At 39.3% G+C, this 72,089-nt stretch overlaps 1 protein-coding gene across 1 annotated transcript; it reads left to right on the top strand.

The window, feature by feature from the left end:
• The first annotated feature begins 38,275 nt into the window (after positions 1 to 38,275).
• LOC109243512 (benzoate--CoA ligase, peroxisomal-like) lies at positions 38,276 to 41,122 on the top strand. The gene is given in 6 exon segments (XM_019410460.1): positions 38,276 to 38,572; positions 39,334 to 39,727; positions 39,816 to 39,901; positions 39,903 to 40,039; positions 40,041 to 40,117; positions 40,120 to 41,122. Coding segments are annotated over 6 exon segments (1,710 nt in total). The 5' UTR covers positions 38,276 to 38,374; the 3' UTR covers positions 40,938 to 41,122.
• The last annotated feature ends 30,967 nt before the right edge of the window (positions 41,123 to 72,089 follow it).

The following is a 72,089-nucleotide window of genomic DNA, read 5'->3' as shown; positions in this document are numbered from 1 at the left end:
AGGAGGTAGCTTAAGTGACATCTCAACAATTGAACTCCAGAATTTTTGTTTTAGTTTGTTTAAGTTATTCTTTAGTTAAACATTAGATAAATGATATTGTTAAGTTAATTAAATAATTAGTACATGCCCTTCATATTATTTGAGTTGGCAAATTGATAGCAGCATCAACAATAACCATGAGAGTGCCAGGGACCTTTGTTGTTTCAGAAAATTATTGTAGACAATTTATTAATAAAATCACCATCGATTTATATATATACACTGTGAGTTTAGACTTGTATATAAAGTTTCAACTACTTGTAGCCACATATATAGCAAGATGTCCATGAGCCAACTATGTTAATTTGTCGAAAGGCTACCATTTCTTTGTAACATCAACTGGTGTTCAGTGCTGCAAATATTGTTACAATTACTGTTGTTTCCTATAATCCAAGAAATTTGTTATGTCCAAATAAGCTTTCTATGAAACGAACACCTGATCAAGAAACAAGTTAAGAAGCATAACTCATCGCTCAATGTTATCATAGCAGTACAACAATCCCGAAACTTTTATACACATATTCACCAATGAAATACATTTCTTTACAATGCTTCTTTGCACCCAAACAGATCATGCATTATGAAAAAGTGAATGGGAAGGAGTACAATAAAAGTATTTCTTAAACTATAGTAACAAACATCACAAATTTAAATACGTATAAACTAAGTAATACAAACTCATATACGCTAACTTAAATATAACATAACCTAGAGTAGCTCCATAATAATTAATTAAATACACAAAAGTGCTAAGTATTTGATAAGTGATTAGTATTGCTGCCATCCCGTGATACAAGTAGGCATACTCTTAATGTCACTATGCTGAAACATATGAATAAAAATATTTGATAAAAATACTAGTAATAAACTACTAGCATTTTGTGACAGGCTAAATGAACAAATATGGTTAGATGAGAAAAAAAAAAATATCCCAAATCTCAAAGATATAAGTCTCAAGCACTTGGTATAGCAATGACAATGCACTGAATTTGATAATATTAACATGAGAGATAAAGTACGAAGTAATTTTCTCGTATATCATAACAAATGAAATTTATATACAACTAGCTTACTTCAACATCTCATCTATATATTGAGTGACGTAATCGAACTTTCTAAGGCATGAATCCTGCTAGTATCGGTATCAATAACAACTGCAAGAGAATATGAAACAATTTACCCTCTGCTACTTTATGCAACTGATATTCGATGTTGCAAATGGTCTTCTAATTATTGTAACTTCCTATTAATCAAGAAGAATGTTATGTAATGTTTTCTCTAAAAAGAGTCTTGCCAAAATGAGTTAAAAAGATAACTTGCCCTTCATTGCTATCATACCAACCCACGAATTCTAAAATAATTTCACAGGTGCAGCATTTATTCCTTGATGGATGTGCATCACCTTGACATCATAACTAAATAGAATGTAAAGCGCACTACTGACTGATAAAAATAAAAATCATGTAAATTAGTTTATCAAAAACCCATAATTTGAACACCGTGTTTTTAAGCATAGAAGATAAACACAAGGGGTGTCGAAAGGTTAAGAAAAATCAATGGAACAATTCGAGGGACCTAAAAGTTTTTCAATTCTTCTTTCCATGCTAAATGATACCCCTCCCTCCCATCCAATATTTTTAGATATTTCTTTTCTATTTTATTTATTTATTGTTTACTATTTACATAGAAAACAAATTAGGCAATTAAAGCTAACTTATTAAAATAAACTATACTTAAACATTATTGATATACATATATACTACAAAAAAAACACATCCAAGCAAATAATAAATTAAAATATGGAAAAAAAAACATATCATTTAATTAAAATTGTAAATATCATTTATTAAATAAAATGTAACAAAAAATTTAAAATTACTAGTGCTATTTATTTATATTCAAAAACATCTAATATTATGAATATAAGACAATCATGTGCATATATTTTGTAATTTCCTTTTAAGTTTACACTTATGGATTAGCGTGTAAGTAGGTTGACGTAAGACATTATTAAGTCATCTCAAGCTGCCTCTTATTTTATCCTCAAGATGTGCTACATGCAACTTTTAGTGAATGCAAATATTTTTATCTAGTCTAATCTTGCTTGACCTTCATACATCTTAATATATGCATCTCTCCAATATTCATATTGGAATATGTTGGATTTTAGTGACTTAACACTCACTAACATATAATATTATCGATCTTAATAATATTATGTATGTATAGGGAAAAACATGTTCATATTAAATACTTGCATAATAGAGGGACAAGTGGAACCGAAGACAGAAGGAAAGCAAGAAAGGTGGAATTCATCGAGAGGAGAGCGGATCGTGGCCGAAATAATAGACCGTTACAAGACAAAGAGGTATCAGGCCCCCGAGACCCTACCTACCCGCGGCTATCTGAATACAATTTTAATATTGTGACGACCCGGTTGGTCGTCTCATGAGCAACCACCCTATTTTTCCCATTTTTGTTTCTATTTGCCTTAATTATTGGTTTTAAATGTGATCGGGTTGGTTGGCTCGGGTTCGGAAAGGTTTTGAGAAGGTTTGAGACACTTAGTCTCTTTTAAGAAGGCTTAAGTTAGAAAAGTCAACCGGATGTTGACTGATGTGTTAGAGGGCTCGGATTTGAGACCCGATGGTTCGGATAGCTTCGGAAGATGATTTGGGACTTAGGAGCGTGATAAAAATGTATTTTGGAGGTCCGGATTAGATTAAGGCTTGAATTGGCGAAATTGAGTTTTTGGCTTTTTCCGGTTGATAGGTGAGATTTTGATGTAGGGGGCGGAATGGAATTCTGAGAGTTGCAGTAGCTTCATTGTGTCACTTGGGATGTGTGTGCAAAATTTTAGGTTATTCGGACGTGGTTTGGTTGGGTTTTTTATCAAAAGCGGAATTCGGAAGATTTTAGAATCATAAGCTTGAATCCGAGGTGTTTTGGTTGATTTGATGTTGTTTGAAGTGTTTTGATGATTGGAACATGTTTGAATAAGGTATTAGGATATGTTTGTGCTTTTGATTGAGGTCCCGGGGGCCTCGGAGTGATTTGGAGTGATCAACGGAGAAGTTGAGATGTTATTGCAGCTGCTGAAGTTGTTGCTTGTGGTGTTTCCGCACCTGCGGTTTGGGGACCGCAGGTGCGGCGCCGCACATGCGAAGGAAGAGCTGCAGAAGCGGCTAGAGGCACGATTGGTCAGGAACCACAGAAGCGGATATATGACCGCACCTGCGATGGCGCAGATGCGGTTGGAGCATCGCAGGTGCGGAGAAACGGGTTTGAGTGAAGAGCCGCAGAAGCGGAACATGAAACCGCAAATGCGGTACCGCAGATGCGGAAATGTCTGGTCAGATTAAAATATTTCCTCCTTCGCGATTTTCAGGGGGTTTCTCACTTTTAACACAAAATTGTGAAGCTTTGGGCGATTTTGAAGAGAGGAAATCATTGTTCTTCATCGAGGTAAGGATTTTGGACCCTTAAACTTGATTATTTGTGATTGAGGAACGAAAATATCAGTGTAAATTCATGAAAATCAGTAGAAAAAGGTGGAGTTAGAGCTTGAGATTAAGAGACCTTCTAGGGATGATTTGAGGGGTCAAACGAACTCCAATTTTCGAGTTCTTTGTATGTACGGACTCGTGAAATGATGAAGAACATTTTGGTATAAAGTTTGTCCAGTTCCGGGGCGCGGGCTCGGGGATCGGGTTTTGACTGATTTCGGGTTTTGTGCTTAAATTCGATATTGTTCAATTGAAATTCATTCGTTTAGCATAATTTGATGATAAAAATCTGAACTTGGTAGATTTGGAGCACTCGGAAGTCATTTCGAAGGGAAAAGGCATCGCAAGCTAGATTTCGGGCCGGATTGAGGTGAGTAATGACTTTAAATACTATTCTGAGGGTATGAAACCACGGAATTTCACAGCGTACGGCTATGTTGAGGTGAATTACACGGTAGATGACGAGCGTGGAGTAGAGCACCATTGGGGATTGTGACTTAGTCCATCCCAAATGATTATTTTACTGTGTAATTGATAGTTAGTGCTTTAATAGTATCATACTTTGGGCTAAATGCCATATGTGGGCTTCGTGCCAGCTGTTTTGAACCCTTAGGGGATTTTTACTTGATATTTTTCTCACTGATTGATTTCATATTGGTACTCAGTCATACTATATTTTACTATTTTAAAGACTCGGCTATATTATTCTGTTTTAAACACATTAAATGATATTTTCAAAGGTATTTGAGCTAAGCTTTATATTTTACTGTGGCCCGAGGGGCTTATGAGATTCTGACTGAGTAAGGCCGAGGGCCTGTGTTGTGAGGATACATTTGGGTCGGGTTGCACGCCGCAGCAGTGATACATTGGTTATGATAATGAGGCCGAGGGCCTGAGATTTGTATGCCATGAGGTGGCTTGAGATATTGATATGAGGCCGAGAGCCTGTTTATCATACCACGAGATGGCTTGATATTGCGCTTGGACCGTAAGGCCCCCCCCCCCCCCCCGGAGTCTGTACACCCCCAGTGCGCATGGGTACCCATTGTGATTTGAGATATAGCCCGACGGGCTGGTATTATTCTATGATATTGCCCGAGGGGCTGATTCTGTTGTTACTGTACCTGAGTTGGAGTACTCACTTTACTCCCTGCACCATGTGTGCAGATTCATGCGCTACATGTCCTGCTCTTGAGGGTTGATAGTTCCAGCAGGTCTTCGGAGATTTACTAGGAAGCTGCTTGGCGATTCGCAGCCCAGTGCATTCTCCCTCTATTTCAGTTTTCTTTTGATTCAGTTATGTAGTAGTGGATTAGACTCTAGACTTTTAGTATTGTTTTAGATGCTCATGACAAGTGACACCCCGATGTAGGGCCGTGTTAGTTTATTTTATTACCGCAACTTATATTGCTATTTTTGGGATTTATTTATATTAAAGACCTTGGTTTATTATTTTAACTGCTTAAGGTGAATTGGAAGTGAGTCGGCTGGCCTTGTCTTCACGAGAGGCGGCATCACGACCGGGTTTGAGTTTAGGGTCGTGACAAATATCAGGGTAGTAGAATTAGGGTCGTGACAAATATCAGGGTAGTAAAACTAGTGTCGGCTTTGAGGAACATTAAAGAAGCACGATCCCCAAGGCCGATGAGATCTTACCCTAGTCAGAAGGATCCTAACCTATGGTGCGAGTATCACGGGACCAACAACCACCGAACTGGGGACTGTCGACATCTGCGATGAGGTGGCAACATTGCTGAAAAACTGGCATCTCATAAAGATCTTAAGTGACCATGCTAAAATCAACTAGTTCTTCTCGTTTGACGATCAACATTATTTTCGTGGGAACGAGATTAATGGTGTAACTTTTTTGGCAACCAAAAAGAAGAAGGTATCGGTGACCAATAGCAAAAGACTCCGGGGAGTCACTGAGGACAACATCACATTCATAAAGGAGGACGCAACGCTGTCTTGGTAATCTCTCTTAATGTTCTTGATTTCAAGATTAACTGATTTTTGGTAGACCCAGGAAATACAACCAAAATTATCCAACGGAGAGTGTTGGAACAAGCCAGGCTAACCGGAAGCACTATTTCGGCCACCAAGCTCCTCGTCGGGTTCAATATAGCAAGTGTAACAACTTGAGGGGAAATGCTACTGCCCACGAATGCAGAAAGGGTAATGAAGACGACCCTTTTTCGAAGTAGTAGACGACAATATGGATTACAATAACATTCTCGAAAGACCATGGCTGCACGAGATGAAGGTTGTGTCGTCAACCTACCATCAACTTCTGAAATTCCCGACTTCGAAGAAAGTTAGCAGATGTTCGTGAGTTATCAAAAGGGAACTTCTCTTAGAAGTCCTTAGCTGTAGTAAGCTTTCTGGGCATAATGGTGCTCACTGTATGAGGAGCAGCATCATCAGTGATTTCCTTGTTCGTTGAAGAACTAGAGGAGGCCGGGTTTATTTGAAGAAGAAGAAGAAGAAGAAGAAAAAGAAGGTTAAGGAAAGTTGAAAGCAAGAGTGAGTTGAGTAAAGAAAGTTTGAGAGAGTTCGAGAAATTGTGAAATGTAAAAGAAGAATATTGAAGTGTATAAGTAAAGGAATAGGTGGCTAAAATTGTGGTAATGATTACCTCGAGAACCGGCAAAAATATAGATGAATCGTGAGATGATGCGTGTTTGGGACATTAAATGTAGCGAGACGTGCGTCTAATCAAGCGTCAGAAGCTTTTCAGAGGGGATCAAAGAATTTTCCGTCAAGAAAAGTATCTTCACCAACTTCCCGATGACACAAGGATGTGCCACTGGAAAGCAGGGGGACTATCTGTATAGGGAAATTATGTTCATAGTAAATACTCGCATAATAGAGCGACATGTAGTACAAGAGACAGATGGAAAGAGAGACAGGTGGAAATCAAGCATGGGGGCAGCACTCTCGGTTGACCCTAAAGGGAATGTTGCTCATAAAGAGAAATGAATGTCTTCCAACCGGTAGCATTCAGTGGATATTATTCTGCAATATTAAATACATAGTCTGTTATAGAGAAAATGGCATTCATAGCCTAACATTACATATTCTTCAATACCCTTATAATTGCTATTTAACAGGGGCTTGATCCTAGGACCTTGTTCCCAAGGTACAACTATAATTAGTGAGTTCAACCACAATTGTTGAGGATGAATTTTTTGACAAACTTATACTATATACTATTCAAAAGCTTAATAATATTTTATTTCATCTTTATTGATATTGTTATTATTATATTCGGAAGCTCTATTCCCGGAATCAAACTATCTACTGTCTTATCTTGATTTCAACACTAAGTCTTGCATATTTATTCAATTTACTTATCATTTTGGGATCAAATCGATTCGCTTGTCTATAAACCACGTATAAATTAAGCTCTATCATTTTACGGGTAAATAATATAGATTTTACCTTTCACTTTGATAGATATCCTTCTAGCACATAACACTTCATTATAACGATCCATTTTTAATTATATGAGTAATATTTTTATATATCGTTCCATTCTCTTGAAAAATGAACCTATATCTCGATGTTAAATTGTTCGCACATTAGAATCATAAATCTCGTATAGTATCACCTCAACTTCGCTCTTCACATGCTGATTAAACTTGTAGTGCATATATTCACTCCTATTTATATTTATCCTAAAATTTACTCTCTAAGATGTTTTTCCATAATTCAAACTTTTTTTTGACATCCTAAATTGTGGGGGTTATTAAACACCACAAATTGTCTTGAATTCTTGCATTCTAAAAACCCCCCACAATTTGATGCAATTTGCGGAGGTTATAAAAACTTCTACAATAAAATATCCAAAAAAATAATTATATGGCGGGGGTTAAAATAAATGCCACAAAATGATTTTATAGTGGGGCGTGGGGGGGGGGGGTCTTATAACTCCCACAAATAAACCTATTGTAACGACCCAACTGGTGGTTTCGAGAATTCCCCGTTCCCCCTTTTACTACTCCTTTTGTGCTCTACAGCTGTTATAAGACTTACCGGGTTAGTTGGTTTGGGTCCGGAGGGATTTTAGAGATAATTGATACACTTAGTCTCATAATTGAAAGCTTAAGTTGGAGAAGTTGACCGGATGTTGACTTATGTGTTAACGACCTCGGATTTGAAATTAGATGGTTCCGTTAGCTCCGTTGGGTGATTTCGGACTTAGGAGAGTGTCAGGATCGTGATTTGAAAGTCCATAGTAGAATTAGGCTTGAAATGGCAAAAGTTAAAATTTTGGAAAGTTTGATGGGGAGTGGACTTGTTGACATCGGGGTCGGATTGGATTCCCGGAAGTTCGAGTAGGTTCATGGTGTCATTTGTGATTTGTGTGCAAAATTTTGAAGTCGATCGGATGTAATTTGATAGGTTTTGACGTCGTTTCTAGAATTTGGAAATTTCAAAGTTCATTAGGCTTGAATTGGGGTGCGATTTGTGTTTTTGATATTGTTTGTGGTGGTTTGAAGGCTCGACTAAGTTCGTATCGTGCTTTAGACTTGTTGGTATGTTTGATTAAGGTCTCGGGGGCCTCGGGTTGATTACGGGTTATAAACGGACTTGGAATTGAATTAAAGAAGAAGATGAAGTTTTTGTTACTGTTTGTGTAATCGCACCTGGGGAGTGGGCACCGCAGGTGCGAGCTCGCGAAGCGAGAAAGGGACCGCAGAAACAACTAGGAAGGATTTGGGCAAAGGCCGCAGATGCGGGCATGTTGGCGCAGAAGAGAGTATTTGGGTGCATGTGCGTGGGTAGCCGCAGAAGCGGGCTCTGAGGCGCTCCTGGCGAGGTCACAGAAGCGGTTTGACTGGGCAGAAACTATATCAGCGACGGTTCCGAGATTTTTCACCATTTATAATATTTTGAGCTCGGATTTTGGAGGTTTTTGAGAGGATTTTCAAGGGGATTTTGGAGTAGAGTTTTTTCCCAGATTGAGGTAAGTAACAATTTCAAACATGGTTTAGAGGGTTCGGAACCCCAAATTATGTGTTATGTGATTGGTATTGAGGTGACAAACATGCCAAGTGACGGGCACGCGGGCGCGTGAGAATTCTGATCTGGTCGATCCCATAGCACTGTATAGTGATCCTATCTTGTCTATATCCATGTTTTCACCATGTGATAAAGTAATTGAGCTGTTAATCATCCTTAGCCTATATGCTGGTACTGTTGGTACCCGTAGCGGTCGTTTCTTACTGTTGACTTACTGATTTCATTGATATTTCGTACTCAGTCATATTCATTCATTTCATATCATATCTCAGTCTCTGTTGTTATCTATTGATACATCATATTATCATGGTCGCGCTAGTTTCATGACATTTGTGAGCCCGTGAGTGACACTAGAGAGATTGATGACTGCGTGAGGCCGAGAACCTGATTATGAGTGATATTTATGGGATCGGGTTGCACGCAGCAGCGGTTATACTGATTTATGATAGCGCTTGGGCTGAAGTAGCCCCTCTAGAGTCTGCACATACCCCAGTGAGCATGGTTGATATTATTGAGGGATGGATCTTCCCTGGACATGGATCTTGCCCGAAACATTATATACCCGGAGATGGATCTTCTCCATGGGTTGGATTGGCCCTACTCGATACTGGGTGACTGATGGTTAGTGATGTATATATTCCGGGAGGATCTTTCTTGGGCTGTATGGGCCATATTGTGATGACTCAAAAGGTCATATTAGGTTTTAGAACTCGATTCCGTGTTCCAAGGCCTTCAAAACCTCATTTTATTCCTCCTCAATTTGCGTGCGTAGTGCGGGCATATTTCCGGAAAGCTTTATGTTGAAAGTTGATAATAATAATAATAATTTTCGATCAATGTTTTGAGTAAACAGACTCGGACTTGTGCTTTGACCGTCCTGGTGGGTCCGTATCGAAATATGGAACCTGGGCGTATGCCAGGAATCGAATTGCGAGGTCCCTAACTCGAGAAATAATTTTTTGATGAAAATTGAAAGACTAAAAATCTATTAGTTTTAAGAATCTAGTAATGTTCGATCTTGTTGATATCGGGCCCGTATTTTGGTTCTGGAGCATAGATGTCCAAAATAATATTTATACCTTATCTGTGAAATTTTTTGAGAAACAGAACTGATTTGACGCGATTCGAACGTCCGGTTATGAAAATAGGAATTTCAAAGTGTTTTTAAGAATTTTATGTGATTTGGTGCTAAATTCGTAGTTCTAGGTGTTATTTATGTGATTTGATTGCACGAGCATTTGTATGATGTTTTAAGACTTGTTTGCATGTTTGGTTTGGAGTCCCGAGGACTCGGGTGAGTTTCGGATAGGCTACGGGATGTTTTGAACTTAGAATTGTATTTTGCTGATACTGGTGTGCTAATGCTTTGTGCTTCGCGATCAGGAAGCCACTCACGTGATCGCGAAGGGGGAACGAGGCTGGGGAGGAATTTACTCTTCAGAAATGCGGAGGCTGGGTCGTGAACGCGGAGCAATGAGGGTCTTACCCTTCGCGGACGCGGCTAGCTCAACGTGAACACGATGGCTTAGGGACCTGGGGGGAGGGGTTAGTTGTTCTTCTACGCGAACGCGATCATTGCGTCGCGAACGCGAAAGCTAGGGGGTGCGGCCTTTCGTGAACGCGTAGGCCTTTGATCCGCTGTTTCTCGCGATCGCAACAGGCCTTCGCGAACCTAAAGAAGGCCTGTCTGGTGAATTAAAAACAGACCAGAAATGGAAAATTTTCAAAATTCCACAACTATTTCACTAGAACCCGACCTAAGGCGATTTTTGAAGAGGGAATTCAACACCAAATCATAGGTTTGTACTCTTTAAATCGTTTCCTTCAATTTCCAACATCACCCATTAGATTCCTAGTCCTAAATCTTGTTCTTTAATGGTAGAAATTAGGTATTTTGGGGAAATTGGGGGGTTTTTGCAAAATTGGGGATTTAGACCTCGATTTGGGATCGGATTTCGAAACTAATTACATATTCGGGCTCGGGGTGAATGGATTTTGGTCTGAACCTCGAGTTTTGACCAAGGGGGCATGGGTCGATTTTTGACTTTTTGGGGGAAATGTTGGGAAACCTAAATTTATGCACTGAAATTGTTTCCTTTAGAAATATTTGATGTTTTTAAGTTAATTATGGCTATATACGAGTGGTTTGGAGGTGGAGTCTAGAGGAAAAGCGGTAATTGAGCAGTGAGTGGCCTGTGGATCGAGGTAAGTTTCGTTTCTTACTTTGACTCGAGCGATTAGGAACCCTTGACTTATTTGCTATGTGAAAATCCATGTGAGTGGCGTATAGGTGAGTTGACGTGTACCTATCGCCACCAATTTATCCTTTTTGCATATTTCCTTCCCGTTCTTCTTATATTGTCCTTTCCCTGCCTTAACTGCTACATGCTTTACTGGTATTTCCATACTTAATTGTTATTTGTCAGATATTGTTTTTCGTTGTTGAAGGTATTAGCTACCCCGTAGTTTCATTGTCTCATATTATTGGCTTAAGCTGGTTTATCGGTGTTTTATGGTATATTTTGGATTGCTTTCGCTGAGTAGTATTATTTGTGTGAAGTTTCATAATGTACAAGCTTTCCGTTTTCTTTGGTTTGAGGTTTAAATATTGTGAAGAGTTCTGAGTTAAACTGTGAAATTTCTGTACTTATTGTGTAATTGATGCTGATATGGTGGGATCGGGCTGCGCGCCGCAACAAGAGGAATAAGTGTGATATATTGAGGAGAATAAGGGTGAAATGCCATCATACGGTGGGATCGGGTTGCACGCCACAATATGAGGAATAAGGGTGGATTGATGAGGAGTAATAAGGGTGAATATTCAGGTTGATATTGATATATGGTGGGATCGGGATGCGCGCTGCATCAGTTTATGTGTTTATGTATCATTCTTCCACTGTGTAGGTTATTCTGTAGCTTTGCATTTCACTTAAGGATTGGGTATAGCTGGATAATGATAAGACACTTGAGTTCCATATTCGTTCCTTGCAAGTTACTGCTTTATTTTGTAATGTCCTTCTTTCTGCTTTTATTATACACTGTATGCAGGTTATATTGTATTGCTTTGCCGTAGCCTCGTCACTACCTCGTCGAGGATAGGCTCGGCACTTACCAATACATGGGGTCGGTTGCACTGATACTGCACTCTGCACTTTCTGTGCAGATTTTGGAGCAGGTAGTGGCCGATCGAGAGGTCGGGTGCAGATATTTTCAGCTAGGATACCCAAGGTAGTCATGTTGGTGTCCGCAAGCCCTGGAATCCCCTTCTATGCCTCTACATTTATTGGTTTTACTTTTCTTCATAAACAGTTGTATCTTCTTTCGACAAATGTTTGTAGTAAAAACTTAGTGTGTTCGTGGATTGTGACACCAGATTCTGGATAGTGTGAGCACGTGATTTTTGCCCGACCAAAATACTCCTACAAAATCACAAAATAGATTTTTTGTAGTTTATTTTAGATTTTATAAGAATTTCTAGGAATATTTGCTTAATTGTTTGCATTTTAGTTGCATTTTTTTGCATATATTAAAAGCATAGAAAATACCCAAAAAATATATATTGCATTCTTAGGTTGATAATTGCATTTTAGTTTAATTTTCAATTAATTGCATCAATAAAAACAAAAATAAAAAAATACACATTATTCCGTTTTTAGTTGTAGTTTTAGTATTTTTCTTTCATTAGTTCAAAAATGAATTAATCATTTTAGTATTACAAATAAATAATTAAGTTAATTTTACATTGCTAGGTTTGGTTTAGGATTTAATTTAGGTTTAATTAAGTTTTTAATATTGGAAATTAAAAAAAAATCAAGTCAATGGAAAAAAGAAGAAGAATAAAATTTTGTTTGGACCCGAAATTGGGCCAAAACCATTTATGAGCCCAAATCCCTGCCCATCTGCCCCTGGCCCAACTCCACATCTCGTCCAGCTCGCCCTGTTAACCAAAACGACGGTGTTTTGCCACACTCTAATCCCAGCCGTTGATTTTATTTGATCGGACGGTTGGGAACTAACCCCCCCATCTCCCATATAAGTGTCTTAACGCCACACCCCCGAACCCCCAAACCCTCTCTCAGTCTCTCTTCTCTTTCAAGAGATCAAACCCTAGCCGCCTCCAAGCCCTTCACAGCCTTCGCCGCCGGAAATCGCCTCACGGCGGCGGCCGGTCACCAAACCACCCAAAATTTACCATCTAACTCTCCACAATCCGTTGAACACTAATCCATCACCAACTCCCTCTGAATGACCACCCAAATCCTTCAATTCCAATCTGAAGTCTAAACCCAAAATCCTAGTTCACCCAAACTCCTTCATACCTATTGAAATTCACACCCTATAACCTCCACACTCCCCTAAACCCAAATCCCTTAATGATTTCCCCAAACAGCCTCTTGAATCTGTCAAATCCTAAATCTAAAGAAGAAAAAAAAGAGCAACTGTTTTTTGTATGTTCAAGATCCTCCGTGTTTCTTCATTCGTGTAGTTCGAAACTCACCCCAAATGGATTGTTCTTGACAAGAACAATCATTTGGGGTCAATTTTGAGCTATATCGAAGCCCGAGTAGAGATCCGCTTCAGATCTTTCCCTGTTTCTCAATAGGTATAGCCTTGTCCTCGCTTTTCCGTTTTAGCATTCTGATTCATGTTTACAAAAACTAATAGAAAAAAAACCACAGTGTTGTTTGTTTATAGATTTATTAGACTACTATCTTATTTAGGTTTTTTTATTTATTTTCGTTTTTGTTTAATTCCGCTTTTTTGCTGTTGTTTTTGTTAGCTAATAAGTTAGTCAGTAATATTAATCAGTTCACTCCAAGTTGATAACTGTTTCGGGCATATCTGTGTGGTATTTTCTGTTCCTTCTTTCGTTGTTCTTCCTTTTCTTTTCTTCATAATTGTTTTCCTATTTTTGTTTGCATGCATTGCGATTTTTAGTATTCTATTGTTAAGTGTTTAATCGTCTCGCCTATGTTAATAGGAATCAGCATGGTTATTTCTGAGTCTAGCAATCTCTTTGATTTGATTTAGGATAATTGTTGGTTCTGTTGATGTTTGCTATGATCTGTAAATCATTAGATACTTCTGGGGGTGTTAATTGAACAAAAGAAAACTTAAAATGGTCATTTGAGGGGCGGGCAAATAGAAAAATGATATAAGGCCATTTAGAGGGTTTTAGAACATGGGCAGCTGGCCCTATTTGGCCAGTACAAAATACTGAAACCAATTAGATACAGCCAGCTGTCCAATTCTATTAAAAACATGCTTTTTGAGGGCTGCTTTCAAAGGGAATAATCCCTGACTTGGAGAGCACACAACAACCCTCTTAGAGTATAAATAGAAACTTTTCTTCAGTCATTAGGTGGATTTTTCAGAACCTTAAAAACACTCCAAAAGGTGCAGCTACTGTTTCATTAGTAGCTGATTCTCTTTTCTTCTGATTTTAGCAAAAAAACTTAGAAAACTTCTTTGGGATTTCTTGTTTTCTAATTCGAGTATGGATTAAGTTTGAGGCAGTGTGTTGTTTTCTTGCTGCTGACCTCTACTGACTTGTTGCGGAGCTTCTTTACCTTGTCTTTGTTCTTGACATCCAGGTACCTCTATGAACTTTTGAGTGGCAAAATGAAGCTCTAGAGCATGTGTTAGTCTTTAATGTAATAAGAAGTTGGGTATTCGAATGTCAAATTCTAGTTTTTCCTTATGTATGATGTTTGCAAGTTATTTAGTTTAGTATTTCTGTTTTAGTTCTGTTTCAGCATTCTGAATCTGGTGTTCTAGTCAATAACGTAGTTATTGTATGAATGTTCAAATTAGTCTGGCTGTTCCATGTATTCTTTGATAATTTTAAAATGTTTAGTAGCCATAGTAGTTCATTTGGCCTTTATTAAAGGATGGTTGATGTGTACTGATATGTCAGAAAGGGACAGTGTTTGATTGCTAAGTACCTTCAGCTAAATCATCTCGAATTTCAACAGTGTTAAAGTGATTGCATATTTAAGTTTAAGGTGATTCATGAATAAGTAAGGTTTAATCTATTATTGTTAGTACTAATAGCATGTTAATAATTTAAACTTATAATATGGTTGGCCAGCCTCTGAATTTTTCCATAAAATTTTAACACTTTTGTGTCACATGTGATTTAGAGAAAGTTGAGCCTTAATTGGGCCTTAATGAAGAACGCCCTCCTGCTAGAAGCAGTTGGGCCTAGCATTGGCCCAAGTGAGGCACCTTGGTTGAATCTCGACCTGGTGTGTTTATGTTTGCTGCCTACTTCTGTTTTTTGAGCCCAATTATCTTTAACAGTTTTTATCCATTGAGTTTTCTGTTAATACAATAAAAATGGATTTTAATATTGAAGGCTTGTCTTTGAAAAGCAGGGCCTGGTATTGGCCCAATCAAAACTGCTATGTCAAACTAGGCCCGCTTTCCCCCTTGTCCCGTTCCTAGGCTCAATTTCGAGCCCAGTTCCCACCAGCCATATTTCTCTTAAAGATTCTTTTAGATAATATATTGGGCCTACTGCTGGCCCAGTTCTTCTCAAATAATTAAAGGCCTAGCTTATCTTCCAATGCATACTTACAATAATTAGCTCTTTATACTGAATTCCAAACTTAGTTTAAACATGAACTTCGTAGCTTGCTTTAGGCGCGATTTAATATATTGTATTGATTGTGTACACGTTCGCGTGACATAATTACGATCTTAAAAATAAAATCGGTGTATGAGTTCGCGCAACTTCGACTAAACTTTCTTAATATTAATAAAGCGTTATTAATTGTGGACACGTACGCGTGACATGATTCTTGACGTGCCAAACAAATGGGTACATGTGCGCATGACCCGTTTTAAGATAATTTCTTAACTAAAAGAGGTAAATACACGTTGGTTCTAAAACATGTAATTAAACAATTTAATTGAGCCATGTATGATTAAAGCGATCGTGCTAAAACCACGGAACTCAGGAATGCCTAACACCTTCTCCCAGGTTCACATAATTCCTTACCCGGATTTCTATGTTTCGTGGACTGTAAAACAGAGTCAAACTTCCTCGATTCGGGATTTTAAACCGGTGACTTGGGACACCATAAATTATCCCATGTGGCGACTCTGAATTTGAATAAATAATCCTTTTTCGATTATTGTCACTTTAATTGAAAAAACTCCTTTATACCCCCTTCCGGGTAGAAAAAAGAGGTCTGACAGCTCTGGCGACTCTAGTGGGGATTCGAACCTAGAATCTCTGGTTCAGGGTTCAAGAATTCGAGCTTTTTAATATGATTTTTACTTGGATTTATTTATTGTTGATATTACTGTATTTGTGGACCTAATGTGCTAATTGCTGTTTATTTACCATTTCCATATTATTTGAACTGTACTAAAGTGCCTTATTACGCCACCCTTCTGAGTATTCTCAAATACGGTGCATACGTACGCGTGGCCCACTTTATGTTAGAAGTCACACCAATTAGAACGAGGCTTGGGTCAGTAACAAGGCCAGGTAGACTTTCATGCTCCTGGTATGTTTCCCCCACCTCGGCTCGAGCTATCTACTCGGGTAAGCCAGGTCTAGAACACAACCCCAGGTGTAAACCTAGAATAACATAACCTCATCTCGGATACCTAGTAGGAGCATTTGTTTGCATCACGTACATTTGACTTAGGGGACTCAACACAAGGGTTGGGTCCGTCTAGAACAGGTGTACCCAAAATAACAGACCATCCTGATGCATCTTACGTGCTATGTGAATATTTATTTGTTTCGGCTTGCATGCTGACCGGCTAGGAAAACAAAATCAAGAGAAAAACTAAGAGTGATTTTAGGAAGGAAATAAAACCCGGTTCTGGAAACCCCAGTATTTGAAAATGTCCCGAAACTCTGCGAAAATTTTTCAAAAAAAGGAAGAAAAGAAGAAGAAAAGGAAAAAAGAGTCATTTCAAAACGAGACATTCATGTTTTTTCAATTATGTCAAAACTGACCGAACTACGCAGGTCTGATTCTCACCGGATGTGGGATACGTAGGCAACCTACGTAGAGTTCGGCCTCATTTTTGCAAAAAATAACCAAAAAGAATAAAGTGTAGTTAGGGCTCTCGTCAAAAGAATAAGCCGACCCAGCTTCGGTTATATCTTAAGTTGTTCTTGCCGGGATAGCCTTAGAGTATCTTTTCAATTGTCAAAAGGCTATTTTCGTAAAGAACGGACAAGTCTGTCAGTAAGGTGTCATTTTTAGAAAAAGTATCTTCCCCCGGCCCCAAAATTTATTTGGATTTGTGAAGGGGCCACATTTACAAAAACAACCACTTTCGTTAAAAATGGTGCAGGGGGAAGGGCCATTTTCCTTTGATGTTTCCTTTAGAAGTGAAGAACTGGTTTTCGCAAAAAGAGTCCACCAGAGTCAACCAGAACCTTAACCATCCACACGTAAAAAATGAACAATGTCTAGAACCCGTCACCATTGGTCATAGAACAGGCTCAGTTGCAGCTTCGTATGTGGTGGTATGATTTAGATGAAGGTGGTCAGGATTGGGTGAAAGAGCATTTGGGTGGCCTTACGGACATTATGAAAATCAAACCACGGGAGGATCTAATCAAGGCCTTGGTAACTTTTTGGGATCCTGTGCACAACGTTTTTTGTTTCTCGGATTTTGAGCTTACCCCTACTGTGGAGGAGATATCCGGATATATTCACTTCGGTCGGGACTTGAGAAAACAACAACTTATATTCCCAAGAGCCCCCTCTGTGCATAAATTCTTTGATCTCCTGAATATCAGCAAGCAGATGAAGAAGTCCCATGTGAACAAAGGATGTTGTTCCTTTCACTTCTTGTATTCCAGGTTTGGGCACTCAATTGGGTTCGAGACACATGAAAAGGGATTGAACAACAAACAAGATAAGAGCATTTGGCAAATTCATCGTAGATTCTCTTTCATAGTGGGGTTCTTGGGAATTATAGTCTTTCTGAATGTAGAGGGGACAATAGTTATCCGCATGGCCAGAATTGCACAAATCCTCACTACCAAAAAATACGATACACTTGCTCCTTTAGTGTTGGCGGACATTTATCGAGCATTGACATTGTGTAGATCCATGGCTCAATTCTTTGAAGGTTGTAATGTTCTTCTGCAAATGTGGTTGATCAAGCATCTCCGCCATCACCCCAAATTCACGAGTTATGTTTCGAGCAAGGACAACTTCATCAAGAGTTATGAGGAAAGGGTGAAAGACAAAAATTCTCCAGAAGGGTTTAAAGCCTGGGTCTCCAACTTAAGAACTCTAAAATCATGTCAGATTGAATGGACTCTAGGATGGCTTCCGGTGACGAAAATCATACACATGACGTCCTCAAGAGGCTACCTAATGTTGATGGGTTTGAGAAGTGTCCAGTCATACGCACCACAAAGAGTTTTATGGCAATTAGGAAGATATCAAGTGGTAACCGAAGATGAAGATTTAAGAACCCAAGTCATTGAGCTACACTCAGAAGCTGCATTACCCGAGGCTTTAGTCTAATAAGATTGGAATAGTTGTCGATATATAAAAAATGACACCCAGGTGCCAGATCCTGCGAGAGGGGAAGTAAATCCAGATTATGCCGTGTGGTTTGAAAGAAAGTCTTGTGCAAATAATGAGCCAGAGCCCAAGCCCGATCCCAAGAGACCTGCCAAGAGACCTCATGTTCAAGCTTTTGAAGATAAAGTCCGAGAAAGGTTGGCCTGGGGAGAAAAGGAGAAAAAATATCTAGCTGCCATTCACACTCTGGAAGAAAAATTGGGAAATGTCGAATTCAATAATGATCTACAGGTGCAAGAAGCTGAAGGTGAAAGGAGAAGGTTGGTCCAACAAAATGAAGCCCTCCGAGCTCACATTCAAAGGATGAAGATCGCCGCGGAAAACTCGGCCAGAAGCCGACTAGATGAAAAACTCATAAACAGTCTTAGACGAAAAGTGTGTGATTAGGGGGAGGACTTGGAAAAGGCCAAAGAGGAACTGGCAAAAACACGGACAAGATTGACAAAGAATGTAGAAGGGCAGGCAAAGTTTGTTTAACAGCTAAAGGAAAAGTATGACAGAGAAGTCACATTTCTAATGATGAAGCTGAATACCCTAGAAAATGAAATTGCCCAGCAAACAAAGAATTTCAAACCAGAAAGAGAGCTTTGATATGCATTGATTTGCCAATTGGAAGAAAGCATACAACAATTGTAGGACCAAAACAACCCAAGTGTTGGAAGCCCGGGCACAGCAAATAGGGCATCTGCTTCAAGAGAAAGGTGTCATCAGAACAAGGATTAAAGAGATAGCTGACTATGTCGTGATGAAATGTCACGAATGTGAGGACATGACCAGGTCGATGTTTTTTGTTTCCGTGATGACATTCGTTTGCCAGATGATGGCTGACTTGGACCGTCTTCAACAAGATATTGCACAAAGGCCCGCGCAGATACCAGATAATGTTCCGAAGGCTCCCAGGGCACCGGTGGAAGCTCTTATGTACTCCTGACTTTTTTTTGGTTTTAAGTCTGTATTCCATTATTCGAGTCTGTTAGATTTTTTTAAAATGTCTAGTTTATTTTTCTTGTTTAGAGTCTGTATGTCAGAGTCCTTGTAATAGAAAATCCAAAAAGATTTTATTAGAACCCCAAAAATTTTTCTTTCTTTTATTTCATATTTATCCCCTGAACTACGTAATGATCTGATTCATGTGGCGTTATGATACGTAGGCAATCCCCATAGGATAAATCATAGCCATAACGTGAAAAGATAAAAAAGAGAGAGAAAACTGAGGGGATAGAAAGAATGGCAAAACGATAGAACAAAAGAGAGTACAAAAATAAAGGGGGGCGATAGGAACCAAGTGAGAAAATCACTAGTGATCAAAGAAAGGCATTAAAAGAGAGAAAAGGAAATGCAACTTGAAAAGAGTTAGTTAAGGCCGGGATGAAGCATGCAACCGTTCAAATACACAATAGAAGAAGTTGACTGTTCAGGTGCATTGCATCCCAAACGCGTGGTTTCCTATCTGTTAAACTCTTAAACGCTAACAAGTTTGTTGTTGTTATTGAGTACAGGAAGGTGGTTAGTTTGTTTGGCATTCTTGCAAGTCACCCGTATAACACCAAGTCTAAACCCAAGGCGATCATGGCTAGCAAAGAATTGGACGCAAGTGTTATTGACCCGCCGAAAGAGATGGAGGAATCCGAGTCTGGTTTGAAAGAATAGGTACATAACTTGAAGCACCAAATGGTCGAAATGTACCAGGAATGGATGAAGGGGCATCCTCCACCGTCATACCCCGCCAACCCTGCTTTCATCCCACCACTAGCTCAATCTCAAGAGCCCACCATTGTTGATCTATCCCCATAACACGCACCAAGCTTCACCCCTTACCATCACCATCCTGGCACCTCTTCCCAAACCATCCTAGCTCCACTAGCCAAAGCAGCCACCCACCCTGCTCCGTCGGCTACCCGTATCTTTCTAGCACCTCCGCCAGCTACCCTCCATCGATCTTCCAGTTAGCCGGCAATCCAAGCCCAAGATAACCAATATTATGCCCCAGAGCCTAGCTGCAAAGTCCTGGATCATTACTCATACATTCCTCACTTTGAACTTCCTGTCGAAACTGAGAAGCCACCCAAGAACACAGAGCAAGAGGAGATATTTAGGAAGGTAAAGAGCTTGTATCAGTCACTGAGAAATATGCAAGGGTTAGGTGGCCAAGTGAGTGTGGCTTATAAAGATCTGTGCTTGTTTACTGATGTCCAATTACCTGCCGGATGCCCAAGTTTGACTTGTACGACGGGCATGGGGACCCGTGGCCCACTTAAGAGGATTTTGCAGCAAAATGAGGGGTGCTGGTGGGAAATATAAACTGTTGATGGCATATTTTAGTCAAAGTTTGAGTGGTGCGGCATTGGAGTGGTATAACCGCCAGGACAACAGCAGGTGGTACACCTAGGATGACGTGGCCCAGGCTTTCGCTCAGCATTTCCAGTACAACGTAGAGATTGTCCCAGATCGCCTACCCTTCACTAATATAGGGAAAAAGCCCAGTGAGAGCTTCAGGTAGTATGGTCTGCGGTGGAGAGAACATGCGGCACAAATCAACCCTCCAATGGAGGAAGATGAAATTGTGGAGTACTTTCTTCAGGCCTTGGAGCCTACTTACTTTGGTCATTTGATCTCGGCCATAGGTAAGTCTTTCATCGAAGTTGTGAAGATGGGAGCAATGGTAGAGAAAGGACTCAAATCAAGAAAGATCATGCGTTACTCCGCCATCAAAGCAACCACACAAGCAATCCAGAATGGCACCGGGGGTGTGTTAGGGAAAAAGAAGAAAGAAGATGTTGCTATGGTCGTCTCAGGATCGTGGCATGGCCTAAGGGGTTCATCACCCCATTACACCCTGCCTCGACCCCAACCTCAAATCTATACCCAATCTCTATATAATCCACCTTAACACTACTTCCCACCACAAAACCCTCAATGTTCAGTCGGACCACCCCAATACCTACATCCACCATGCACAATCATATGCTCAACCCCATCCTTACCCCCAATGGCGTGCATCAGCTCCACAAAATCCTTATCCCCCTCCACAAACATACCGAAACCCTACTGCTCCAAGCTTTCGACCCAGGCCGGAGCATAGAAAGGAAAGACTACAGTGGAAGCAAACTTTCACCCCGCTTGGGGAGTCTTATGCCAGTTTATTTCAGAGGTTGAGCCAGTTGGATGTTCTGAGGCCGATTGAGTCAAAATTACCAAATCCCCTCCAAAGAACCTGGATTATTCCCTTAGATGTGCATATTGTTCTGATGCTTCAGGGAACGACACAGAAAAGTGTTGGCATTTGAAGAACGCCATCCAAGAGCTTATCGATACAAACCAAATTGTGGTCTAGAGCCCCGAAACACCAAACATCAATCAAAATACATTGCCAGCCCATGCTAAAATGCACATGATTGAGATAGTGTATAAGGATGGGGTGCTCGAGAAGCCTTCAAAATTAGTCATGATGATATGTGCCAGTGACAGTAATTCGGTCAAAACTCCAGTTGTTACAAATGCAACATCCTCGACAGCTAAAGGGCTGAAGGACAAGCTAAGCTCGCCTAATGTTATGCCGCATGTATTAGTTGTGAAAGGGTTCCCAGATGATGTTGAAGCAAAGCATGGAAAGCCGAAAGTGGTTGTGCCGGGGGCAGCAAGTAAGCCTGTCATAATCGTGGAAGGGGCTCGCACCGAACCTATTACTATTAATCCTGTGGCCCAGCTACCGATAAATAACACCAAGGTTGTTCCATGGAATTAAAAGAAAGTGATAGTAACCTATAAAGGGAAAGAAGTGGAAGAGGAAGTTAATGAAACCCGGGGGTTGACTCGTTCGGGGAGATGCTTTAGCCCAGAGGAATTAAGGAAAGCTAAGCCACTCAAAGATAATCCGATTATAGTGAAAAAGCCAGTCAAAGAAGAGGAGGCGGAAGAATTTTTGAGAAAAATGAAGGTGCAGGATCACTCCATTGTAGAATAGCTGAGAAAGACACCCGCTCAGATTTTTCTTCTATCATTGTTGATATATTCAGACGAGCACGCCCGGGCCCTCATGAAAATTCTGAATGAAGCTCATGTCCTTGAAAAGATCACAGTGAACCATTTGGAGAAGATTGCCAACAAGATATTCGACGCAAACAGAATCACCTTCTCGAATGATGAGTTGCCTTTGGAGGGTACGGAACACAATCGGGCTCTTTATCTCACAGTGAAATGCGAAGATTCTGTGGACACGAGGGTGCTAGTTGACAATGGTTCTAGTGCAAACATTTTGCCCTCTCTCCTCTCTGCACGAGTTGAAAATTGATACTGAAAGGATCCACAAGAACAATATATGTGTCTGAGGTTTTGACGGAGGGGGAAAAGATTCGGTTGGCGACATCGTGCTCGAATTGACAATAGGACCAGTTGAATTTACCATGGAGTTCCAGGTACTATATGTGGTCGTCTCCTATAATTTGCTGTTGGTCACGCCTTGGATACATGTTGCCAAGGCAGTCCCTTCTTCCCTGCACCAGATGGTAAAGTTTGAGTGGGACAGACAGGAGATCATTGTGCATGGTAATGAGAACTTATGTGTTTACAATGATACCTCCGTCCCGTTTATTGAAACCGAAGATGATAAAGGGCCTTGGGTCTACCAAGTTTGTGAAACAGTGCCAGTTGAGAAGATTTCGAAGGGGAAGTGTATTCTAGGTCCAAAGTTAGCCTTCACATCCGTCATGGTGGCATCTGAAATGCTAAAGAATGGATTGTGTCGGGCAAAGGTCTGGGCGCATCTTTACAAGGTATCGTATAGCCAGTGTCTCTACCTAAAAATCTGGGTACGTCTGGTCTAGGATTCAAGCCCATATGGGACGAGGTGAAGAGGGCTAAAAGGTCGAAAAAGAAGTCATGGTCACTCCCTAAGCCTATCCCATGCCTCTCCAGGTCCTTCGTCAAGCTAGGGGTCGTGAAGCGCCCAGCGTCAGTAGTTCCAAAGCCTGTGGTCGACTTTGATGAAGAGCTGGGTGAAAGGTTCCAGAGTCTATTTGATGAGGTGAACATGGTGGAAATTGGGGAAGGTTCCAGCAAAGCAGATGTGCAGTTTATTGGGCCAAAAGTGAAGCTTAACAATTGGAAGGCTACTCCTCTCCCTACTCGGAAGGAGTTTTGGTAGTTTGCATTGTTTTCCTTTCTGCTATCTGGGTTATTCTAGGGTTGTAATCCATATTTTTTTTTATCTTGTTTTGATGTGCAAACCCTTCTATCCTTTTTTTTCAATGAAATGCAATTTCCCTTTTCCATTACTCCTGATAATGTCATTTTTGTTTTTCTTTGTACAGTTCTTTTTATGCTGGTTTCAATGATATAAGATGCATGAGGAATATTCGGCCAAGTCTTAAAAGCTAATCTAACTCTGAAATAATAATCCAAGAAGTAGAGTGTGATGATGAAACATAATATGATGAGGAAGCGACATTTGAGGAAATTAGTAAAGAATAAATCATTTTGAAGAGAAACCCAAGCCTAATTTGAATGAAATTGAAGCAATAAATTTAGGGGATCTAGATAATAACAGAGAAACCAAGATATGTGTACACCTGGAACCACAAATCAAGGAAGAAATAATCAAAGAACTATTTGAATATAAAGATATCTTTGTATGGTCATACGACGACATGCCGGGTTTGATTACTGACTTGGTAGTTCACAATTACCAAACAATCTGGCATTCCCTCCCGTCAAGAAGAAGTTAAGGAAGTTCAAGACTGACATGAGTGTGAAGATCAAAGAAGAAATCACAAAGCAGCTTGATGCGAAGGTCATTCAGGTTACTCGATATCCCACTTGGTTTGCTAATGTTCTGCCAGTGCCAAAGAAGGATGGTAAGACTAGGGTGTGTGTTGATTATTGCGATCTTAACAAAGCAAGTACAAAGGATAACTTCCCATTGCAAAATATCTACATTTTGATTGATAATTGTTCCAAGCATGAGATCGGGTCTTTTGTGGATTGCTATGCGGGATATCACCAGATCTTAATGGATGAGGAAGATGTAGAAAAGACATCATTCATCACGCCATGGGGAACCGCGTAATGCCATTTGGTTGGAAAAACGCTGGGGCAACTTACATGAGGGCAATGACTACCATATTTCATGACATGATACACAAGGAGATTGAGGTATATGTAGATGATGTGATCATAAAGTCCAGGAAGTAGTCAGATCTTGTTAAGGACTTGAGAAAGTTTTTCCAAAGGCTCCGAAGGTACAACATTAAGCTCAACCCTGTAAAATGTGAATTTGGTGTCTCATCTGGAATTGCCACCGCCAAAGAACAAGACTGATGTGATGAGTTTGCTCGGGAGGTTAAAATACATCAGCGGGTTTATCGCTCAACTCACGAAAACTTGTGAGCCCATCTTTAAGTTGCTAAAGTATGATGGCGCGGTCAAATAGACTGACGAGTGTTAGGAGGCATTCGACAAGATCAAGAGGTACCTGTCAAACCCACCTGTGCTAGTCCCGCCGGAACCTGGGGGACCTTTAATTATTTATTTGACAGTCCTGGATAATTCGTTTGGTTGTGTGTTGAGCCAACACGATATCACTGGCATGAAGGAACAAGCCTATTATCTCAGCAAGAAGTTCACTTTTTATGATGTTAACTATACTCTCCTTGAAAGGACATGTTGCGCCTTGACTTGGGTGGCACAAAAAATGAAGCATTATCTATCATCCTACACTACTTATCTCATTTCTCGCATGGATCCTCTAAAGAATATATGTTAGAAGCCTATGCCCACAAGAAGACTTGCAAAGTGGCAGATTTTACTCACAGAGTTTGACATCGTCTATGTGACCCAGACTGCGATGAAAGCCCAAGCCTTGGCCGATCATTTGGCTGAGAACCCGGTGGATGAAAAGTATGAGCCGTTGAGAACTTATTTTCCTGATGAAGGGGTGATGCATATTGACGAGGTTGAGCAGGATGAAAAGCCAAGTTGGAAACTTTTCTTTGATGGAGCCGCTAACATGAAAGGTGTTTGAATAGAGACTGTGCTCATCTCTGAAACAGGGCATCACTACCCTGTAACAACCCAACTTCGTTTCTGTTATACCAACAACATGGCTGAGTACAGGCATGCATTCCAGGTTTGAGGTTAGCTGTAGACATGGGAGTCCAGGAAGTGCTAGATTTGGGAGATTCAGATCTTTTGGTGCACTAGATTCAGGGAGAATGGGAGACTCAAGATTTGAAGCTATACCATATCGACAATGTCTGCATGACATTTGTCAACAATTCAGATCAATAGAGTTCAGGTATATTCCTAGGATCCATAATGAGGTTGCCGATGCTTTAGCTACTCTGGCGTCAATGTTACATCATCCAGATAAGGCTTATGCTGATCCTCTGCATATTCAAGTTTGAGATCAGCATGCTTATTGGAACGTAGTAGAAGAGGAACTTGATGGTGAACCTTGGTTCCACGATATCAAAGAGTACATCAAGTCGGGGGTATATTCGGTATAGGCCACAGGTGATCAAAAGAGAACGATTAGACACCTGGCTAGTGGATTTTTCTTAAGCGGGGGAGTTTTGTACAAGAGAACTCCAGATCTCAAATTTGCTGAGGTGCATAGATGCTAAACAATCTTCAACCATCATGGCCGAAGTTTATTCCGGAGTTTGCGGGCCGCATATGAGTGGATATGTTTTGGAAAAGAAAATTCTTCGAGCAGGGTATTATTGGCTCACCATGGAACGGGATTGCATCATCTTTGTGCATAAATATCATCAATGCTAGGTACACGGCGATCTGATTCATTCTCCGCCATCTGAATTGCATGCAATGTTTTCACCTTAGCCCTTTATTGCTTGGGGCATGGATGTCATTCGACCAATTCAGCCGGCAGTATCGAACGGGCATAGATTTATTCTGGTGGCCATTTATTTATCACCAAGTGGGTGGAAGCAGTAACTTTCAAATTTGTGACCAAGAAGGTAGTGGTGGATTTTGTTCATTCAAATCTCATTTGTCGGTTCGGAATCCCCAAGGTAATCATCACAGACAATGCTGCTAATCTCAAAAATCATCTGATGAAAGAGGTATGCCAACAGTTCAAGATTATGCATTGAAATTCCACTCCGTATCGCCACAAGGCAAATGGAGCTATTGAGGCGGCCAACAAGAATATAAAGAAGATACTTCGGAAGATGGTGCAAGGTTCTAGGCAATGGCATGAAAAGTTGCCCTTTGCTTTGCTGGGTTATCGCACTACTGTTCGTACTTCAGTAGGTGCAACTCATTATTTGCTGGTATATGGGACTGAAGCAGTTATACTCGCGAAAGTCGAGATTCCATCCCTTCGAATTGTTGCTGAAGCTAAAATTGATGATGATGAATGGATCAAAACTCGATTGGAGCAGTTAAGTGTGATTAATGAGAAAAGACTGGTGGCAGTATGTCATGGTCAATTATATCATAAGAGAATGACAAGAGCATACAACAAGAAGGTGCGTCCCCGGAAATTTGAAGTGGGTAGCAAGTATTAAAATGCATCCTTCCACATCAGGCTGAAGCTAAAGGCACGTTTGCCCCAAACTGGCAAGGGCCGTTCATTGTAACGAGAGTGTTGCCCAATAGTGCTCTGTATTTAACAGATATAGAAGGCAAATGTGTAGATATGGCTATTGATTCCGATAAAGTCAAAAGATACAATGTCTGATTTCTTTGGTTTGTCTTGAATTGAGTTATTTCTATTTGGCATGTTTCAAAGATTGGAATGACGAAGGCATTTTCTTCTACTATCTAAACACTTTTATCCTTTGTTACCTCATTCGAGCCTTATTTATTTTCTTTCATACCCCTCTTTTGGAATCAGAAGTAGAGTTTAGAAATATAAATAAAAGAAAAAGAAAAGGAGAAAAGGAAAAAAAAAGAAAAGAAATAAGAGAAAGAGAAAAATGAAAAAAAGGGTAAAGCAAAAGAATGAAAAAGAGAAAAAGGAAAAGAAAAGCAAAAGAAAAGTAACAAAAACAAAGCAACTCCTATGTCTTGAACTACGTTTGACCTGATTCCTTTTCCAAGGATACATAGGCAGCCTCACGGTTCGGTCCCATCAAAATAAAATCCAAAATTCCCCAAACCAAAAGAAACTAGGGCAGAAGTTGTGGTTTTGTAGAAAAATCTGATTCCAAAAGTTGTAATTTTGAATCCTTTTCTAAACTGTTTTGAGCCTACATGCCTCTTTTCCTTTCTAACCCCATCCAAAAGCCTACATTGCGGTCCAAAGAAAGGCCTTCCGACCAATCTTTAAAAAATGCCAAGTCAAGCGAGCTAGAGGTATGATCCACATCACGGGTAGCACTTTTTGTTCATGGGCATAAGGAAAAATGAATAAATGAGAGAGTCTTATTGGTGAAAACCCTTACGGGCACGTAGGGCGATGGAAAGTTGAGAGAAAATTAAAATGAGAGAGTCTTATTGGTGAAAACCCTCGCGGGCACCGTAGGGCGACGGTGAGTTGAGAGATGAACAAACGAGAGAGGTTTGCTTGTGAAAACCCTTCAGCGCACCACAAGCCGAATGAGGTTCGTGACATTGCAGAGACATTGGATTATGGGGATCCCGGTCATAAAGTAAGAAGACAGATCATGAACTGAAATGTGATTGGTTGAATGGACTGGGCTGATTAATTTGAAATGCATGTCTTGATCATTGGTGCCAGCTGCTTCACTCAGATAAGTCTCTTTTTCATTCTTCCTCAAATTGTCATCTTGGTTTAAAATTTTCATCTTTATTCCTAATTCTCGAAGTCACTTCGTTTCATTTTCTTTTCGGTCAACTTCTCTAAGTCTTTCTCAATGGTAGCCTTATTAAGAAAGCAAGAAAGGATTTCAAAGCCTATTACCAATTTTCAATTGCACAGAGAAAAAGTCTAGCCAGAGCACATCACAAATGGCATGATTCAGAATAAGCAATAAAGTTTTAGTGGGAGTTCAAGTGGTCAAATGGCTCATGAATTTTTAGGAAGTATAATGGTTCAAAATTGGCAAGATAGAGTTGTTAAATAACAGGCTGAGTGCAAGCTACTCGGGTCATTCAGGGTTCTGTGGTTGAGGTTTGGTCATAAAGTCAAACAATTATTTTCTAGCCCAAGGCAGCTAATCGAAACAAAACATGGCAGTGGAAAGGCCACCTTCAGCAAGAATGCCGCAAACTAACCATCACATTTTCAAAATGATAAGATTTTCTATGATTTAAACATGGGCAGGAGATTTCGTGTTGTGGAGGAACCCTCCATGAGGAAATCATGTTCCAGACAGGTTTGGCCGTAAGTTTTCAGGACCCTCTTAAATAATGGGATTTAACTTTAAGTTTTCAGGACCCTCCTGGAAAATGGGATATTATTGTAAGTTTTCAGGACCCTCCTGGATAATGGGATGTAGTTCTAAGTTGTCAGGCGCCCACCTGGAGAACAAGGGAACTTATTTCAAATTTTCAGTCAATATGAGGCGCCCACCTGGAGAACAAGAGAATATATTTCAAATTTTAAGTCAGTATGTGGCGCCCACCTGGAGAACATAGGAATTGATTTCAAATTTTAAGGTCAGCATCTGGCGCCCACCTGGAGAATAAGGGAATTGATTTCAAATTTTAAGGTCAGCATCAGGCGCCCACCTGGAGAACATAGGAATTGATTTCATATTTTAAGGTTAGCATCTGGCGCCCACCTGGAGAATAAGGGAATTGATTTCAAATTTTAAGGTCAGCATCAGGCGCTCACCTAGAGAACAAGGGAATTCATTTCAAATTTTAAGTCAGCATTAGGCGCCCACATGGAGAACAAGGGTTTATTTAAAATTTTAGGTTAGCATCAGGCGCCCACCTGGAGAACAAGGGAATTTATTTCAAATTTTAAGTCAGCATCAGGCGCCCACCTGGAGAACAAGGGAATTTATTTCAAATTTTAAGTCGGCATCAGGCGCCCACCTGGAGAACAAGGGAGTTCATTTCAAGTTTAAGTTGCAGGCGCCCACCTGGAAAATAAGGGAATTTATTTCAAATTTTAAGGTTAGCATCAGGCGCCCACCTGGAGAACAAGGGAATTTATTTCAAATTTTAAGTGAGCATCAGGTGCCCACTTGGAGAACAAGGGAGCTTATTTCATATTTTAAGCTAGCATCACGCGCCCACCTGGAGAACAAGGGTTTATTTCAAATTTTAAGTCAGCATCAGGCACCCACCTCGAGAACAAGGGAATTGATTTCAAATTTTAAGGTCAGGATTAAGTGCCCACTTGGAGAATAAGGGAACTTATTTCAAATTTTAAGTTAGCATCAGGCGCCCACCTGGAGAACAAGGGTTTATTTCAAATTTTAAGTCAGCATCAGGCGCCTACCTGGAGAACAGGGGAATTGATTTCAAATTTTAAGGTCAGCATCAGGCGCCCACCTGGAGAACAAGGGAATTGATTTCAAATTTTAAGGTCAGCATCAGGCGCCTACCTGGAGAATAAGGGAATTTATTTCAAATTTTAAGTCAACATCAGGCGCCAACCTGGAGAACAAGGGAATTCATTCGAGTTTTAAGTCAGTTGCAGGCGCCCACCTAGAGAACAATTGAATTCCTTTCAAATTTTAAGTCAACATCAGCTGCAGGCGCCCACCTGGAGAACGAGGGAACACATTTCAGAGTTAAGTCCAAGACAACAGCAGGAACCCGCCTGAAGAATGTGGTCAATTCAAGTTAGAAATGACAGAAGCTCGCCTCGAGAATGCGAGTCAACAGTTCAAGATGCGCGGCAGAACTACAGAAGTTTCAAGATCAAGATTGAAGACATATAGATAGGAATCTTGTAATTCGTAGATCATAAATTTTCCTAGCTTCTTTTCAGTTTGGTTTCGGTGTAATGAGGAGTTCAGCAAGAAGCAACAACAGCAGCAGTAATGAAACCACAGCTTCCCGGTAGTCCCAGCTACAAAAACTTCCAGAACTACACTGACCTGATTCCTTTATAGCCAAGGATATGTAGGCAACCTCGGAAGCAAGGTTCGGTCAGATTTTTCAAAAATGCTTCCCACAGAGTATCCGAACGGGCAAAAATCGCTCGTATTCGCTCGGTTTATCTTTGCCCGAAAACTCTCCATGTTTCCGAGAAAAGAGGGGCAGCTGTGAGCACACGATTTTTTCCCGACCAAAATACTCCTACAAAATTACAAAAGAGATTTTTTGTAGTTTATTTTAAATTTTGTAAGAATTTCAAGGAATATTTGCTTAATTGTTTGCATTTTAGTTGCATTTTTTTTCATATATTAAAATTATAGAAAATACTCAAAAATATATATTGCATTCTTAGGTTGATAATTGCATTTTACTTTAATTGACAATTAATTCCATCAATAAAAACAAAAATAAAAAAAAAACACATTATTCCGTTATTAGTTGTAGTTTTAGTATTTTTCTTTCATTAGTTCTAAAATCAATTAATCATTTTAATATTACAAATAGATAATTAAGTTAATTTGACATTGCAAGGTTTGGTCTAGATTTAATTTAGGTTTAATTAAGTTTTTAAAATTGGAAATTAAAAAGAAATCAAGTCAATGCAAAAAATAAGAAGAATAAAATCTGGTTTGGACCCGAAATTGGGCCAAAACCATTTCTGAGCCCAAATCCCTGCCCATCTGCCCCTGGCCAAACTCCACATCTGGTCTAGCTCTCCCCGTTAACCAAAACGACAGAGTTTGGGCACACGCTAATCCCAGCCGTTGATTTCATTTGATCGGACGGTTGAGAACTGATCCCCCATCTCCCATATAACTGTCTTAACGCCACACCCCCAAACCCTCTTTCAGTCTCTCTTCACTCTCAAGAGATCAAACCCTAGCCGCCCCCAAACCCTTCACCGCCTCCGCCGCCGAAAATCGCCTCACGGCGGTGGCCGGTCATCAAACCACCCCAAATTCACCCTCTACACTCTCCACAACCTCTTGAACACTAATCCATCATCAACTCCCTCTAAATCACCATCCAAATCCTTCAATTCCAGATCCGTAATAGATTTAGGCTTGAATTGGCGAAATTGGAATTTTGGCGTTTTCCGGTTGATAGGTGAGATTTTGATATAGGGGTCCGAATGGAATTCTGCAAGTTGCAGTAGGTCCGCTATGTCATTTGGGATGTGTGTGCAAAAATTTAGGTCATTCGGACGTGGTTTGATACACTTATTGATCAAAAGCGTTTTTCGGAAGATTTTGGAACTTTAGGCTTGAATTCGATGTGATTTGGTTGATTCGATGTTGTTTGAGGTTTTTTGAAGATTGGTACAAGTTTGGATAGTGGTATGTGACTTATTTGTGCCTTTGGTTGAGGTCCCGGGGGCCTCAGGGTGATTTCGGGTGGTTAACGGGTGATTTTGAGACTTGGTTAGACAGCTGAAGGTTCTGGTTGCTGTCATAACCGCATCTGGGACCTTCCCATATGCGGTTGGGAGGCCGCAGATGCGGAACCAAGCCGCAGAAGCGGCCAGGCAGGGTGTCAGATGGAACTGCAGAAGCGGGCGCCAAGGCGCATCTGCGTTGGCGCAGGTGCGGAATGCTGACCGCAAGTGCAGTCCCAGCCATTTAAGTGAAAACCGCAGATGCGATTGATTTGACCGCAGAAGCAGTGCCGTAGAAGCGTAAAAAGGACCGCAGGTGCGGAATCCCTGGATCAGAATGTATCTAATTCTTCCTTCGCGATTTTCAGTGGTTTCACCATTTTTAAACCCGTTTTCTGGAGCTTTTAGCCTATTTTGAAGAGGTAATTCAAGGGGACTTCACTGAGGTAAGGTTTTGGATCATAAAAACTCGTCCCTATGCTATTATTTCACGGATTAGACTTGAAATTTGTGGAAATATTGGGTAAATATTGAAGAAACTAGGGCTCGGGAATTTAGGTCTTTGATTAAGGATTTGAAGGGCCATTTGGGGTCCGATTTTGGTGATTTTGGTATGAGTGAACTTGTGGGAAGATGAGAGTTCCATTGATGTTAGGTTTCTCAGATTCTGAGATGCGGGCCCGGGGGTCGGGTTTGGTTAATTTTGGGATTTGTGTCGTAATTTCAATATACTTGCATGGGCTTCGTTCCCTTAGCGTATTTTGACGTCATGATTCTGATTTTGGTTAGATTCGACGCGAATTGAGGCCGAGACCTGAGGCAAAGGCATCGCGGGTTAGAGATTGGACCGAATAGAGGTAAGTAATGATTGTAAATGTTGTTCTGAGGGTATGAAACCCCGGAATTCACATCGTTGTGCTATTTTGAGGTGACGCACATGCTAGGTGACGAGCGTGGGGTCCTGCACTATTGGGGATTGTGACTTAGTCTGTCCCATATGACTGTTTAATTGCGTATTTGATTGAAAATTGTTAGCTATCATCATGTTTTGGGCTATATGTCACATTTGGGCCTCGTGCCAGGATTTTAACCGCTATTCCTCACTATTTTAACTTAGTAATTGTAATCAGTCATGCTATATTTCTACTGTTTTCACAACTCAGTCATCTTTACTCGTTTTTGATATTTTAAATGATATTTTGGGGTGAGCATCATGTTTTACTGTTGCCAGTGTGGCTTGTGAGATTCTGACTGATTAAGGCCGAGGCCTGTGTTATGAGGATACTAGGGGATCGGGTTGCACACCGCAGCATGTTGTACTGATTATGATATATAAGAGGCTGAGGGCCAGATTTATTTTGCCCCGAGATGGCTTATTATTGTGCTTGGGCCGTACGGGGCTCCTCCCGGAGTCTGTACACCCCCAGGGAGCGCGGGTACCCAATTTGTGATGTGATGTAGCCCGAGGGGCTGACGTGTTCCATGTTGTTGTTTGAGGGGATGATACGAGTGATTGTGAGATATCCCGAGGGGCTGGTTCTATTGGTATTATTTGCCCGAGGGGCTATTTGTGTTTCTATATTTTATTCTTGTTTTCATTCACTTGTTTGAACATCTAAAAGATGTTTTGAAAATGGTTTTACTGAACTAAGAAGTTTTAATTAGTCCTTACTGTTTACTGTATTGTGTTGGTTTTACACTGCCTCGTTGTAGCATTCTGCTGTGTATTTACGTGTTTTCTTATCGCTCAGTTGCCTTTACTTTTATTACTTACTGAGTTGGCGTACACACATTACTCCCTTCACCTCTATGTGCAGATTCAGGAGTCTCAGGTCACGCTAGCGAGGGTTGATTTCCTTCCAGCAGGCTGTTTGGAGTTGACTAGGTAGCTGCTCGGGTTCGCAGCCCAGTGCTTCTCCTTCCTACTTTTCGTTGTCCTAGTTTCGTAATAGAATATGCTGTCTTTTCATAGTCTTAGACGGGGTTTAGATGCTCATGACTACTTATGAATTATTATAATTGTTAATTGGTTTTGGAGGTTTGTGTCGGCTGGCCTTATTTCACGAAAGGCGCCATCACGATCGATTCCGGTTTGGGGTCGCGACAAAAAGGTTCAGCTACTGTTTCATTAGTAGCAGATTCTCTTTTCTTCTGATTTTAGCAAAAAAACATAGAAAACCTCTTTGGGATTTCTGGTTTTCTAATTCGAGTATGGATTAAGTTTGAGGTTGTGTGTTGTTTTCTTGCTGCTGATCTCTATTGACTTGTTACTGAGCTTCTTTACCTTGTCTTTGTTCTTGACATCCAGGTACCTCTATGAACTTTTGAGTGGCAAAATGAAGCTCTAAAGCATGTGTTTAGTCTTTAATGCAATAAGAAGTTGGGTATTCGAATGTTAAATTCCAGTTTTTCCTTATGTATGCTATTTGCAAGTTATTTAGTTTAGTAATTCTGTTTCAGTTCTGTTTCAGCATTCTGAATCTGGTGTTCTAGTCTATAACTTAGTTATTTGTATGAATGTTCAAATTAGTCTAGCCGTTCCATGTATTGTTTGACATTTTTAAAATGTTTAATAGCCATAGTGGTTCATTTGGTCTTTATTAGAGGATGGTGGATGTGTACTGATATGTCAGAAAGGGACAGTGTTTGATTGCTAAGTACCTTCAGCTAAATCATCTCGAATTTCAATAGTGTTAAAGTGATTGCATATTTAAGTTTAAGGTGATTCATGAATAAGTAAGGTTTAATCTCTTATTGTTAGTACTAATAGTATGTTAATAATATAAACTTATAATATGGTTGGGCAGCCTCTGAATTTTTCCATTTTTAATACTTTTTGTGTCACATTTGATTTAGAGGAAGTTGAGTCTCAATTGGGCCTTAATGTCGAAGGCCCTCCTGCTGCAAGCAGTTGGGCCTAGCATTGGCCCAAGTGAGGCAACTTGGTCGAATCTCGACCTGATGTGTTTCTATTTGCTGTCTACTTCCGCTTTTGGGCCCAATTTCGAGCCCAATTATCTTCAGCAATTTTTATCCATTGAATTTTCTGTTAATATAATAAAAATGGGCTTTAATATTGAAGTCTTGTCTTTCAAAATCTGGGCCTGGTATTGGCCCAATCGAAGCTGCTAAGTCAAACCAGGCCCGCTTGCCCCCCTGTCCTTGTTCCTGGGCTGAATTCCGAGCCTAGTTCCCACCAGCCACATTTCTCTTAAAGATTCTTTTAGATAATGTATTGGGCCTACTGCTGGCCCAATTCTTCTCAAATAATTAAAGGCCTAGCTTATCTTCCAATGCATACTTACAATTATTAGTTCTTTATATTGAATTCCAAACTTAGTTTAAACATGAAATTCGTAGCTTGCTTTAGGCGCGATTTAATATGTTGTCGTGATTGTGTACACGTTCGCGTGACATAATTACAATCTTAAAAACAAAATCGGGGTATGCGTTCGCGCAACTTCGACTAAACTTTCTTAATATTAATAAAGCGTTATTAATTATGAACACATACACGTGACATGATTCTTGACGTGCCAAACAAATGGGTATATGTGTGCGTGACCCGTTTTAAGATAATTTCTTAACTAAAAGAGGTAAATACACATAGGTTCTAAAACATGTAATTAAACAATTTAATTGAGCCAAGTATGATTGAAGCGACCGTGCTAAAACAACGGACCCCAGGAATGCCTAACATCTTCTCGCGGTTAACGGATTTTCTTACCCGGATTTCTATGTTTCGCGGACTGTAAAACAGAGTCAAACTTCCTCGATTCGGAATTTTACACTGGTGACTTGGGACACCATTAATTATCCAAGTGGCGACTCTGAATTTGAATAAATAATCTCGTTTCGATTATTGTCACTTTAATTGGAAAAACTCCTTTATACCCCCTTCCGGGTCGAAAAAGGAGGTGTGACAGGTAGTAATAGCAATAGTATTGGTAATAGTATATAAACGAAGAGGCTATTTACTTACTTCCACATTTATCCTACGTGTTTTAGCTTGTTTATTTTTAATCACTGAAACGTAAAGGAAATCGGTTAATAATACTCTAACATTGCCTTGCCTAACAAGTGTGATGTTAGGAGCCATCACGGTTTCGATGGTGGGAATTCCGGATTGTGAGACATATACAGTACCAAGTGATTGAGCATTTGAGAGTATGAGCACATGAGGCTGTCAGCATGGTGCATCACATACAACATGTGTATTGGCATGTAGGAGTAGAAGAGTTTTATTCTTCATATCATTCCGATTTGATCTATTTTACTGTTTTGAGATATCTATTGAACTTGAAAGCATGTCTACATTTCTGCACTATTATTTCTATATTGAACTGTGCCGGTTGAGTTCGTCACTACCTTTCAGTCCAAAGGTTGGATTTGTTACTTATTTAGTTAGTAGTACTCACGCTACACCCTGCACCTCGTGTGCAGATCCAGGTGCTTCCGGTCAGAGCGGCTGCTGAGTGAGGAGAGAGGATCTCGGGAGACCATTGAGGTAGCTGTATGGCGTTCACATGCCTTGACTCTCCTTCATTATATTTATTTGTATTCCGGTTCTTCTCTTAGACTTTGTAGTAGCCTGTATCCCGGTATAGATGCTCATGTACTCAGTGACACCCAATTTTTGGGATAGATTGTATTGTGTTGCAGATTTATTTCTGTTTCAAAAAGGTTTTCTTAAATAATAATTGCTTCCGTACACATTTTCAAAGTTTTTACTGTGTTGAGATGGTTTACTAGTGGTTTGCCTAGTTCCACGATAGGCGCCATCACGACGGTTGGTTTTGGATCGTGACACCTGTACAGTTTAGCTTATTTCTTGTAGTGACAGTCTCTTTCCCTCCTAAGGGTAGGGGTAAAGTCTGCGTACACACTACCCTCCCCAAACCTCACTTGTGAAACTCCACTATGTTTGATGTTATTGTTGTTGTTATTTGTTGTTGTTCTTGTTGCTTCTTTTATCTTGATAAGTACCAATTAGGACGATAATTTGGCATACACGTTTGTTATATACCATCTTAATTAGGTATATATTCGAAAAAATGATCTAATTTTAGGTATTCTAATGTTTTCAGATTGGTAGGCTAGTGCAATTAAAATACGTAATATTGCATTGCACTGTAGTTTTGGTTTCTGTCACAGCCAATAATATACACCTTTATATAATACAAGGAATGTGATGGAACAGTTATAGTACAACTGATAGATCACTTATAGAGTCGACCACTAAATGAAAATTGATGGAAATGAAGCTTCCAAAATAAAAAACGGAGAACAGAATAACAATATAAAGTTTTTTACATTATATATTAAAGAAAATGGCGTAACTGATAAAGTTGCTGCCATGTGATCAGGAGGTCACGGGTTTGAGCCGTGGAAACAGCCTCTTGTAGAAATACAGGGTAAGACTGCGTACCATAGACCCTTGTGTTCCGGCCTTTCACCGAACCCTACACATATCAGGAGCTTCGTGCACCAGACTGCCCTTTATATTAATTATGATAGCGGTTAATTATCATTTTACGAGGATTATATAAATATTGTTTTACACTTGCATAGAACATAATTAAGAGTCTTTCATTTTATATATTTAGGATTTTGAAAGACATCCAATTATATAAAGTACGTAGCATCTTCTTCACAAAAGTACAATTTATACCAAAAAAAAAAAATCACTCACGCAAGCATGACTTTTCTTTACCTCGATGTTATAATTTTCTTATGTTAAATTACTTCATTTAGATAGAGATGAGAGATGAACTCAGAATATATGAACTATCACTTTAGCTTATTTATCAAATTTTATACTAGCTGCATTAGATCATCGCTCCTTTATAATCTATAGTTTTATGACTATTTCAAGAGAAGGAATTTAATCCCAACTTGGTATGATATATAAGAAATAATTTGGTAGTTTACATGTTTAGACCTAAGTAGTTTAATCATCATCATACAAGTTATATAAAACATAATTGTGAGTGCAAGCTGCTTAAGTTTTGGCGGCTAAACATAGTTGTTATTTGATCAACAGTTGTTTTTTTTTTTTTTTCATTTTCTCTTGTTATTAAACTAATACTTTAATTTTTATATATTGACAATATAAGAGAATTCTATGGTATAATGTCACCAAAAAGATAGTTATAAATGTTGGCTCGGATTAATAATCTGAAAATATGAGACAAGTTTTCTACTACAATATATACACATATTAACAATGTACGGATTCTTTAGGAAGGGGTGAAATAGGGTTAGGGTAATATGGTGGCATTGTACGCGACATTCACCTTGTTGGGTCCACAACCACGTTAGAGAACCATTAAAAATAGGGGCGGGTTTAAATATTTGCTATTAGTAGAGGTATATATGTCCCAAAAGTATAACATATATCAAATATATACAACAACAACATATTCAATAATATCACACACTGTGGATCTGGGGATACATCAAATATATATATATATATATATATATATATATATATTAATTTTGGCTTTATTTCAATTTTAGCTCGTGCCAGAAATTATTTACATTTGGTAGCCTAAAAAGTATATATAATTATATATTTAAATTATAACACACATAATATATATATATATATATATATATATATATATATATATATATATATATATATTGACTATTATTTTAAGAGCGGTTAAACAATATCATTTTCCCTATTAGTTCTACCTGATTTCTATTTGGGGGAGCCATATATGGACCATATAGTCCTAACTCTCCATTGCATTTCCCTATATAAACTAACCCTTTCAGCTGCATCTTTTCGACAAACTCTTAAACCTTTCTGCAAAACAAGTTGAAGAGCCTATACTTCTTGAAAAAAACACAAATTCAACTCTAAGACTATGGATAGATTACCTAAATGTGGAGCAAATTATGTGCCTCTAACTCCTCTTACCTTCTTAACTAGGGCATCCAAATGTTACGCCAATAGAACATCCATCATCTATGGTGGTGTTCGTTTCACATGGAGCCAAACCTACGAGCGTTGTTGTCGCCTCGCTTCCTCTCTCCGATCCTTAAGCATTGTCAAGAATGACGTGGTAAGTATATAAACAAAATTAACCTTTCAAAGTAATAGGGAACTTTGGCGTAACTGGTAAAGTTACTGGCACGTAACCTGGGCCCTTTTGACCTTTCAAAGTAATTGTTTATAATAATATACATTGACATATACGAACAGGAGTGGCGGAGGTAGGATTTTTATTAAAGGGGGTCAAATATAAAAGTAAATCCATAAAAAAACTAAGAGGTGTCAATATATAGTATATATAATAGTGTAATTTTCCGATTAACGAGTGCACACCCCTTGAATCTACTGAACCCATGATTACTGACCGCCACGAATCGCCGGCTTTTGGTCGGTTGTTGCTAATTACCGACTAACGTCGGTGGATTTTGGCGGTCGGTTTTTGCCCTATTTTAGGTAGCATTAGTTATCATCTTTACCAGGTTATTGATTAAAGTTTGTCATAGAAATTTACATGTAGCATTAGTTATCATCTTTACCAGGTTATCGATTAACGTTTATAATAGAAGTTTACATGTAGTTAAATTATCAAGTTATCTGATTCTATAAGGATGTTTTAGACACATAAAACTCAAACCTCTAACATGATATGTATATGTTTGTGACAATTTTCAAAGCATGCAACAAGTTAGAACTTTTAACATGCATGGCTATCGTTTACTCAAGTACACAACAAAATAACGCATGCAACACAAGAAAATGAACAAGATATCCCTATATATAGTGATTACATCAAAAAAATTATGTGTTAATTAATTATCTTTGCTTATACAGGTTTCAGTGTTGGCTCCAAATATCCCAGCAATGTATGAAATGCATTTTGCTGTGCCAATGGCAGGAGCTGTGTTGAATGCCATCAATACAAGGCTAGACGCTAAGAACATAGCAGTCATTCTCAAACACTCTGAAGCCAAAGTATTTCTTGTTGATTATGAATACCTAGAAATTGCTAAAAAGGCCCTCGAAATTCTACTGGCCGACTTTGAGAGGTCCAAAACTTCTAAAATGCCAATGCCTCTTGTCGTTGTCATTGATGACATCAACTCCCCTACTGGAATCCGGGTAGGCGAGCTCGAGTATGAGCAGTTGGTGTTCCAAGGAAATCCAAGTTACATCCCTGAAGAAATTACCGATGAATGGGATCCAATTACCTTGAATTATACATCAGGTACTATTGAAATGTATGATCATTTCATCTAAAAATTTAAATTATTAAAAAATATACATTTTTATTTACTTAATTTTGTTTTCAACAGGTACGACTTCAGATCCTAAGGGAGTTGTGTACAGTCATAGAGGAGCATATTTGAGCACTTTGAGTTTAATATTAGGTTGGGAAATGGGGTACTGAACCTGCCTACTTATGGTCCTTACCAATGTTTCATTGCAATGGATGGACTTTCACTTGGGGCATAGCTGCAAGAGGTGGGACCAATATTTGCATTCGCAATACTACAGCCCAAGAAATGTACACAAACGTCACATAACGTTACACATATGTGTTGTGCACCTACTGTTTTCAACATCTTCTCGAAGCGAAACCACATGAATAGAGACCCATAACAACCGGAGTCCGAATTCTGACAGGTGGTGGACCACCACCTGCGCCACTTTTAGAGAAAATCGAGAGACTTGGGTTCCATGTAGTCCATGGTTATGGGCTCACAGAGGCCACAGGCCCAGCCCTTGTATGTGAGTGGCAACAAAAATGGAACAAATTGCCTAGTGAAAATAAAGCCAAGTTGAAAGCAAGACAAGGAGTTGGGATTTTAACACTAGCAGATGTTGATGTGAAAAATTTCAAGAATATGCAAAGTGTGCCACGAGATGGAAAATCAATAGGGGAAATATGTTTACGAGGGAGTAGTATTATGAAAGGGTATTTCAAGAATGACAAAGCGAATTCGGAAGTATTTAAAAATGGTTGGTTTTTTACTGGAGATGTTGGAGTAATTCACTCAGATGGGTATTTGGAAATTAAAGATAGAAGCAAAGATGTGATAATTTCAGGTGGAGAAAATATTAGTAGTATTGAAGTTGAAAATGCAATTATGAGACATCCAAATGTAGTAGAAGTTTCTGTTGTGGCCATGCCACATTTCAAACGGGGTGAAAGTCCATGTGCATTTATTATATTGAGCGAAAATTCAGAAATTAAAGAAGTTGATATTATTGCTCATTGTAAATCAAATTTGCCTGGATTTATGGTACCAAAAAAGGTGAAATTTGTGGAAGAATTGCCTAAGACTGGAACTGGAAAAGTACAGAAACACCATTTGAGAGCAATAGCTAAGACTTTTGTTATTTCAGAAAAGTCAAATCAAACAAACAAGAAAACAAGTCAAGTCAATAGGGAAAAGGCGAGATATTACGACTAAACTCAGGAGCAGATTCTTGCTTTGTCTCGTTTATAGAGAATAATATTTAATGATGTAATATTATAGTATTTGGAAGAAATAGTTGGTTATAACATATCCAATACTGAGGGGGTCATTTGGCAGTATGTATAAAAATAGTGCGGAATAAGGTGTATTAGTAATATAAGGATTAGTAATGCAAACATTAGTTATGCATATATTATTTCTTATATACTGTTTGGTGTGATGTATTAAAAATTGCAATGCATTGCATAATTTTTAAGAAAAATAGTTGTTTACAAAACACCCTCCATATTCTCTAGCCTGAAGGGACTTTAAGGACAATTTTGTCTTTAGCCATACTAATGCATGCACTTATAGCCTTGGTATTACTAATGCCATAATTTTCTATGCATTACTTATACATAGGATAATACCAAGTATGATGTATAACTAATACAGGTATTAGTTATACAAAGGTTAAAAAGATGTACCAAACAAAGTATTAATAATGCACTGAGCTAATACTTGCATTATTTTTTCTAATACCTCCTACCAAACGACCCCTAAGTGTTATATACACTCATTTCCTAACCGGTTAAAAAGAAATCTGTCAACATTGGAGATCATATTCTACTGAATAACTGGGACATAACAGTAATGACTTCTAATCTTGCTTATATTGAAAATTTCAATTGCATGAGAAATTAAACTACCTCTGAATGTTTGTCACGATTCAAAATCTTTACCGGTCGTGATGGCGCCTAAGGTAGTACTAGGCAAGCCGACATTTCAAAATATTCCCAATATTTAATAGAAAATGAGTCAAAGTAGCTTTAAATAACAATAGTTCTCATAAACGGGGTAATAAACCCAAAACATAACGCGGAAATTTCCAACATCTGGGTGTCACAGAGTACATGAGCATCTATACATCACAAGTATGGATAAAATGCTTTCTATGATAGTCTGAAACTAAATATAATAAGCGGGAAGATAGTGAAGAAGAGACAAGGTCTACGAAGCGCTGGGCAGCTACCTCGAAATCTCCAAACGGTCAACTGAGCAAAAGAAATCAACACCAGCCGTGTACGCAAACACCTGCATCTGCACACGAAGTGTAGGGTGTAGTGCGAGTAGAACCAACTTAGTAAGTAACAAGACTAAATAAAGAATTGAAAATAGTGATGAGCTTCACAAATATAGTTCAATTGCAGTAATCTCAAATAGAAAGGTAGGGATGCTTTCAAGTTTGACAATTCGGGTCAATCAGTTACCTTATGTCAAGTTCAAGTAAAACATAATATAATATCTTTCAGATATTTCAGGACAATGATATATGGCAGCTAAGTGCAACGATAATGAAATCAAAAGCATTATCTCAGAGCAACAATCACTCAGTCTTTCTCAATTGCTCAGCACTAGCACTCTGTAGGTACCTGCACTCACTAGGGGTGTGTATAGACTCCGGAGGGGCTCTTTCAGCTCAAGCGCTATAATCCGCATGGACAACTCAGTGCTGCACGAACAACTCACGTGCTATAGTATCAATATCTGAATTCACATGGATAACTCACGTGTTGCACGGACAACTCACGTGCTATAGTATCAATATATGGATCCGCTTAATTGTGAGATAAAGAAAATACGTATGGGTTTTATGTTGATACGTGCTTTTCATCTTCTTGAGCTGAGGGTCTACCGAAAACAGAGCCAGCTCTAATGTTTGGAGCAGTAAGACTTGTGCCTTAGGCCCCCAAATTTGGGAGGCTCTTTTTAAAAAAATAATAGTTATAGGTATCTTAAAAAATAGTATTTAATACTTTTAATATTAAAATAGAGTTATTAATATAAAAGGAAAGAAGGCTCTTTAGATATAAAAATAAAGTAATATTTTGACTTACTTAAAAGCAACTTCTCAAAGTAGTTGCACTTCATGTGAATAGAAAACCTATTCTTTTCAGAAATATCTAGAGAGAGAATGAGCAGCTTCTCACTAACCAAACCAACAGGGAATCCACATCAAATTCCACCCAAACCCCTTGACAAAGATTCATCAACAATCAATCCAACAATCAATCCTACTTCTTCCTATAAAGAAAAATTAATTCAAGGAGAAATATTCTCCATTAACTCTCAATCAAACCCAGGGCCCTCGTCTAATACAATGGACATCCAACCTTATGACCTGGAAAATACTTCAATAGAAGATGTGTGCCAAAACATGAGGCAAATCATATTAAGTGAGGATGATAAACAAAGAATGTACAATCCCTGGAAGTACTCACTTATTATCAAACTCATGGGCAAGAGAATAGTTCACCACTACCTTAAGAGGAAAACTCAGGAGATATGGAAGGTAGATGAAAATTATCCTCTAATTGACCTAGGGGAAGACTACTATACGGTTAAACTGATGAAAGAAGAAAGCATGACAAGGATTCTACATGATGGCCCACGGTTCATCAATGGTTACTTTCTATAAGTACAAAAATGGGTCCCAAATTTTGTAGCAACAAAGGCATCTCAAAATTGCATTGCCGTTTGGGTTAGATTACCACAGCTTCCCACAAAATTTTATGATGGGATCATTCTAACAAAAATTGGGAACTGTATTGGTAAGTTACTGAAAGTGGATACATGCACTTCAGCCACATTGAGGGGGAGGTATGCAAGACTGTGTGTGAAATTGCTATTGGACTAGCCGGTTCAAACCTCCATTATGATTGTACACCACAAACAACCGATACACTATGAAGGAGAAGGGTTCTTATGCAAAGCTTGTGGAAGGTTGGGCCGTTCAAATAGAACCTGCCCCCATAGGAGTCTTCCAAATGGCCAAAATAATGGACCAGTCACAAACGAGGCACCACAACCTAAGGAGGATACTACATAGGAGTGGATGACAGTTTCTTTTCCCAAAAATAGCAAAGCAAAGGCAGCCAATCAATCCATGAATAAGGCAATCTCCTTTGCTGGCACAGGTATAAATGTACGCATTGTTGATACCCAATTTTTCCCTATATATTTTAAATACGCAAAAATACCTTCAAAATAGCATATATAAGCATGCCCAAGGTTTTTATTATTTTTTCCATAATTTTAAGGGTTTAAATTGATTTATTTTCTCCCATTTTTATCCATAAAATCCCCAATAATTATTTTCATTGTTTTGATAATTCATCTATTTGATTTATATATTCATGCCAAAATATGGCCTAGGTAATTTTTATATATTTTTACAATTACATTTAGTATTTTTAAAGCTAAATTGCACATAATTGCAATATTAGCCCTTTTAAGATTTAATTGTGTTCTATATGCATAAAATTGGACCCTGTATTTTTAAATTGTTAATCATGTATTTTAAATTATTTTGGCACCTTAATTTATTTTTCAGAAATTACCTATTATTTTTATAAATTAAATGGCGGAAAATTGGCTATTTAAATAACAGCCAAGTTTGACTTTCAATTATAGTCAAAATTGGACCCTTTTCCAGCCCAATTTTACACCCAAATCACCCGACCCACACCCTATTAACCCCTACCTAACCCGACCCAATCTTGTTGAATCCTGGCCATTGATCATTTTTGATCAATGGTCCAGATTACCCCATCCATAATTATACCTAATTACCCCCTCCCAAACCCCTCATTTCTTTCTTAACCTCGCCGACACTCACCTCCCTCCTCTCTCGGATTCTCTCGAGTTCTCTCGGACCCTAGCCGTAAATTTCACCTCACTATCACTCTCCACCATCAACCATGGTTGTTCTTTACCACCCTCAGGCCTCTCATGGCTCTCTCACGTCGGGATTTATGCTGTCTCTAAGGCCCTCAAGGGACAAGGGTGAGTCCACTCACACCATGGCCTGTTCTTGCCTGTTTCAGGCCGCCATGGATCGATTTTGAGTAAGATCTTCCTATTTTAGGCCTAAACCTATGGGTCTCTAAGCCGATATCTTTATCTTTGCGTTATTTTACAATACCCTAATTTTGTCTGTTAAACTTCTCAGATCCGTACAGATTTGAGAAGGATCGAACTTATTTTACTTGTTGTTAGGAAAAATCTCCTCATTTTCGAGTGGCTTGTCATCTTCCTAAACTAGGGTTTCTCAAAATCCTTTTCTTCAAAATGCTTTCTGGTTTAAGTGTTTAGTCCCCCGTGTCTATGTGTTTTGATTGATTTTGTCGAGTTCTTCCTTAACCCTAACTAGCCTATGCTAAAACCCCCAATTTTTGACACTTTTTTTGGATTCTGCACTTGTCCGTGTATTTGATACATGCCAATGTTCTATGCTTTGATTTACATGATTACTTCTTCGTTTAATTAGAATATCTTGTGATTTTACCCTAGTATGCCTCTATTAGGGTTTCAGATTCGATTCTTTCCGTTTATACTTGACTTATTTGCTTATTCATGGAAACCTCTGTTATTTTCCTTAAATCAGTGTTATTTCGAGTCTTTGATACAATGATTTTCTAGGGTAATACCTATATGCTGATTCTCGATTATTTCCATATTTTGCAACCTTATTTAGTTTTCTTACCTTATTTGATTAACCGTGTTATTTACTGATTTTTCACTAATTGTTTCCTTAATTGAACCCTTGTGTATTTATCCCTAATTGTCTACTCTGTACTTAAGTCTTACTTGATTTTCTTTCCTTAAATATGTCCTGCTCTTTACCGTTGGTTAATTACCCCTTAATTAAGGAAGACTTACTGATTTTGTGCCTGACGGATTTTGTGGCTTCCTTAATTGTTGAAAACTGATTTCCTTTATCTTATTTTACTCTGCTCTCAACTACTATATATACTCTCCTCTATTCTCATTTCCACACATGAACACAGTTTAGAATACACACATACGTTCAAACTCTCTCTTCTTTCTTTGCTACTTGTGCTAAATGTTGACCTAGCCGGCAGAAAGACAAGGCTAGATAGTGGAGTTGAACCTGTTTTTACATTCTGCATTTTTCGTCTTTAACTGGTATGTCTCTAGTTTAAATTTGAAGCTCAACTTTATGTGTTCCATGCCTATACATCCATGCTTGTTCCTGTACTAGTTATTCAATTGGTCTCTGTGTTTGCTGTTATTAAGCATGTCTAAATTCAGCCTTGTGTGTAATCATCATATCAGACTTTACTTAGTTCTTTGATACTTGTCCAGCATGTTCACTTAGTTCCCTTACCCTTCCCTTAACTGGTATGACCATGTAGTTACTTAGTCTTCTAGTGCATTCTATTGGCCCTAATGGTATGTCATATTTTGTTCAACAAAACTCTTGTCTTCAACATGATCCTGCTGCATTCTCCCCTGTGTTTTAAATGTCTATTACCATGACTAATTTATTTAATAGACTCATAGTTGTTCTGTATATTTGTTGTATCAAATGTTTCCCTATTTATGTGGTTTCAAACCTATATGTTCCCAATCCCTACACCCCTATTTGTAAGTCTGCTTGTCAAGTAAATCTGGATATTTTATGGTTAATTGGGTTGTTCGCTGAAATGATTTCAAAACTGCTGCTCCTACTCATAGCATTCTTCTCAAAACTGATAACTCCTAGTATCTTTAGAAAAAAACTATTTCTAAACTTTTTCACTTCTAAACTACTAAGTATTTCATCACTATGTCAAAGCACTCTAACTCTACTCTTAGACCACTAAGTTCTTACCCTTATATGTGAGTCTTGCCTTGGGACCCTTGAGCTCTCTCTGAACTTGGAAATGTGAAAGCTGGCCCTTTCCACACTGCACTCACTCTGTCTTGGCTATGAAGTCTGGGTGTGAGCACTGTGTGGGATCCCTTGAGGTCCTTAGGGAACTCTGGCACACCCAGATATGAGAAAGGCTATGGAACAATCTTGTCATTTGAGGTGATTTATTACATAAATCAGAGAGGAAGTCCTAATCAGGTGCTGAAAATCTGGGCGTGTTTTCAGGCTCTCTGTTGTGTAACTTTTTATTTTTCTTTTCTACTTGTGTAATTCACTTCAGCATTGGTCTGTAATAATCTGTTGTAAAAAAGTATTGGGGCTGGCTAGTGAAAAGGGGAGGGTAGTTATATAAGTTATCAGCATCAATAGGTAGAAACCATGTCTTAGGTTTACATTTCCTATGTGTGCATTAGAATCCATATGTAGGACCAATACATGCAAAGCATATCATGTATTAGAAACCATGTTTCTTAGGTTCTACTATTTCAGCATCTCATTTGGCATCACTTACCACTTAGAAATCCTGCTTTAGGCTAAATAACAGCATCAACATAAAACTGTTGCTCCTGCACGTCTTGAAGTCATGCTGTAACTCTTTGGGCATTTAGAAATCATGTTTTAGGAATTCTACGGTCATTCTGCATTTTCATATGTGCACGTTAGATACCCTATTTTAGGATCTTTTTCATACTCGCTCAGTCACACCTAGTTAAAATACTGATGCATGAAAAAGGACATAAGATAGTCTCATTATCCTGTTTGAGTGAAACTAGTCACAATCCCTCCATGTCTTTGCAACATTTAGAACATCATGGTTTAGGTAAAAAGAACTTCCAAACCTTTTTTTAAATAATTCTGGTAACTGCTGTATATTATTTTACGCTTAGGGAAGTCATAGGTAATCAACTTTAAAATAAGAACCGTCTTTGTGATTAATGTTTAATTGTCAGCATGTTAAAATTAGTAGGCAAGCTCGCTTAGGACTTCTTCTTCGAGTCATGTGATAAATCTGACTTTGTTGTTATTACTTAGATATCATGCTTAGGATCTGAATTTAGACCTTAATTGTGTATGAGTCATGCTGTTTATGTGTACTGTGTGTGGAGGTATATATATCTAAGCCTTTCATTTGTCTTCCATGCTTCCCTTAATTGAAATCCAACTTGTTTATTGTATGTCGCCTTAGTATTTTACCTTTAAACTTGAGGGTCTGCCTAGAACCCCCCCTTTTTATAGGATTGGATTCCTAAATCCCTCCGGGACTGATAGGAATGGACGCGTAGCAGCCTGCAATAGGGGTCGAGACCAACCCTCACTTTAATTACCTTCATGGGACGGGAATGGGTAGATATGGATATGATGTCTGGTGCGCTAATGCCACGCGTAGCCCCTTTCTAAAGAGTGATTACCGGGCATTGTACTGATGTGATCATATAGGCTAACCGATCTAGGACACCCCTTTATATTCACAAACACGCTTAGATTGTACTTCTTTTCAAAATCTGTTTTTCATTAACTGCTTTTTTAAACATCTGCGTATTCAAACTTAATTCCCCTACTATTTGAGCCATACTTGTTTATTTGCTAATTGTACAAATTCACACAAAAACTGCCTGGTCGGGAACCACACTAGTGGATCCTGAGGGGTGCCTAACACCTTCCCCTTAGGATAATTTCAAGCCCTTACCCTATATCTGGTTACCAAACGTAGTTATAAATGAACCCTATAGGTGCCCTAACGTACCTTAAATCGTTAGGTGGCGACTCTTCAAAAATGCAAACCCCCTTTCCAAAAGGAAAGAGTTGTCCCAACCAAAAATGTCATAAACCCGATTTTGTGAGATAAAGCGGGCGCGACAGCATGGCGACTCCGCTGGGAATTTTTTAGGCTTTTACCATTTCATACCGTTTTTGTGAATTTGTAACCCCCTATGTGCAATTATTTGCTTAATTCCTTTAAACGTTTAATTTCTTCTTCAAAAGCAAACTGACGTATCTTTCTTGTTTCCTTCCTTTATAACTGTTTTAAATTATAAAATTGCTGTATTTATCGCTTTCTTAACGTGAAAATACATGAAAACATGCTTTTAATTGTTGCATATTCATGCTCAACATCATACTCCACTCGTGCCAAACAAATACTATAGCAGTGCTTGATGAGTGGTTGCGCCCTTCCTATATCATCACCCACCTAAATTCGGAAAGGCTTATTTGCGGTAAAACTAGTTGATCAACGGTGCAGTCGATGGTTCCGTGCCTTCCCCCTTGAGTTTTCCGCTCATGGGTACCAGTCTAAAACCCCGTAGAAACCTTACTCTATTTAAACTGTGCATGCATCATGGTCCAACCTAGTCGGGTCAGTTATGTTGTCCATATAATGACCCTTTAAGATGGCCTTGTCCGAAAATCCACTGGGTTTCCCAAAACCCAAACGGACATCATCACGTTTTGTGCATTTATTTGGAGAACTAAATGCTTCATGCTAATTGTTGATGTTAAATAGTCGAGTCTGGTGGGGGTAAGGGACTAACCCTGTTTGCCTTGCAGAAATATAAGGCACGAAGTCTCCAAATTCGGCATGGTCACCAAAATCCACCCAAGATTTCTCAAAAGGGTTGAAGACTGTCAAAGGGCTGGAGGGACCGAAGGTGGACATCTAGCCAGAGCATACCTGTTGCTGGGACTTCGTGAATTGGGGAAGCTGTTCGAAGGAGCCAAGTATGCCGAATCTGGGGAAGGTCCTTTTGGGACCAAATATATAGGAATTTACTTTTTCGCTTTAAGAATGTAATAAGGCCAGTGGCCATTAGTGACTTTTATTTCTTTCTTATTTAGTGTCATTTTGGGATTCGCCTATCTTTATCAATAAAATGAGGTATTTAGCATTAAAAGTTCTCCAAGTCTATTTGTCGCTAGGCCTACCTCGGGCACAAAGAGGTTCTCAAATTAGGACATGCTTTACATTCCCGCACTATGTGTTTAAATATTGCAATACTTTTTATAATCCTCACTGACTTGATTACCTTTTGTTTTTATTTTTTTATTTTTTTTTATTATTCCCCTCTCCAAAGATTAGTTCGTGCACTCTGGCATCATCATCTTATTTCACAAGATCCAGGAGCCCTCCACCCACTCCTCCTCTTAGTCCCGCTAAAGGCAAGAATAAAATGGAAGATTTAAACAACATCAGGAAGGAGAACACGGCTGAACGGATAGAGGCCACTGATAGCCAGGGTATTCGGGTTCCTAATGAGAATGCATCTCAGCTTGAACAGAAACTGTTAAAATTCTAGGAAGAGCTCGATCAGGTTCGAAATCTGGCAGACCTGTCATTTTCCCTCAACACCCCAGATATCAACTTCCCAAATGTTCAAAAACCTACACCTCCTCAAAATATCCCAAAACAGCAGAATCATCCCGCACCTCATCATCACGTTGCTCCACCAAAGAACCAACGTAACACCTGCCATACCCCAAACAACACTCCACTACTCATCCTAGAACCTCAGGACTCGACAAACGACCATTTCCACACTCATACACCAGGCCACCATAACAATCCTATCTACGTGGAGACCATGCCACACTCCACCCAACCTATCTCATGCACACCCGAGTCTGATGAAAAGGATCTGCTTATCAGGAACTTGGCTGAGGAACTTAAGAAACTAACTAGATGGATTCAGGGCGTTAACGGAAGCAAAGGAATAGAGGGGTTGAACTATGAGGACCTTTGCATACAGCCTGATGTTGAACTGCCTGAGGGGTACAAATCTCCTAAGTTCGAAATATTTGATGGTACGGGTGATCCAAGGGTCCATCTGAGGATGTATTGCGACAAGCTGGTTGGAGTAGGGAAGGATGAGAGGATCTGCATGAAGCTGTTCATGAGGAGTTTGAAAGGAGATGCATTATCTTGGTACATCAGCAAAGATCCCAAGAAGTGGTCAAGCTGGGTGAGCATGGCATGTGACTTTTTGGACATATTCAGGTTTAATAAAGAGAACGCACCAGACGTGTTCTATATCCAGAATTTGAAGAAGAAGCCCATAGAGACGTTTCGCGAGTATGCTACTCACTGGAGATCCGAAGCTGCTAAGGTCAGACCCGCCTTAGAAGAGGAGCAAATGAACAAGTTCTTTTTCCGGGCTCAGGACCCGCAGTACTATGAACGACAGATAATGATTAAGAACCACAAGTTCTCCGACATTATCAAATTAGGTGAAAGAAAAGGGACGTGGGGGACGTGATGGTTGCACAAAGGACCAAGTCTCCCCTCAAATACCAAACTTACCCAACACCTCCACTCACATACCAGCTAACCCCGAATTACCAAGCACCCTCACCCTCGTACCAAGCTCCGCCACCAACTTATCAATCATCTCCACCCCTTACATATCAACCCACTTCGCCCAGATACTCCCATCCTGCTCATGTCTACCAAACTTATAGTGCTCAACCATCCCATTATCAATCACCCCCTGCACGCCAAAATGTCCCAAGACCCCGACCTAATTTGAATTGCAGACCTCCGAAACAATATCGCCATCGCTGAACCCATTGACCAGCTATATGAGAAGCTCAAAGCTGCTGGTTATGTCACCCCCATCCCTGCTGCAACCCCTGAGAATCCTTCTCAGTGGGTTAACCTAAAGAAGTCCTGTGTGTACCACTCCGACATAAAAGGGCACACCATCGATGAATGCCGCTCTTTGAAAGACAAGATACGGTCTTTCATTGATAACAAGATGATTATGGCAAAGGAACCTGGTCCAAATGTCCACAACAATCCTCTGCTAGACCATAAGGGTGGAGGTATCCACATGATTGAAGTAGAAGATGACTAGGATCCCGAGGGATCAATCGGGTTGATCGCAGAAGGTAATGACCCAAAGAAACCAACAATTACTCTCAATCCAATCATAGTCCACATCCAACCGTCTGAGGACGCTAAGGTCAATATGTCTATACCTCTTGAGCTTGAAGCAGTGCGACCCGCAAAAACACCGGTACCAATTGAGGTTGAATTCGTGTCTCCGGCAAATGCACCCGCACCATTTGAGGTTGCAGTCTTGCCACCCAAGGCGCATGTTCCATTCGAAGTGGCTATGTCAACCATGCGACCCTTTTATACAAATGCTATACCCTGGGACTATACAGCCGAGGCGAGAAGGAAGGGCAAGGTCAGGATTGAAGAAACTGTCGCAGCACAGGGTATGGCAAGGATTGGTAGAGTCTATACCCCTGAACATCTGGCTGAATCAAGCAAGCAGGCCTCCAACCGGCCGCCCCTCATTGAGACAGGTCCGGACGACCTTTGGAGAAAAATACAGGCCAAGGAATATTCGGCCATCGACCAGTTAAACAAGACTCCAGCACAAATATCCATCCTCTCTTTGCTATAAAATTATGAGACGCACAAGAATGCTCTGTTAAAGGTGCTAAATAAAGCGTATGTACCAAGTAACATCACTAGTGGGGAAGTGGCTAATATGGTAGGACAAGTACTGGAAAGCCATAAGATCACCTTTTATGAGGACGAGCTGCCACCTGAAGGGCTGGGGCACAACAAAGCACTGCACATCACCGTGCAATGTGAAGATTATTTCATCACCAGAATCTTGATCGATGGAGGTTCCAGTCTTAACATTTGTCTGCTGCTAACACTCAAGAAGTTGGGCAAAGGGCTGCATGAGATAAAGGATGGAGCAATCAATGTGAAAGCCTTCGATGGTTCTTAGAGGTCCACCATTGGTGAGATTAGTCTATGCCTGCAGATGGGACCAACCTGGTTCGAGGTCAATTTCCAGGTAATTGATGTACCAACGTCTTACAACTTGCTGCTGGGACGGCCATAGATTCATGCTGCTGGGGCCATAGCACCAACGCTGCAACATGCAGTAAAGTTCAAATGGAATCACCAGGAAGTGGTCATTTACGGCGACGGTAGCAACCCTATATACAGTCGCCAAACCATTCCGGCAATCGAGGGAAGAAGGAAGCTGGGTGGGGAAACCTACCACCATATTGAACGGGTCAATGCTATCGACAAAGACAAATGGTGGGATAGCAAAATCGAGAGTATACTGAGTTGGAGTGGGTACGAGCCTGGCAAAGGGCTCGGCAAGAACCTCCAAGGAATCTCTAAACCCATAAATCTCAAGAAACATGGCACTATCTTCGGTTTGGGGTATGAATACACCTGGGAAGAGTTCAATAGCTGGTCGTCACCATGGCGCAGTCCTTACTACCCACTAGAGTAGCCAATACCGCATCTGAAGCAGACCTTCCAACAGGCCTACATTATTTATGGGTCAGATGAAGAAGAAGCACTTGCAGCATTGAAGAACTTGTTTCTAGAGGACAGTAATATGGACTGTTGCGTTATTCTCGAGGAGGAGGAGGAGGAAGGCCCTTCCATACAGGCTGTGAGCAGAGGGGCACATCTCAAGAATTGGACCATCAGGACAACCAAAGCCCGACGAGCCTCGGGCATTACTATTACCTGTCTTGATAAACGAATGATTGTGACATGCAATGTGACAACGCAAAAAACGGACATGGATTCAGAGGAAGACGACATACCTAACGAGATTGTTAAAGAATTTTAGAACTTTGAGAATAGGCCTAAGTTCAACTTGGATGAGACCGAAATTGTCAACCTGGGAGATTTAGAAAATGTCAAGGAAACACGAATCAGCATTCACCTGTCGCCATCAGAGAAGAAAGAATACACAGAATTTCTAAAGGAGTAAGATGACATGACTGGTCCGAGTACGTCTATTATGGCTCACAAACTGCCAACCGATCCAATGTGTCCACCGGTAAAGCAAAAGCTCAGAAAGCTCAACCCTGATGTGAGTTTGAAAATCATGGAAGAAGTCACCAAGCAGATCAAGCCAAGGTTCTTAGGGTGGTTGAGTACCCAACATGGATAGCCAACATTGTGCCACTGCCAAAGAAGGATGGGAAGGTCAGAGTCTATGCCGACTACTGGGATCTCAACTGGGCCAGTCCGAAAGATAACTTCCCTTTGCCAAATATACACATCCTGATCGACAGTTGCGCCAAGCATGAGCTATAGTCATTCGTAGATTGCTTCGCTGATTATCATCATATCTAGATGGATGAGGAAGATGCTGAGAAAATGACTTTCTTTACACCGTGGGGAGTTTACTGTTACTAGATGATTCCATTCGGCCTGAAGAATGCAGGGGCCACCTACATGAGGGCGATGACTACCATATTCCATGATATGATAGACAAAGAGATAGAGGTATATGCGGATGATGTTATTATCAAATAAAAGAAGGCCACTGACCACATAGAAGATCTGAGGAAGTTCTTCAATAGACTGCGAAGATACAACCCGAAACTAAACCCTGCAAAGTGCGCATTTGGGGTTCCTGCTGGGAAATTGCTTGCGTTTATTTTGAGCCACCAAGGAATAGAACTGGATCCATCGAAAGTCAAATCCATTCAAGAACTACCACCTCCAAGGAACAAGAAAGATGTGATGAGTTTCTTGGGAAGGCTTAACTACATTAGCCGATTCATAGCACAGTCTACAGCTATCTGTGAGCCAATCTTTAACATGCTAAAGAAGGACGCCGCCACCAAATGGACCGATGACTGCCAAAAGGCCTTCGACAAAATCAAGGAGTACCTGTCAACACCACTAGTCTTAGTCCCGTCCGAACCAGGTAGACCCTTATTACTCTACCTTGCAGTGTTAGATGGAGCTTTCGGCTGCGTTCAGGGGCAGCATGATGAAACAAGGAGGAAGGAGCAAGCCATTTATTTTCTCAGTAAGAAGTTCACCCCGTACGAGGCCCGGTATTCTCTATTGGAACACACCTGTTTTGCTTTGACTTGGGTAGCTCAGAAGCTGAGACATTACTTCTGTGCCTATACTACATATCTCATATCGAGAATGGATCCTTTGAAGTACATCTTTCAGAAGCCCATGCCCACTGTCAAGCTAGTCAAGTGGCAAATCCTGTTGAGTGAGTTCGACATTGTTTACGTAACTCAGAAAGAGGTCAAGGGACAGGCACTGGCAGACCACCTTGCTGAAAACCCTGTGGATGGAAGATACGAACCCCTGAAAATGTATTTTTCTGATGAAGAGGTATCATTCATAGGAGAAGACATTGCGGAATCCTATGACGGTTGGAGAATGTTCTTCGATGGAGCAGCAAACTTCAAAGGAGTTGGCATAGGAGCAGTCCTAATATCATAAACCGGTCAGCACTATCCGGTGTCTGCTAAACTCAAGTTCCCCCGCACCAACAATATGGTCGAATATGAAGCCTGCATCTTAGGACTCAAAATGGCCATCGACATGAACGTTCAAGAACTGCTAGTGATCGGAGATTCAGACTTACTTATACATCAGGTATGAGGAGAATAGGAAACCAAGAACTCCAAGATACTCCCGTATTTGCATCACGTACAGGAATTGTGAAAAAGGTTCATGAAGATGGAACTCCAGCATATTCCCAAAATCTAGAATGAGTTCGCCGATGCATTGGCTACCCTATCATCTATGATACAACACCCCGGCAAGAATTTTATTGATCACATTCCAGTGAAAATCCATAATCAGCTAGCTTACTGTGCCCATGTTGAAGAGGAAGCAGACGGAAAAACCTTGGTTTCATGATATCAAGGAATATTTGGCAAAAGGAGAGTACCCAGAGCTTGCTAATCCTACTCAGAAACGCACACTTCGGAGATTGTCCAACAACTTCTTTCACAGCAGAGGAATCCTGTATAGGAAGACTCCCAATTTAGGATTATTAAGATGTGTCGATGCAAAGGAAGCATCCAAGGTACTAGAGGAAATTCATGCCGGGACCTGCGGTCCACATATGAACGGTTTTGTCTTAGCAAAGAAGATACTCCGGGCTACTTACTTTTGGATGACTATGGAAATGGACTGCATCCAGTATGTCCAAAAATGCCACCGTTGTCAGATACATGCGGACATGATTAAGGTACCTCCAAACGAGCTTAATGCAACAAGCTCACTGTGGCCGTTCGCCGCCTGGGGAATGGACGTTATTGGACCAATAGAGCCTGCCACTTCTAACGGAAACAGGTTCATTCTAGTAGCCATCGACTATTTAACCAAATGGGTCGAAGCAGCATCTTACAAAGCAGTGACTAAGAAAGTCGTGACAGACTTTCTCCGTGACCGCATTGTTTGTCAATTCGGAATTCCAGAGTCAATCATTAATGATAATGGCTCCAACATCAACAGCAACTTGATGAAAGCTATGTGCGAAACTTTCAAGATTAAACACAAGAATTCCACAGCCTACAGACCTCAGATGAATGGAGTTGTAGAAGCCGCCAACAAGAATATCAAGAAGATATTGAGGAAAATGGTAGAGAAGCATAAATAGTGGCATTAGAAGTTATCATTTTCTCTACTGGGATATGCACCACAGTCCTCACATAAATCGGGGCAATCCCCTATATGCTGGTTTACGGTACAGAGGCTGTCATTCCCGCTGAGGTAGAAATTCCTTCCCTAAGGATCATATAAGAAGCTGAGCTCGACGACGCAGAGTGGGTAAAAAGTCGTTATGAGCAACTAGCCCTTCTATACGGAAAGAGAATGAATGCAGTCTGCCATGGTCAACTCTACCAGAACAGAATGTCCATAGCCTTCAACAAAAGAGTCAATCCAGGACAGTTCACACCGGGGCAGCTAGTGTTAAAGAAAATTTTTCCGCAGATGTAGCCAAAGGGAAGTTCTCTCCCAACTGGCAGGGTCCATACAGGGTTCACCGGGTTTTGACAGGGGGAGCCCTCATACTTGCAGAAATGGACGGAGAAGTCTGGCCAAAGCCGATCAATTCAGATGCAGTCAACCGTTACTATGTGTAATCTTTATGCTTTCCTTATATGATGTAAATTGAACTATGCCTGACCTGATTCCCGTTTAAGAGGGGATACGTAGGCAGCCCTATGGGTTCGGTCATAATTCAATAAAAAATTCATTTCCCCGCAATTGGAAACTGGGGCAGAATTTTGAGGAGGACCCTCAAGGTTTCGAAGTAATTTCAACCGATCACCGCACGGGCAACAGTCAGAAATGTCAACCCATCAAACTGGGGCAAAATTTTGAGGAGGACCCTCAAAATTCCGTAGCAGGAGAAGTTGCAATATCCTAAACCACGTCAGAGTCGTCGGTTCATTTAAACGCTATTTTTAATCATACACTTATGTCATACTTTTACAAAATCATGCATGTTTATCATAGAAACTGCTTTGTTTAGCAACGCTACCCCAATGATAAAAATGATTTCACCAGATCAAAGCAAAATAAGTCAAGCAAGCCAGTGGGTATACAAACTAAACTTCCCCCTTACAAAACTCACGATTCATCTTTGGATGCATGCATTAGGATTAAGAAATCATTAAACATACTGTACGCCCATAGGACAAAAATTGTTCAAAATACGATTCTCAGAACCGTTACACTTGTCAATATTTGCTATCAGCACACACCAGTGATGTTTCGTATGTCACAATGTTCCCAGTAATCACGACGCCGCAATCTGTTATCAGGTAAGAAAATTCTACCGTTATTTGTTATTCTATTTCTTGCATAAGGCTACCATTCTGCCTTACGAGACTAAGCGTTGTCTCCATCTGCATTTGCATTGCATAAGGCTACTATTCTGCCTTCCAATTTGCATAAGGCTACCATTCTTCCTTCCGAGGCTAAACGCTATCTCCATCTATATTTTTATTGCATAAGGCTACTATCTGCCTTCCAAATTGCATAAGGCTACAATTCTGCCTTCCGAGACTAAACGTTGTCTCCTTCTGCACTTGCATTGCATAAGGCTACTATTCTGCCTTCCAATTTGCATAAGGTTACCATTCTACCTTCCGAGGTTAAGCTCTACCTCCATCATGTTTAAATTTATGCACAGTATATGCTTGTATCGTTTATTGGCAGGTAACCCAGTGAGCAACGTCTACCCCGTCAGGAGCGATCCCGCTCTAGTTTCCCAGCCATATCAAAGCTTACCATTCCCGTAAGCCGTTCACTCCCCGACCCTAGATATTGCGTCCGCTCTTGAGATAACTTCACCGGTATACTTCGCCGATGAATCCAAAACTACACATGGACTGATTCCTGTAGAACCAGAGATATGTAGGCAGCTCAAAAGCCAGGGTGCGGCCTAATTTCTCAAACCGTTTCGCTCGATCAAAATTGGCCATCATTTCTTTACCCGAAAATTCTTTCATCCTTCCCGGGTAAAGAGGGGCAGTTGTTGACACCCAATTTTTTTCTATATATTTTAAATACGCAAAAATACCTTCAAAATAGCATATATATGCATATATAATCATGGCCAAGGTTTTTATTATTTTTCCTATAATTTTAAGTATTTAAATTGATTTATTTTCTCCCTTTTTTATCCGTAAAATCCCTAATAATTATTTCCAAAAATATTGTTTTGATAATTCATCTATTGGATTTCTATATTCATGCCAAAATATGGCTAAGGTAATTTTTATATATTTTTACAATTAAATTTAGTATTTTTAAAGCTAAATTGCACATAATTGTAATATTAGCCCTTTTGAGATTTAATTAAGTTCTATATGCATAAAATTGAACCCTGTATTTTTAAATTGTTAATCATGTATTTTAAATCACTTTGGAACCTTAATTTATTTTCAAGAAATTACCTATTATTTTTTATAAATTAAACGGGGGAAAATTGGCTATTTAAATAATAGCCAAATTTGGCTTTCAATTATAGCCAAAATTGGGCCCCTTTCCTGCCCAATTTCACACCCAAATCACCCGACCCACACCTTATTAATCCCTACCTAACTCGACCCAATCTTGTTGAATCATGGCCATTGATCATTTTTTATCAATGGTCCAGATTACCCCTTCCATAATTAAACCTAATTTACCCCCTCCCAAACCCTTCATTTCTCTCTTGACCCCGCCGACACTCATCTCCCTCCTCTCTCGGATTCTCTCGAGTTCACTAGGACCCTAACCCTAAATTTCACCTCACTATCACTCTCCACCGTCAACCATGGTTGTTCTTCACCACCCTCAGGCCTCTCATGGCTCTCTCACGCTGGGATTCATGCTGTCTCTAAGGCCCACAAGGGACAAGGGTGAGTCCACTCACACCTTGGCCTGTTCTTGCCGTTTTCAGGCCTCCATAGATCGATTTTGAGTAAGATCTTCCTATTTTAGGTCTAAACCTATGGGTCTCTAAGCCGATATCTTTATCTCTGCGTTATTTTACAACACCCTAATTTTGTCTCTTAAACTTCTTAAATCCGTAGAGATCTGAGAAGGATCGAATTATTATTCCTAAACTAGGGTTTCTGAAAATCCTTTTTTTCAAAACGCTTTCTGGTTTAAGTGTTTAGTCCCCTGTTTTTATGTGTTTTGATTGATTTTGTCGATTTCTTCCTTAACCTAACTAGCCTATGCTAAAACCCCCAATTTTTGACACTTTATTTGGATTCTGCACTTGTCCGTGTTATTTGATACATGCCAATGTTCTATGCTTTGATTTACATGATTACTTCTTCGTTTAATTAGAATATCTTGTAATTTTACCCTAGTATGCCTCTATTAGAGTTTCAGATTCGATTCTTTCTGTTTATACATGGCTTATTTGCTTATTAATGGAAACCGATGTTATTTTCCTTAAATCAGTGTTATTTTGAGTCTTTGATTCAATGATTTTCTAGGGTAATACCTATATGCTGATTCTTGATTATTTCCATATTTTGCAGCCTTATTTAGTTTTCTTACCTTATTCGATTAGCCGTGTTGTTTACTGATTCTTCACTAATTATTTCCTTAATTGAACCTTTGTGTATTTACCCATAATTTTCTACTCTGTACATAAGTCTCACTTGATTTTCTTTCCTTAAATATGTCATGCTCTTTACCGTTGGTTCATTACCCCTTAATTAAGGGAAGACTTGCTGATTTTGTGCCTGACTGATTCTGTGGCTTCCTTAATTGTTGAAAACTGATTTCCTTCATCTTATTTTACTCTGCTCTCAACTACTATATATACTCTCCTCTTTTCTCACTTCCACACACGAACACAGTTCAGAATACACACATATGTTCAAACTCTCTCTTCTTTCTTTGCTACTTGGGCTAACTGTTGGCCTAGCCGGCTGAAAGCCAAGGCTAGATAGTGGAGTTGCACTTGTTTTTACATTCTGCATTTTTCTTCTTTAACTGGTATTTCTCTAGTTTAAATTTGAAACTCAACTTTATGTGTTCCATGCCTATACATCCCTGCTTGTTCCTGTACTAGTTATTCAATTGGTCTCTGTGTTTGCCGTTATTAAGCATGTCTAAATTCTGCCTTATGTGTAATCATCATATCAGACTTTACCTAGTTCTTTGATACTTGTCCAGCATGTTCACTTGGTTCCCTTACCCCTCCCTTAACTGGTATGACCATGTAGTTACTTAGTCTTTTAGTGCATTCTATTGGCCTTAATGGTATGTCAAATTTTGTTCAACAAAACTCTTGTCTTCAACATGATCCTGCTGCATTCTTCCCTATGTTTTAAATGTCTGTTACCATAACTGATTTATTCAATAGACTTATAGTTGTTCTTTATATTTGTTTTATCAAATGTTTCTGTATTTATGTGGTTTCAAACCTATATGTTCCCAATCCCTTCACCCATGTTTGTAAGTCTGCTTGTCAAGTAAATATGGGTATTCTATGGTTGATTGGGTTGTTTGCTGAGTATTCTTTTCTCAAAGAATGTTCTCATAACTGCTGCTCCTACTCATAGCATTCTTCTCAAATTGATAACTCCTAGTATCATTAAAAAAAAACTATTTCTAAACTTTTTCACTTCTAAACTGCCAAGTATTTCATCACTATGTCAAAGCACACTCACTCTACTCTTAGACCACTAAGTTCTGCTCCTTTTATGTGAGCCTTGCCTTGGGACCCTTGAGCACCCTCTGAACATGGACACATGAAAGCTTGCCCTTTCCACACTGCACTCACTCTGTCTTGGCTATGAAGTTTGGGTGTGAGCACTGCCCGGGATCCCTTGAGGTCCTTAGGGAACTCTGACACACCCAGATATGAGAAAGGCTATGGAACAATCTCTGCATTTGAGGTGATTTATTACATAACTCAGAGAGGAAGTCCTAATCATGTGCTGAAAATCTGGGCCTATTTTCAGGCTCTTTGTGGTGTAACTTTTTATTTTCTTTTCTACATATGTAATTCACTTCAGTAATTGTCTGCAATAATCTGTTGTAAACAAGTATTGGGATTAGCTAGTGAAAAGGGGAGGGTAGTTATATATGTTATCAGCATCAATGAGTAAATATCATGTCTTAGGTTTACATTTCCTATGTGTGCATTAGAATCCATGTGTAGGACCAATACATGTAAAGCATATCATGTATTAGAAACCATGCTTCTTAGGTTCTACTGTTTTAGCATCTCATTTGGCATCACTTACCACTTAGAAATCCTTCTTTTGGCTAAATAACAGCATCAACATAAAACTGTTGCTCCTGCACGTCTTGAAGTCATGCTGTAACTCTTTGGGCATTTAGAAATCATTTTTTAGGAATTCTGCAGTCATTTGGCATTTTCATATGTGCACGTTAGATATCCTGTTTTAGGATCTTGTTCATACTCGCTCAGTCACACCTAGTTAAAATAGTGATGCATGAAATAGGACATAAGATAGTCTCATTATCCTGTTTGAGTGAAGTTGGTCACAATCCCTGCATGTTTTTGCAACATTTAGAACATCATGCTTTAGGTAAAAATAACTTCCAAACTTTTTTTAATAATTCCGGTAACTGCTGTATATTATTTTACGCTTAGGCAAGTCATAGGTAATCAACTTTAAAATAAGAACCGTCTTTGTGATTAATGTTTAATTGTCAGCATGTTAAAATTAGTAGGCAAGCTCGCTTAGGACTTCTTCTCTGAGTCGTGATAAATCTGACTCTACTGTTATCACTTAGATACCATATTTAGGATCTGAATTTAGACCTTAATTGTGTATGAGTCATGCTGTTTATGTGTACTGTGTGTGGAGGTATATCTGAGCCTTTCATTTGTCTTCCATGCTCCCCTTAATTGAAGTCCTACTTGTTTATTGTATGTCGCCTTAGTATTTTACCTTTAAACTTGAGGGTCTGCCTAGAACCCCCCCTTTTTATAGGATAGGAGTCCTAAATCCCTCCGGGACTGATAGGAATGGACGGGTAGCAGCATGCAATAGGGGTTGAGACCAACCCTCGCTTTAATTACCTTTATGGGGCGGGAAAGGGTAGATATGGATATGATGACCGGTGCGCTAGTGCCACGCGTAGTCCCTTTCTAAAGAGATTACCGGGCATTGTACTGATGTGATCCTATGGGCTAACCAACCTAGGACACCCCTTTATATTCACAAACACGCCTAGATTCTACTTCTTTTCAAAATCTTTTTTTTCATTAACTGTTATTTCAAACATCTGTGTATTTAAACTTAAATCCCCTACTATTTGAGCCATACTTGTTTATTTGCTAATTGTACAAATTCACATAAAAACTGTCTGGCCGGGAACCACACTAGTGGATCCTCAGGGATGCCTAACACCTTCCCCTTAGGATAATTTCAAGCCATTACCCTGTCTCTAGTTGCCAAACGTAGTTATAAATGAACCCTATAGGTGCCTTAACGCACCTTAAATCGTTAGGTGGCGACTCTTCAAAAATGCAAACCCCCCTTCCAAAAGGAACGAGTTGTCCCAACCAAAAATGTCATAAACCCGATTTCGCGAGAAAAATGGGGCACGACACGCATATTTGATGCAATGTCAGGTAAGTTTCTAAATACTCAGCGTATGAACTATGTCAATACTCAAGTGCTTACTAACCCTAACGTAGTCTACAATACTTTACAATCAGACAAAGGTAAAGGGGTAACCTTAGAAGCAAATCATCCCACTGGAAAACCACACATTGGTAATAAGGGTGGTTTTCCAATAACCCACAAGAGCACATAGTTTTGCAAAACTCTATTAAAGAAAAAATAAAAACAACAACTCTAATTTGCATGGTACATTAGCCACCCTCACTACAAGTGGCAATAACGTGTCACAATCTACTATTGATAATAATTCTCCAAACCTTTTGTCTAACAAAATGGATTTGGTCGTAAATCCTATAATTACCAACAAAAGCAGTCGAAAAACCATTATTTCCCGTAGTAATAGCCACCCCGTTAACATTAATAACCAATCAAATGACTTTGAAAACATATTACCAGAAGCTACCATGCAAGACCTCCCCCTGATTCTAACTTAACCATGCAACACATGGACGTTGAAGACAACCAAGTGGATGAAAGCAAATCCATGCAAGATTTGCAAGATCTGATTATAAATCACACGCAACCCCTCTCAAATACTACAAATATAGAGCAAATCATTACTAAACCTGCTACACAAGTAGCTAGTATCCCTCCTATATTACCCCAAGCCACTAACAATGTCAAGACCACCATTAACCTTGAGAAGGAGATATCGTTTGATTCAACTAATTCACCTCTCAAGGAACAACAGAATGAACAACCTACCACCACTCCCTCCTCAACTCCAGCCAAATCCAGTTATCTATGCCCAACCTCCGAGCCCACCCAACCATGTACCCCAATCATGGGTGGAACTGGGCCTTCATGGGCATGCCATCTCCTTCAACATAGAGATCAATGGCTAGTAGTCCATTCTAATCATCCAAAACACACACTTCCTTTCCCAACTAATCTCGGAGGGGAAGAGCCTAGCTACGAACAACTACATAAATCAAATATGGATGAGCAATATACTACAACCCCTAGCACCCTCACTAAATCAGAACCTAGTTCACAATATGCAGCAAATATGGAATATACCCCACAATTCCAACCAACAGCTACCTCAAAATCCACCTATCAATCTTCCCTTCTTTGCACCAGAGGACCTGATGCTCCTGGACCCTATCTTCACATAGTGGACTCCACAACACATGCAAGACCAACCACTAGGTCCTCAACCAGAGCCAATGGAAGCTCAACCTCCAGTTCAAAACATGCAGAATCAGGAAGGGATTCAGGAGGAAGAAGAGGAGGAAGAGGACGACTTAAACAACTTGGGGGAACCAACTGTGGCTTTTTCAAGCCTAAGTGAGGTAAAATACTCATCTTCAAGGAGATGCTAGACAGGAAGTCTATCTTCAGTTGCCCAACGACACCTTACAAGTGCTCCTTGGACATCCGCCCTCCCCACTATCGCGCCCCCCTTTTTTCTCGCAAAATCGGGTTCATGATATTTTGGTTGAGACAACTCGTTCCATTTGGGAAAGGGGTTTGCATTTTTGAAGAGTTGCCACCTAACGATTTAAGGTGCGTTAGGGCACCTATAGGGTTTATTTATAACTACGTTTGGTAACCAGAGACAGGGTAAGGGCTTGAAATTATCCTAAGGGGAAGGTGTTAGGCACCCCTCAGGATCCACTAGTGTGGTTCCCGGCGAGACAGATTTTTGTGGATTTGTACAATTAGCAAGTAAACAAGTAGGGCTCAAATAGTAGGGGATTAAAGTTTAAATACACAGATGTTTGAAAAACAGTTAATGAAAAGCTAGATTTTGAAAAGGAGTACAATCTAAGTATATTTGTGAATGCAAAGGGGTGTCCTAGATTGGTTAGCCTATAGGATCACATTAGTATAATGCCCGGTAATCACTCCTTAGAAAAGGGACTACGCGTGGCATTAGCGCACCGGTCATCATATCCATATCTACCATCCCATCCCCTTAGTGGTCATGCAAAGCGAGTGTTTGGTCAACAATCTCTGTTGCGTGCTTTTACCCGTCCCTTCTTAATGGTCTTAGAGGGATTTAAGACCTCTACCTATGGGTGGTTCTAGACAGACCCCTAAGGTTTTAAAGGTTAAAATTCAAAGGTGACAAGCAAAACAATTTAGACTTTTAGCAAACAAGAACAGGAAGGAGTAGATAAAAGGCTCAATTTTACTCCATATAAGGCATATAAACAAGTAAGGCATATAAACAACATGACTCAAACACAAATAAAGGCCCTTTGTTAAACAGTATCCTAAGGAAGGATGTCTAAATCAATATGCAGCAGACAAGCAGTTTTTTTTTTTTACAAAAAACTCAGGAGTAATGATCTTAGCAGTTGCCTATTGGTTTTGAAGCCGGTGAAGATCAGAAAAAAAACATTAAGCAATAAAACTGTTTCAGAATTGCAGGAAAATGCCCTAGGGTTTCCTATACGCGGAGCACTGATTAGTACATTCCTATAGGCATGATATCAAACGAGATTGAGGCAGTTTGGGAGAACTCGTTTCAAGAAATACTTAATACTTGATGAAACCAATCCAGAAATTAACTAGGCGTGATCAAGTTGACTTATTTAGACTAAACTAGATTGAAAAGCAGAATTTCGAAAATAGTTCCCTATAGGCATGATATCTAAATGTAATACTGATTTTAACGGTTTACAGGCGGGGAAACATACGTAAATACTCGTTGTACCAGAATCTGAATTAAGTCCTATAGGCATGGAATCTATTATTAATCCGTTTTTAAGACATGATTGTTTAGAACCTATAGGCATGGTTTCTAAACATGACAAAATGGAGAACCTTATAGACATGATTTGTACTTGAAGCAACGACATTAGAAGTGAAATCCTATAGGCATGATTAGGCAAGACAATCAGATTTAAAAAAATAAATCCCTATGAGCATGTTTTCTATTGCGCAAAGTGGGCAGATTTAAAAGTAAGGTCCTAAGAGCAGGATTTCTACCCATATTACTCCCATAAAGCATGTATCTACCCTCCCTTTTAACTAAATACCCCAATATTTGTTTACAAGTTATTACAAACCAAATGAATGAATTATATAAGTAAAAAAATCAAGAAGCTATTCTATAGGGAGCCTTCAATTAGGCCCAGATTCCTCAGAGCCTCCAATGACCTCATATGCCTCAATTCCATAGACAATAACCCAATTTAGGTGCATCAAAGTTCCCCAAGGACCTCAAGGATCCCGGGCAGTGCTTACACCTAGACTGGGTAACCAAAATTGAACAAATGCGGTGTGGAAGGGCCAGCCTCAGTATGCGAGAGTCTAGAGGATTCTCAAGAGGATCCCAAGGAAGTACACATACTGGAGGGGGCAGAACATATTAATTTAGGAGTAATGTGAAAGTGCTTGACACAAGTTGAAAAGGTTTTTAGTGAAAGACTGTATTAAATCTGTTTGAAAGTAATTTAGTAAAACGATAAAGACTGTTTGAAAAGAGATTGAAAAAAATGAACAGAAGTCCAAACACAACCTTTAAGGCAGGTTCATACACATCCGGTAGTCACATAACCAAACAGGGGTCAAAGGGGGTTTGGGATTCATAGAACACTTAATTGCAAACACATAATCAAGCAAAGGTCTGCGAATGTTTAGAAACAAAAAGAGGGGTAACACAATGATTCTAAAAGGAGGGAAATTCATAATATGCTTAATAATGTAAACAGATTAACTGCAGATTTCACAACAAAACCACATATAAAAGCAAACTAGAAACAGAATGAATTAAGACAATAAGAGAATCATATTGTTGTTGAAACTCTGAATTCAAACTAGGACATACCAGTAAAGAGGATAGCAAGCACAGTAAAAGAGCAGAAGAACACAATGGTTAGCCTTGGCTTGTAGCCGGCTAACATAGAGCAGTAGCAAGTAGTACAAAAGAGAGCAGAAAGTTTTAAGTGTGTGAGAGAGTTTTTGAACCAAGAGTTCATGTGTTAAGACTGTAGAAGAGAGCCATTTATATATTAGTTTGAAAACTGGTTAAAATAAGGCAAGAATCAATTGTTCAGTAATTATAGAACTTAGTATAAAAATAGGTTCAAATCTCCCTTTAATTAAGGGAGTCAGTGCAAACGGTAAAGAGCAGGTGACAAGTAAGGAAAGAAATCAAATTAAGTGGAAAGGTGGGAGTCGGGGGTTTAAAGGAAAGTGTTCAAATCACACCAAGTAACAGGGAATTCAAAATCAATCAAAGAGAAGGTCATAAAAAAAGGTAAGCATGTTTAACATATAAATAGAGTAAGACATGGATAGTCAAGAATTGGCACACAACTCTAGCAAAACATGAAGGTTAAACAATACCAAATTAGTGAGAAAGATGTGAGTCTTGACGTGAACAGTCAAGATGAATACAGACACATAGAATCAGCGTAAGTTTAGGTTGAGAAACTCAGTAGAAGCATATCAAGGCAAGGCAGTCATAAGAAATCACGAGAACTCAAAAAATGAGAGACGGTCAGTCCTGCTAATACACAAAAACCAAACGAAGAACCCTAAAAATTAGGGCTTTTAACATATGCGAGTTGAAAAAGCAGTAAAGGCAGTCATAAGAAATCACGAGAACTCAAAAAATGAGAGACGGTCAGTCCTGCTAATACACAAAAACCAAACGAAGAACCCTAAAAATTAGGGCTTTTAACATAGGCGAGTTGAAAAAGCAGTAAAGCATAGAATCAGTCGAGATATGCAAAAGATCGAAGTTAAAACATAAAAACAGATTTAAACAAAGTGTAGAAGAAGTTCTGAGAAACCCTAAATTTAGAAGATAGTGAAAATCAACTTGAAATCGATGATTTTTGCAAAAGAATTTCAAGGACAGTGTAAAACGTAAAAGGAACTGACTCGAATCGTTTAAAAATAGCACAGATCTAAGAGATGCAAAAAAAAATTAAGGTTTTAGAAGAAACCCAAGTAGAGGTGGAAGAACCTGTTTAGAACTCAAAGATCATAACAAATAGAGTGTAATTTTGCTCGAAATCACACCGGAGTAGCCATGAACATACAAACAGCGAACCCTAGATACAAGTCGGCGTGGCCCAGGGCCCTTGATGGCCTCAGAGAAGATGAGCGTGGCATGAGAGAAGCCATTGGAGGCTTTAAGAGACGATGAGAGGTGACCGGAGATGGCCGGAGATGGGAGGTCGGCGGTTGAAGATTAGGGTTAGGTTGAGAGAGTTTGAGAGCAGAGAGGATTTTAGGGCGGCGGGGTTGGTCGTGAAAATGAATTCGGTTTGGGGGGTATAGGTTAGTCTAATTAGGAAAGGAGAGATCTGGACCGCTGATCAAAATGATCAACGACCATGATCTAACAAGAGCTGGGTCGGGTAGGTGTATTTGGGGCCTGGGTCGGGTAATTTAATAAGAAATTGGGTTGGGGTTGGGTTCAATTTCGGCTGTAATTGAAATGCCTATCTGCCTATAATTTTAATAGCCAATTTTCTCCTATTTAATTTATAATAAATAATAAGTATTTTTTGGAAAATAATTTAATGCGCCAAAAAGATTTAAAATACATAATGTCACTTTAAAAATATAGGGACAAATTTTACGCATGTAAAATATAATTATACGTTAAAAGGGCTAACATTACAATTACATGCAATTTAGCTTAAAAAATACTAAATGTAATTATAAAGATGCATGAAAATATATTAATCATATTTTGGCATAAGTATAGAGATCAAATAAATAAATCATCATAAGAATAATTTGAAAAAATATTGATTGGGGTTTTATGGATAAAAAGGGGAAAATAAATCAATTTAAACCCTTAAAATTATGGAAAAAATAATAAAAACTTTGTGAATGCTTATATATGCATATATATGCTATTCCGAAGGTATTTTTGCTTACTTAAAAGGCGAAATACATAAATGGCCCCTCCAAGTTGTCCACAACGGTCATTTGAACACCTCAACCGACATATTTATCAAGTAGACACCTCAAGTTATGTTTCAGTGTATCTCTTAAACCCTTCAAAGTGACATAGCAAAATGTGTGTACTACACTTGCTTTGTAGCAAGTGAAGCCTTTCAAAATTATGTTTATTTATTTTTCTTTTTTTTATTTAACTGGTGGAGCCCACTTTTCCTCACTCTTTCTTCTCAAAAATTTTCTTCCATATTCACATAGTGAATGTGCAAAACAGAAATCGTCTGAAACAAGAAGGTGAATTACCTATTTCCTAAAATTCACCCTCTTCTATGTGTACTGCTTACAAACTTAAAAAAGCCCTAATGTCTTTATAATTTCTTCATACATCTCCAGCTCCAACCCATCTAACATAGAAAAAATTAAAATTGTAGCATGGACCGAGCACTTTCAGTAATTCCTACTGGCAGCAATAATTATCAATATCATTTGAATAATTCTAAAGTTGATTTTAAGAGAGGAACATGAGTTAGAAGATCGGGCGATTACCGGTTGGATATTTTTCGGCGCAACTCCGATGAGATTTTTCATCATTATTGGGTCTGATAAGTTGTAATAGAGTGTTTTGTGGAGGAGGGGAGCTATGGAGGAGAAAATAAATAAGAAAAAGATCACCGGAATATGTTCCAACCACCGTCGACTCAGATCATCTCTTTCTTTTACGGTGGTCTCCAAGTTTTTGTCATGGACTCATGGTCATCAGCCTTTCTCGTGAGAGGCAACGAGACAGAAGGGGATTGGTCGGAAGGGGTCTTCTTTGACATCGAAAAATGAATTTGGAGGGGGGGGGGATGTGGGGGGGGGAGAGGAGGAGAAAGGGAGGTGGAGAAGGGTTTTTTCTTCTTTAAATTTATTTTGTTTTTTTGGTTAATTTGTGTTAAGTTTTAGTTAGAAATTACACTTGTCATTCATTGATTGGCTCATTTGGCAAGTGTAACTCACGCATCTGGTATGCTGTACCGAGGTGTCTATTTGATGTACTTAACAATCACTTGAAGTGTCTAGCTGGAAATGGTCTCAGTTGAGGTGTTCAAATGACTGTTATGGACAACTTATAAGGGCCATTTATGTATTTCGCCTATTTAAAAATATATAGCAAAAAATTGGGTGTTATCACCCACGATCCCACTGTGGGAAAGAATGTGGTGATACTGGTTCTCACTCTAAGGAGAAACCCCTACAACATCCAACCCAGCATGACTCCCATACATAAGCCTAATAATATCATTATTTGGAACGTTGGAGGAGCAAACAATGAAAATTTTAGGAGGCACTTTCGTGAGCTAATGGACACACATAAGCCTTGTTTAGTTGCTTTGCTGGAAACAAAAATGGAAACACACATATCCATCCTTGAGGAGTATCACTTCATAGAAATGGTTGAAGTACCTGCCATTGGCAATTCTGGAGGCATGGTTCTTCTTTGGAATAATGAGGTGGTGAAGGTCAACAACTTCACTAGGAATGGTCAATCAATCCATGCAATGATAGAGGTAAAACCTAAAAATCTTGGTTATTTTCTACTGTTTATGCTAGCAATAACTTAGCCTATAGACATTTGTTATGGGATAACTTTAAATCAATATTTGATAGGTATAAGGGACTTTGGCTAGTTACGGGGGATTTTAATGAAATTATTGATTCAGTAGATAAGTTTGGGGGCAGGCCTATTAACCAAAAAAGGGCCAAAAGCCAAATAAACTGCCTAAACTATTGTAACCTTGTAGATCTATGTTTCTAAGGGTGTAAATATACATGGTCCAACCATCGTAGGAGGAAGGGGGGGTCTTATTATTGAAAGGTTAGCTAGGGTTTATTCAAACTCAGAATGGTTGCAAGAATTCAACAATGTAACGGTAATACATCTTCCAAAAATTCATTCTGACCATAATCCAATCTTGGTTAATCTTAACAACATTATTAATAACAATCATACAGGGCTTTTTAGGCTGGAAACCTTCCGGTGCTCACACCTAGACTTCCCAAGAGTTGTGAAAGAGAGTTGGGAAAATAGGGATATAATAAAGGGGACTGAATATTTCCACAAAAGCGTATTAGAATGGAAACACGCTACCTTTTGCAATATCTTTGCTAGGAAAAGAAATTTATTAAAACGTATCAATGGCATTCAAAACTCTCCTAGATACCAAAATAACCAATTTCTTAGAGACCTAGAGGTAAAACTTGTAGAAGATTACGATTCAATACTCAAACTAGAGGAGGACTACTGGAAATTACGATCTAGGATCAATTGGCTAAATGATGGGGATGCTAATACTAAGTATTTTCATATTCAAGCCACTAACCGGAGACGGAGAAATAATATTGTCTTCTTTAAGGGCAACTATGGAAATTTGATATTAAATCAAACGACCCTTATTGGTTATGTCTCCAATCATTTCCATAATATTTTCACCACGTCTCATGAACACACAAATTGGAAAGCCATCAAATTGGTTAACACTACCTACAAGAAACTTGACCTTTCCAGCCTTGATAGTAAACTCAAAAATCATGATGTTAGGAAAGCCATTTTTTCGTTTAAACCATGCAAGGCTCCTGGACCTGATGGTCTACACCCCTTTTTTCTTCCAGAAATTCTGGCCAATTCTAGGAAATAAGGTTATTAACTTATGCCAGGAAATTTTTAACTCAAAGGTTATGCCTCATGACATTAATAAAACCTACTTATGTTTGATGCCTAAATTCAATAATGCAAACAAAATACAAAATTTTAGGCCAATTAGCCTCTGTAACACTTTGTATAAAGTGGTCACTAAAGTGATTGCTAGCCATATCAAGCCGTTCCTCAAACATCTTATTAGTGATCAACAAAGAAGTTTTGTCAAAAATAGAAGAACAACAAATAATGCTATCATTAATTAAGAAGTGCTAAAACATTTTAACAACAAAACAAGAAAAGGAAATTGTATTCTAAAACTTGATCTAGAAAAGGTTTTCGACAAATTAGAGTGGTCATTCGTTAATAGAACCTTAAGATTTTACAACTTCCCTCCTAATATATCTACCCTAATCCTTAACTGAATATCAACAAGTACTATCTCTATCTTAGTTAATGGGAATAAAACATAGGAATTCTATCCCACAAGGGGAGTTAGACAAGGGGACCCAATGTCACCTTATCTATTCATCTTATGCATGGACATGTTGTCCAAAAATATTGAGCATCAAGTGGACACCCTTAATTGGGACCCGATCATTTTGAACAAAAAATGTTCACCCCTGTCCCACTTGTTCTTTGTAGATGACTTAACCTTAATTGGTCGTGCAAACAATAAAACTATTTCTACTATGTGGAATAGTATGGAGAAATTTTGTCACTTGTCTGGTCTAAATATAAACAAAGATAAATCAAAATTGCTACTAACAAATCTTTCACAATTAGTAATATTAACTGGGCTACTACTTGTTTTGACATAAAAAATTAGTAAGGATTTTGGCACCTACCTAGGGTTTCCCATGCTCAAAAACCAACCCAGCCACAAAGACTTCCAACCTATAATTGATAAAATGCGAGCAAGGTTGAATAACTGGAATGCAAAATGGCTTAGTATGGTGGGAAGGTG

Source organism: Nicotiana attenuata, unplaced genomic scaffold (assembly GCF_001879085.1).
Source record: "Nicotiana attenuata strain UT unplaced genomic scaffold, NIATTr2, whole genome shotgun sequence".
Taxonomy (NCBI): Eukaryota; Viridiplantae; Streptophyta; class Magnoliopsida; order Solanales; family Solanaceae; genus Nicotiana; species Nicotiana attenuata.
The sequence above is the reverse complement of the archived record's forward strand: the minus strand, read 5'-3'. Positions and strand labels throughout refer to the sequence as shown.